At 44.6% G+C, this 72089-nt stretch overlaps 1 protein-coding gene across 1 annotated transcript; it reads right to left on the bottom strand.

The window, feature by feature from the left end:
- Nucleotides 1-21171: 21171 nt before the first annotated feature.
- On the bottom strand, nt 21172-56427 carry LOC120933516 (lysophosphatidic acid receptor 4-like). Its single transcript, XM_040346758.1, has 2 exons — nt 56347-56427; nt 21172-23345 (listed from the first exon to the last, which is right to left on the bottom strand). Exon 2 carries the CDS (start codon nt 23276-23278, stop codon nt 22310-22312), a length of 969 nt encoding a protein of 322 aa, XP_040202692.1. The 5' UTR covers nt 23279-23345; nt 56347-56427; the 3' UTR covers nt 21172-22309.
- Nucleotides 56428-72089: the final 15662 nt, after the last annotated feature.

Here is a 72089-nt window from a genome sequence, read left to right as displayed (position 1 = left end):
TATCCAGACAGAGGATCAGTGCAGTATGAAAACGCCTCCTACAAGGTTTACCAGAAACTGATAGACGTCACAAGACTGCTATATACTACTTTTTTTTTAATTATTATTTATTTTATTGAATTATGAAAAAAACTAAAATTATTATTTCCATACAAAATACATATTCATACCAAACAGTACTTACTTAACATCCATAATAATTTATGCCGCCCCCCCCCCCTTCTCCACCCCATCATCTGACAATTCTGCCATCTTGGCAGACTGCTATATATTGCTGATGAGAAAAGGTATTTAGCAGTTCATATTTACTAAAATAATTGCATTTCCATGTTCTGTGTACAGTGGGAGACCAGATATAGTAACTGCAGGTTCTGGGTTTAGTAACACTTTAACCCATTAAGGATTGCACGGCCTTTGCCCCTGGTCAGATGAGTCTCTAAGTGCCAATAATCTAAAATTTGTGAAAAGCCAGGCTCTTCGCAGCCATGTTGTCAGCATGTCTCTAGTAAGGGAAATCTAAAAAATCTAGGGAGGGAGTTATATTGTGCATATAAATATAGAATTATATTGTGCTATACTATGCTGTATAGTGCTACACTGTGGTAATATACTGTGCATTGCAGAGTGGTGGGTTTCATATCCCTGTGTCCAAGCCCCCCCATCTTCCAAAAACAAAGAACAAAGTAAAAGCAACCATTTAAATATTTGTGTGCCTGTGTCAACTTTTTTGGTTTTGAGAAATGTAAAAAGGATGAGAAGTCAGACTGACACCCCGCAACAACGATCGCGGCGATGCGCGCCCCTGGGGCATGCAGCAGCTTAATATCCTGAAGACGTCATATGACGTCAGGTCAGTTATTGAAACCACTTTGCCGCCGTCTTTTTGTAATAGGGCGGGCGGCAAGTGGTTAAATAATACTTCTCAGGCCCCGTACACACGACCGAGTTTCTCGGCAGAATTCAGCCAGAAACTCGGTCGGAGCTGGATTCTGCCGAGAAACTCGGTCGTGTGTACACTTTTCAGCGAGGAACCCGTCGAGGAACTCGTCGGGCCGAAAAGAGAACATGTTCTCTATTTCCTCGTTGTTCAATGAGGAAAGTCGGCCCGCCGAGCTCCTCGGCGGCTTCCACACTGAACTCGACAAGGAACTCGATGTGTTTGGCACGTCGAGTTCCTCGGTCGTGTGTACGGGGCCTCATGCTTTCATTAGTGACTTCTCATCCTTTTTACATTTCTCAAAACCAAAAAAGTTGACACAGGCACACAAATATTTAAATGGTTGCTTTTACTTTGTTCTTTGTTTTTGAATATTTATCAACCCCCAAGAACTCTTCAGCTTCAAGATTTTCTCAGCAATATACACACACCATAAAAGCTACGCCACGTTTATATAGATGTGACTGTGGTTTACACTGCCCAATGCGCTGAACGTTATGCATGATAATGAGTGATACGGATGTTGTGTCTTGTTGCATCGTGTGGGTTCCTCATCTAACAACCTTCCAGTTAAATCAACAAATATACATACACTGTGAACCATTTTTATATATGAATCTAGTGACAACAGGTCATGTTTTCAGGCTTCCCATAATTTTGCACAGGTGATTTGATCAGTTTCACCGACTTAGTAATTACCACAGCCTTTTTATCTGAGGGAAATCCTGAAAATATGACTTGTTGGGGCGCCTTAAGGACTGGAGTTGAGAAACACTGCTTTAGGACTTTAGCGCCTTAGCACTGCTACAGCTGACAGTCCCTCTCCCTTGTGTTGTCCCTGCATTGTGGTGATATTAATCACTGTCCCGCTGCCTCTTCCGGCATGAATCCCTCCAATTGCCTGCTATGGTGGGATATTTAAAGGCTAGCTATCCCGAGCTCCAACTCAAGGTTAAACCCCTCCGGGCAGGGTTCCACAAGGGCCACCAACAGTCTCTCTTGTGTGCTCTTGTGCATGTTTTTATTGAGCTTCTACACGCTTCTTCAATCACCTTTGAGCTTTTTAGAGCATAAGCATTTTTTTTACATACTCTCCTAGATTTGAGCTCTTTTGAGCTTATTTGAGCTATTTGGGGCACTAGTGCCTCTCAAGAATGCGAGTTTGGTGGGTTTGTCTGCCTGTAGGAACATATGCCTGAAAAAGCCCTAGTGTGCATGGACACCTTGGCTAAAATGGAGGGGGTTTTTCAGGCAGAAAAAAAATAAAAGTTTAAAAGACCTCAAAAGCCTATAGAAGCCGCTTTTTGAGCTCCTTTGAGCTGTAGTGTGCATGAGCCCTAATGCCACGTACACACAACCGTTTTTCGGGATGTAAAAATGAAATTTTAATGGTCTAGAAAAAAATATTTTTTTTTCAACCCGATTATTGTTAAACTGGCCTTGCCTACACACGATCGTGAAAAAAAAAATGCTCTAGCAAAGCGCGGTGACGTACAACACGTACGACGGCACTATAAAGCGGATGGCGCCACCCTTGGGGCTGCTTTTGCTGATTTTGTGTTAGTAAAAGACGATTTGCGCTTTACAGTCTGTTACAGCGTGATGAATGTGCTATCTCCATTACGAACGCTAGTTTTACCAGAACGAGCGCTCCCGTCTTATAACTTGCTTTTGAGAATGTGCCGTTTTTTCACGTCGTTAAAGCCCACACACGACCATTTTTTACGATGTTAAAAACTACGTGAAAAATTAGAGCATGTTCTAAATTTTTAATGCCCATTTTTTACATCATGAAAAATGCTCTGGAGCCCACACACGATCGTTTTTAATGACATTAAAAAAAACTTAATTTTTTACAACCTGAATAACGGTCGTGTGTACGCGGCATAAGAGATCTATCTGGTGTTCTCTGTATGGAATGGACTGTATCTAATCTACCCAGTACAGAGGAAGTTTGCAAATGACTAACACAAGGTAAATAGATTGCTGATGAATAATAGCTGAGAAATTACAGTGTATTTTATAATTACCTTGGGCAATAATGTGAACATCAGTCGTTTGGAGTTAAGCAACATACTGCCCAATTCCTGGAAATGACGCTCAAATACATTGCATCTCCTGAGTGTATTGTGTCACCTGATTAATCTTGTCATAGCGTACATGTTCCTCCAGGGTCCTCCCGAACACGAAAATGTCATCCAAGTATACTAGGTGTCACGAACGTTGGGCTGCAGAAGAACCATTGCCTGGAGAACTCTGTGTTTTAATGTGTTCTTAAGTTATCCAGACAGAGCGGGCCACTAATTGCTTTTGACTCTCTGGGGTGGTCATTGTCATGATAATAGGATTAGCTCTACTGTCTAAAGTGACCATTGTGTGAGACAGTGGGAGTAGCCCTTATCTGATGGTTTTCTGTATAAATTCAGTGTGTATTTCTTAAATAAAGCAGAAGCAGGGGTATGATCGTACCGCCTGGAATTGCACCTTGGCTGTAGGGCAGAAAGTTCTTCCCCTCATGCCTGCCAAGTCTGACAAATTACAGGCCTCTTGGCAGGGACCCTACAAGGTAGTGCAGCAAATATGTGACACTACCTACCTGGTAGCGAAATGCTCAGATGAAAGAGTCCGGTGAACCTTCCATGTGAACATGCTCAAATTGTACTAGGAGAGGCCCGACCAGATAGCTGCCATATGTGCTCCAGCCGGGGAAGATTCGGAAAACCTTCCCCGGCTAGAGCTACCGGTGAGAGATAGGGACAGAGCAAGTGTAGAGACAGTGAGGTTAGACAGGCAGCTAGGGCTGGAGCAACAGGACCAGTCCAGGCTGGTCCTTAGGCAGTGTCAGGTAATGTTTTCCACCAAGCCTGGGTACACTACTATGGCAGTGCACTGAGTGGAGACCCAGGGACAGCCACCTATCTGGCAGGTGGCTTACTAGGTACCTGAGTTAGTGAGAGATGGTATGAGGCAGGAGATAAAGGACATGCTCGATTTGGGAGTCATCAAGCCCTCCAACAGTCTGTGGGCATCCCCAGTAGTGTTAGTGCCAAAGAATGATGGTACAATTTGCTTCTGCTTAAATTAAACAATTGAACGACTGATGCATACCCCATGCTCCGGGTCGATGAACTGTTAGACCGCATCGCCTGAGATAATTTCCTAACTGCCCTTGACCTATGCAAAGCGTACTGGCAGATTCCTCTGGATGCGGAATCTGTTCCCAAGTCAGCATTCATCGCCCTCTTCGGCTTGTACCAGTCTAAGGTCATGCCATTTGGGATGAAGAATGCTTCCGCGATGTTCCAGAGGATAGTATGGATGATATCTGGATGACATTGTGATCTACAGCAATACCTGGGAGTAACATCTACTCCACCTGGGTACTGTGTTTGACCGCATCAGGGCTGCGGCACTGACATTAAAACCAGAGAAATGTAGCATAGGGATGTCTGAGGTTGAACTCCCTATCACTCCAATTACCAGCCCTGCCCCTCTTCCAGAACATTCTCCCTGGAAGGAGGGGAGGCGCCCAAGAACTGAAAGACAGCTGGTCACACCCACTGCTACCCACTGCTACACTAAGATCTGCCCCCCAGATCAAAACAAACAGGTCTAGCATGCAGCATAGGCCTGCCTAAATTTACCTGCCTGGCAGCTATCACCAAAAATACCTTACCTATAGCACCTACCTAAGGTAGAGGGCGCTACACTGTGATGGAGCGGTGTGTACACCGCTCCTCTACCGCTCCTGCCCATTGAAACTAATGGCCAGAGTGGCTGAACCGCCGGCAAAGCGCCGCTGCAGCGGCGCTTTGCGGGTGGTTTTAACCGTTTTTTGGCCACTAGCAGGGGTTAAAAATGACGGCAAAATGCCCCTAAAAATAGCAGTGCTTTACCGCCAACCTTGCCCCCACCCCAGTGTGAAAGTTGTCTAAGAAAGAAAAACAGGAACCTTTACAATCACTTTAAACACTTGAAACATGAAATGCGTTAACATTTGCTCTTCATCTGTGCTGTGATTTTGTGGATATTATAATCATTGCCTTCTCAAACTTTGTTCGGTACCTTGTCGAGCCGGATCGGCACCAGATTATTTTTTTAAGGTTTTGTGGTGGGCTGACCTGATTGGTGTGTAGTTTATGGTGTTTGACAGCTGATGTATACCGTATTTGCCGGCGTATAAGACGACCTTTTACACTTAAAAATATGGCTCAAAAATCGGGGGTCGTCTTATACGCCGGATGCAGACTGCGGACGTCCATTTTTTAAAAGCCGCGCCTCCTCCTCGTGGTGTTGCGTGATAGGCGGAACACTCAGTTTCCCAGAAGAGCCTGTGTTTAGTGTTCCGTCTATCACGGACATCGTCTCGTCCTCGACCTCGGACGAGAGGACGTCCGTGATAGGCAGAACACTGAACACAGGCTCCTCTGGGAAACTCAGTATTCCGCCTATCACGGAACAACACGAGGAGGAGGCGCGGCTTTTAAAAAATGGACGCCCGCAGTCTGACTCACTCAGCCAGGCATTAAGCAATGAAGATTGGCGAATTGAGGTGAGGCAATGGCACAGTGAGGCAATGGCACAGTGAGGCAATGGCACAGTGAGGTGAGACAATGGCACAGTGAGGTGAGGCAATGGCACAACGAGGGGGAGAAGGGGGTCGTCTTATACGGCGAGTATATCCCAAAACCAACATTTTAGCTGGAAAATTAGGGGGTTGTCTTATACACCCAGTCGCCTTTTGCGCCGGCAAATACGGTATATATTTGTGCTTTAGCCATAAAAAACATCTGAAAATTAGTGGATGAACTTGTTGTTATTCATGCTATGAAGACAGAAAGTAACACCAGCAGATCTGCGGCTTCCATCTGCCACTTTTCATTTATCTACTCACTAGGTTCTGAATAAGCATAGGTTTGAGCAGTGTAAAAATAAATGTAACATTTTCCTCCTAATATAACACTTAAACAACTTAGTTTTACATTTCCTGGAGAACCCTTTCAATAAAGATTTAGGTTTTAAAGTGGAACGAAAGCTCAAAAAGTACAGTTTTCTATTGTATAGGGAACATTTATTTAGCACCCTAGTGTGCTTGAGTTTGCATAAGTAGCCATTATGTCGGAAAATTTTAGCTTTGCTTAGGGCCAAGTATGGTCTGTGAATCTGGATCAGGGTTTAGTGACTTAGGGGCTGGATTACTCATCTGGAGTGCTGAGGAGGCTGTCGGTGGCCCTTGAGGGTGCCCCCTAATCTCAGGTGCTTGGGTCCCTTCTACAACACATGGAGGAATCTTTTCCTGGAGGCACAGGAGCAAGGAGAGCTGACAGCAGGAGCAGGTCAGCACGTCTTTGAGATCTCCTGAGAGCCAGCCAGGTGGGCTGGTGAGTGTCAGTCTGGAGGACTGTGGGGAGAAGTTAGCCTGGAAGGCTAGTGAAAGGGGTAGCTGCAGCCAGGTGGGTTGGCAGTGCCTGAAGAGGTGGTGCTGGGATCAGTAGCCACAGGAGTGATGCAAGCTGGACACTGAAATTCTGCTACACAACTAAGAGGCCTTGGGTTCCTGACTCCCCCATTACATCCCATAATCTCCCATCCCCACCCCAGTTATTGTCCCTCAATTAATAACAAAAACAAAGTCACAGACTGTTCTCTGACTCTCGAGTGCCTGTGAAGATTTAGTGTGCCTGGTTGTGTAGGGTGGGGCATCCCAGTGACTTGCGGCTCCTTAGGGGGTACGCTACATTTTGAAAAGTTATTGTACTTAAGTAGCACCCTAAAAGATTTATCTTTTGTTTTGAAATACTCCTGAAAATAGCAGTGTACTTCCTGGTATGTGAGGGTGCCTAGGCACTCCTGAACCTACAGCCTCATAGCTGTATATCTGTATTGTGAGATCTAAGGCACTGCTGCCTATGACAGCTAGTCTTAAGAGATTTGGGGTGAGATTGGGTGATGTCACTACTGTGCTGCTCACTAGTGTGCTGCTCACTCTTCACCTTACTGCAAATGTCAGTGCAGGTAAATTTAGACAGGCCTATGCTCCAGGCTAGGCCTGCTTGTTTTGATCTGGGGGCAGGAAGTGGTTAGTGTAGCAGTGGGTGTGACCACCTGTGCTCTAGTTCTGGGGTGCCTCACCTGCTTCCAGGGAGAATGATCTGGAAGAGGGGCAGGGCACAGGACTGGAGTGACAGTGAGCTCATGTTAGGAGCCCTGATCAATCCCCAATTGGAATTGGCATGAGGCAGGCCTCCCATATAAGCTCAGGTCTCAGCCCACTGGGGAGAAGTTATCGGCTGGGAGACGTGGAGAATGGAGCATTAGGCAGCAGCAGGCCCGGGAAAGCTGGGAGGGAGCTACATCCTTATACGGTCATGGGTGGAGTATCCTGGAACAGAGGGGCTGAACGTGTGTCCAGTTAAATTTCTCCATCATGGATTCGGGGCAGGAGAAGGTCGGTGAGTGGACCACAGTGGATTACTGGATGAGGCATGCCAGGGAAGCTGGGTGCGAGGCCTGAGGAGAAACTGTGGGAAAAGTGTCAAATCGATGTGGCCTGAGGGCACAGAATTTGCAAGCCGGACTAGCTGGGAACAGTAGTGCACCAAGCAACACGTGCTACTAAATTAATAGGCAGCCGGGAAGAGGTACTGCAGACATCTGGAAATGGAATCTCGCGCCAATATAAATAAAATAAATTAATTTAACAGTATGTAGATAGCCAAGCTGCTCTCTGTGAAATTGCATAAATACAATTGTAAACAGTGGAGTGAAATTTAGAGGCGCTAGCTGATAGTGTGTGTACACTAAATAGATAATAAAAATTGTATGCATCAAATAATCAAGTATAAATGAGTGAATGAATCAATAACATGTGAATAAATAGTGACCATATATATTAAGAAACCACAATAATATTTGGAATTCAAAATGTGGTAGTGCACAAAAAGAAAAACAAGAACAATTGTGCCAAAACTAAAAATAGAGTCCATATATATATGTGATGAATCTTCAAAACCATAGACAGAGGATCTTCCACCTTCACCAAGATAAAGAAAGACCACCAAAAGTGCTCATGGATGGCACCTTACCGCAAATAATGGACCACTTTAATTAAAAAGAGGTCAATCAGGCAGATAAAGATAGTATTCCAGACCCAGATCTCTCAGTCACAGTAGTCTTGATAGAACAATACTCCACGCCACATGGGATAATTAAAGCAAAAGAGAGAAAATCGCCATAGAATAATATTGTTTTTATTGGGTAAAAACAGAGAAAACAAACGCCAAATGGCCTCTTACTTGATGGGGTGCCTAGCCCCGGCACTGAGGTTGAGGGCGTGGATGTAAATGGGAGAGTAGATGGGGTCCCGTAGCCGGCATGGAAACCGTGCAGATGTCACGTCGTCAGGAAGCATTGACGACGTGACATCATCACGAAACGTACGTCGAGGCAGGTCACGCTCGACCCACCCACTTCCTGGTCCCGCTGGCTCTCTCATCTCGGAGGGTGGAACGCACGCCAACAGCGTTCAGTGCGGCTCTGCACGGTTTCCATGCCGGCTACGGGACCCCATCTACTCTCCCATTTACATCCACGCCCTCAACCTCAGTGCCGGGGCTAGGCACCCCATCAAGTAAGAGGCCATTTGGCGTTTGTTTTCTCTGTTTTTACCCAATAAAAACAATATTATTCTATGGCGATTTTCTCTCTTTTGCTTTAATTATCCCATGTGGCGTGGAGTATTGTTCTATCAAGACTACTGTGACTGAGAGATCTGGGTCTGGAATACTATCTTTATCTGCCTGATTGACCTCTTTTTAATTAAAGTGGTCCATTATTTGCGGTAAGGTGCCATCCATGAGCACTTTTGGTGGTCTTTCTTTATCTTGGTGAAGGTGGAAGATCCTCTGTCTATGGTTTTGAAGATTCATCACATATATATATGGACTCTATTTTTAGTTTTGGCACAATTGTTCTTGTTTTTCTTTTTGTGCACTACCACATTTTGAATTCCAAATATTATTGTGGTTTCTTAATATATATGGTCACTATTTATTCACATGTTATTGATTCATTCACTCATTTATACTTGATTATTTGATGCATATAATTTTTATTATCTATTTAGTGTACACACACTATCAGCTAGCGCCTCTAAATTTCACTCCACTGCAGACATCTGGCCTAGTAACAGCATCTATTATAGCCAACCATTGAGACTGTTCAGAGTGGCCTCTTTTGCTCATCGAGGAGGATGTGACAGGAAAGATAATAATCTACAGTAAAGTTTGTGCAGGAGGATAGAAGTCCTGGGAGCAACAGGGATGTACATCATTAGTGCTTCAAGGCTCAACCAAATTTCAAGTTCCTTAATATGATGGCAAAGCAACATGTTCTATGGGCAACCCATATCCCCTTTCCCCCAACCAAGTTATAGCCCCCAAATAAACAAACAAAAAAAACAACGCAAATGACTGTTCATTGTCTCTGAGGTGATAGATGGAGGTCTGGCAGCAGGGTGATATGGTGGATGTTAGTAACTAGTAGCAACCAAGCGCTAAATAAAAATAAGATTCTGATTTTCCGCTATGTAAAATAGCTCCATTTGGCTCAAAGTTGTGTATCTCTACCCTCATAAGAGCCGCTGGATAGGATGGGTTCTCTGCTCTTTGCCTCAAACTTTTTAAGAACCTCAGCCCCTCTGACACAACAGGTTGACTGTACAAACATACAATATCACAGGAAATCATCAAAAGTAATGCTTAGTACCCAGGAGTAGTGCTTTATCAAAGAAAACAGGCAGCAAACCATGAAGTAAAGGCAAATGTAACATATTATCACCCAGTATGGTTTGTAACTAGGTAAGCATAAAATGGATTACTGATGGTAATAAGGCAATTTAGCATACAACGTGATTAACAGTAAGAACAAGGGGGGGCGGAGTCACCTAACATGGCGCCGTAGGAGAGCGGCGTGCTCGGTCCTTCTCCTGCTCTCCCCATGAGACTAATTATGACCGGATGAACGAAGCTAAGCTAAGCTAAGAAGGAGCTATGAAGGAGCTGGACGGTTCTCACTAACCTAGGCTCAGTTCAGCAGTAAGGTGTCCGTGCGGTGTTTGCTGGTGAGCAGTTCCCGGACCCCGTGTGCAGCACGTTTTGGCTTGCCTGATCTTGTCCTGTCTGATCCCGGTCGGGTTGGCGGGGTCTTGTGCTCGGTGTCGGCGCGGGACGAAGGGAGGCTGCTGGTGGCTGACTGGACCCCCGAGCGGGATATCTGAGCGGGGGGTGACCTTACCTGCACCCGGCTGTATCCGGCGTTTGGCCCCGGGTGGAGGGGGAGGTCGGCTCTCCCGTGCTGTGGTGTGCTGTGAATAGCAGGGATCGTCAGAAGCGGACGCCGTCGAGCCGCCAGCAGAGCAGGTGTCCTCGGGATCTCGGGCTGCAGAGAGTGGAGAGCTGCGGAGGGGTGCCTGGGACCAACAAGTGCCATCAAGTGCCATCAGGAAGGACAGTACTGGAGAAGGAAAATTGACTCGGTAGTGACACCTGAAGGAGCCCACCAGTAATAACAGCAGTTACAAAGAATACAGCAAGAGAGGTGAACAGCAAAGAAGCTGGTAAGACTGTTTCAATCTATTTATCTATGTCCTCCCATGTATGCTGTTGGCTGCGTGCCGCTAAATTGAAGTAATCTGTGCGCAGAGTAAGCAGAAAAAACTTTGGCCGAACTTAGCGAACACAGAAGAGAAAAGTGGAGGACATTAGCTATCTGGCCCCCCTCTGATTCACTCTTTATTGTCTTCTGGAAGGGACTGCATATATCAAGGGGAGCAGTACATAAGGGAGGTGTACTCTGAGTACCCTAGGAAGCCCCCGGGTAGAGTCTATTTTCTGTATACCCTATTCACCCGAATCAATTGATTGTTACCTGACGGTATTGAACTGTTTAAACTGCCGCAACAATACAGTAAAGGAGAATGGTGAAGAAGGCTCCTAAAGGTAATACAATTACATCTTATCTAGTGGCTGAAGGTTCTGGTCAGGGGGCGGAGAGCCCGAGGAAAAAAGGGACAGTAACTTCCCCAGTAAAAAATACTACTGACCCAGAAGTACATCACGCCTTGGAAGGGATTCCGGGAATGAATAAAGATAAGGGTAAAAATGGGAAAACACCGGGAGGCAAAGGGGCAAGCAAGGACCAAAAATCCCCAGAGAAACAGCAACAATCTGACTGCCCCCCTGAAGGGTCACAAGCCCCTACCAAGCAAGATATGACAGATATGATGGAGATGATATTAAGCCTAGAACGAACAGTAAAAGGGGAGATGGGCGCAACAAGGAAAGACATACAGAGTGTGTTACAGAGGGTAGAAGACATAGAAGAGCAACTGGAAGAGCACAAAAATGCAATTAATGAACTGAGAGGCCGTGTAGATAATGATTGGATTGAGATTAGAAACACACGATATAGACTGGAAGACCAAGAGAACCGCAGTAGGAGGAAGAACTTGCGGGTAAGGGGCCTCTCGGAAGAGGTAAAGGATGGAGAACTTGGCGGGACATTGTGAGAGATATTTAACAAAGTGCTTAAACGAGAGCCAACCGCCCAGATGCATTTTGTAAGGGTTCATAGAATACAAGGGCCATATAAGGCCCAGAGGGACTTACCAAGGGACACCATAGTAAGATTTCAGGACTTTGATCAGAAAGAGCTGGTGTCCCAAAGTACAAGAAACTCAGTTTCATTGGACTATAAAGGCTCACCGCTACTTATATTTTCAGATCTATCCCCTGAAACTTTAGCTCGTAAAAGGGCTCTAAAACCAGTGACGAATCATCTCCGGGGAAAAAATATTATCTATAGATGGGGGTTTCCTGCTTGCTTGTCGGCTAAAAATCAGGGGGTGTCGGCGATTATCCGGTTCCCCGAGGATGTAGAGGAATTCTGCGGTAAACTTTGTATACAGCACATTAAGGTTGATAACTGGGAAAGAAGACCCCCTGGGTGGAAGAGGTGGAAAGATCAAGATTGGAACAGAATGTAGCGCTCAGAAATTAGGACATGAACCATAAGAAACTGAGGAATCCGAGAGACAACTCTCCCCTGATATTTTTTTTGGGGGGTGCCCTTTTTGCTGACTTTCTTTTTTTTTTTTGTAGGGTGTCCTTTTTGCTGACTTTTTTTTTTTTTTTTTGGTTGGCGTAAGCTTCTATGTCTCTATGCTGGGCTTTTTCCTTGGGTTCTTGCCCTCCTCTGCTCCTCCCCTCCCCCCCTCCTGAGGGGGGGGGATCGGCGGGGGGGAGGGAGGGAATGTATGAGGGACTAAGGGTTAAATGGGTTAAATGGGTCCGGTCAGGTCTATGGGGGGGGGGGGGAGGTACGGAGTAAATATGTTTCACCCCTCGGCCCGGGGGATACCCCTAATTAGGGGGGCTGAAACCGGTTGAGGAGGGGACATATAACAGGCCCCTAGTAAGGCCCGCTCGGCAAGCCGCCTGGATGGGCGTAGATCGAGGGAGCCTAAATATTGTTGTACAATGTGTTTGGGGTTTGGGTAGGGAGGAGGGAGGTGGGAGGGGGGTATATGTGGTATATGTGGTCTCTAAAAGGTATGTTTTTTAGGTCTTTTGGACTATGTTGGTTAGTATCGGTGGCCCTAGAACTGATCGGGAGTGTCTCCTATCTCCTGCAGGAGTCGGATTTAAGATATGAAAAGAAAAGATAGAAAATGGCGGCATTAAAAATTGCTACGTACAATGTGCAGGGTCTGAACAACCCAAATAAGCGATATCAGATACTGCAGGAGGTGAAGAGACTGTCGATCAATATAGTGTTTCTACAAGAAGCCCATTTAAAAATAACATCCAAGACAAGATTAAAATCAAAAGATTTCCCAACTTGGTATCACAGTTACTCCCCGAATAAAAAATCAAAAGGTACTGCAATTGGGTTTGATAGAAATACACACTTTATCCCTGAAGCCATAGAAATGGACCCTGAGGGTAGATATCTATTCATAAAAGGTTCTATGCTCAATCTGAAATATACACTAGCAAATGTGTACTGCCCTAATGTGCGATCGGCAGTGTTTCTGAAGAAAATCCTGAACAAATTAGAGGGATTTAGAGAGGGCAATGTGATCCTTTCGGGAGATTTCAATTTTGTCTTTGATCCATTTTTGGATACCCAACCGGTATCATTGAGATCAGAGGGAAAATACCTTAGGGCTATCAAACAGAAATTCCACCAAATGCAATTAGTTGAAGCCTGGAGAATTCTACATCCAAGGGAGAAAGATTTTACATATTTTTCACCAGTTCATAAGTCATACTCAAGAATCGACCATATCATTCTAGATCATCGGTTATTAGAGGGATTGAGAACTGTAGATATAAAATCTATAACGTTGTCAGATCATGCCCCAGTGGTGATGTCTCTAGATGTGGGGGAGGTCCTGCTGGAGCAGAAAATATGGAAAATAGATGAATCTCTCCTAAATAACACCAAGATAGCCGAGGATCTGGAAAGAGATATGTGCCTATTCTTTCAGGAAAATGACATAGAAAACGTTGCCCCCTCGACCCTATGGGAAACACACAAGGTTTTCATGAGAGGGAGGCTGATTGCAGAAAAAGTTAAAAGAAAAAAAAATCAGGCAGGCACAGAAGCAAGGGTTACTAGAGGAAATTTGGAGCTTAGAACAGCTACATAAAAAATGACAGGTAGACGAGGTCTAAAAAATATTGAGTAAGAAGAGAGAGGACCTATGTAACTTGTTAGAGCTGGAAACAAAATGGGTATTTAATAAAATGAACAATAATTTCTACGCTTTGGGGAATAAACCAGGGAGATTTCTGGCTAGGACTATTAAGCCACGAAACTCACAAAATTTTATTTTAAAAATAAAAGATAAAAAGGGAGAACTGAGACACTCTACGAAGGAAATAATCAGTATATTTCAGGAGTATTACCAAAATTTATATAAGGTCAATCAAGAACAGGGCATAATAGACACCAAGAATAAGAGAACGAAGATTAAACAATATCTAGAAAAGGTAAAGCTCCCGGGCCTATCGGAGGAAATAATCAGCGGTTTAGAGGGGGAAATTACAAAAGATGAAATAAGTCAAACTATAAAGAGCATTAAGATGGGAAAAAGTCCAGGCCCAGATGGGTATACATCAGCCTATTATAAAAGATTTGGAGAGATTCTAGGGCCCTTCTTCCAGAAGTATATGAATTCCATCGGGGGAGGTATGAGGATACGGGAGGAGGCCCTAGGGCAGGGATATGCAATTACCGGACCTCCAGATGTTGAAAAACTACAAGTCCCATCATGCCTCTGCCTTTGGGTGTCATGCTTGTGGCTGTCAGAGTCTTGCTATGCCTCATGGGACTTGTAGTTCTGCAACAGCTGGAGGTCCGCTAATTGCATATCCCTGCCCTAGGGGCTCACATAACCCTGATTGGAAAAGAAGATAAGGATCCCTCACTATGTGCAAGTTATAGGCCCATATCCCTGATCAATGTGGATATAAAAATGTATTCAAAAATCCTGGCTGATAGAATAAGACCACTCTTGCCTGAATTGATAGAGAATGACCAGGCCCTGTTCTTGATACAAAAGGCTAAAAAAAGCAAGAAATCAACACTGTTCTTGTCATTGGATGCCGAAAAGGCATTTGACAGGGTGGACTGGGAATTTTTGCTAGCCACCCTGTCACATGTCGGAATGGGCCCAAATATGCTTAGGTGGATAGGGGCATTATACTCCTGTCCCTCGGCCCAGGTTAGGGTAAATGGCACCCTGTCAGATAGATTCCCACTGTACAACGGGACCCGTCAGGGATGCCCGCTTTCCCCTCTCTTATTTGTCCAGACATTGGAGCCGCTGATGGAGACAATAAGAAGGAATCGGGAAATAGAGGGGATAGAAGCGGGGGGGAAGGAGCATAAGATCTCTGCGTTCGCGGATGACATGCTGTTGTATGTATCTAACCCGAGGGAAACACTTCCAAAGATAATAGCCGAATATGAAAGATACGGGGAGATCTCAAATCTAAGAATCAATCAAGAGAAAACAGAGATTTTGAGTATTTTGGTAGGTCATGGAGAACGCAGAGATCTAGAAGCTCTATATCCATTTAGATGGAAGCAGAGGAGAATGAGATACTTGGGGGTACTCCTATCTACTATTGATAGGTACATATATGAAGATAACTATATACTCCTATTAAATAAATTAAGATCAGAGCTAAAAGGTTATAGCATAAGTAGAGTGTCCTGGTTAGGAAGGGTAAACACAATAAAGATGATGATATTACCTAAAGCTTTATATATTTTCCAAACCCTCCCGATAGGAATCCCAGAAGCTTTTTTTAGAATTTTAGGAAGGATAATTGGGGGATTCATATGGAGAGGTAGGAAACCTTGTATAGCGGTAGAAACTCTGAACAGACCAAGACAGGAAGGAGGACTCCTACTGCCCAATTTTAAACGGTACTATGAGGCCTCAGTAATGAGGAGGATGACGGATTGGTTCATGAGTGAGGGAAGGGAGAAAAAGAAATGGGTGGAAGTAGAAGAAAGTTTAAGTACTAATAAACTAGGAGAAAGAATATGGGTACCGAAACAGTATAGGGGGCTGCCCCAAGATATCCCAACAATCACAAAAGAAACATATAAAATCTATGATAGAATCTGTAAAAGGGAGAAATGGCCACACAATAGTCCATTGATGCCTCTTACGGGTACAGAGTACTTTGAGCCAGGCAGAGAAGGAGGGATATACCTGAGGTGGGGAACTTCAGAAACATTAAAATTGATGGATGTGATGAAAGGTGAGGGTCTATGTTCCCTGTCAGAACTACGAGAAAGATATGGAGTATTCTCAGGAGACACTTGGAGATATAGGCAAATTAAACATTTTTTAAATACCCTGCCGAAACCATTACGAGCCCCAAGTGATTTAAACCAATGGGAAAAATGTACTCTCAGGGGAGGAATGGGAAAGCAGGGACTTTCTAACATATATAAGATCCTGACACCTAATGGTAAGATGGAGGCATTTAAAATGGTTGAAAAATGGGAAGCAGAATTGAACCAAACAATCTGTATAAAAAAAAAAAGGAAGATACTTGAATATGTCTATTCTACGTCAATGGACGCTAAGATCAAGGAAATGAATTATAAACTTCTCTGTAAATGGTACTATGTTCCAACAAAAATGCACAAGATAGATAGGGGGATATCACCCCTCTGCTGGAGAGAGTGCGGGAGGGAAGGGTCTCACGCTCATATATGGTGGCAGTGCCCCCTGATTCAGGAATACTGGAAGGAGGTACTGGCACAGATAAAGGAGATCAGTGGATATGAGGTGAAACAAGATCCCTGGGAATGCCTTTTTCATAACTCGGAAATGACTAGGAAAAAATATAGAGGGTCTATAGTCCCGCATTTATTAAACGGAGCTAAGATACTTATTCCTAGGAGCTGGAAGAAAAAAGAGGCACCCACTATAGAGGAATGGTTCCGTGAAATAGACAGAATCAGAAGGATGGAGGAGATGTGGGCATTCCATGGTAACTTTAGGAGGGGACAGGAGGAGATGTGGGAGGGATGGAGGAGGTTTAGGGAGGGGGGAGGGAGGAGTTGGGGGTGTAGACATGGGAGATACCCCCTGATTACCCTCCCCCTTCCCCATTTATCTCTATTATTTTTTTTCTATTTTATTTTTATTTATTTATTTTTTTCTCATGGGGGGAGGTGGTTAGGAGTAGGCGTACCCCCCCCCCCCTAGAGTTAAGAAGGTCTAGCACTTACATATATACAGTGGGTAAGTTTGACTGCCCTCGGTGGTTTGAGGTGGAGGTTAACTGTGTTTTTTTATTCCCTTTTTTTCTTTTGACCACTAAGAGATGATGTAGGGAGGAGGTGGACTCTCAAGAGAGTTAAGAAGATTTAGCACGTATATATATATATATATATATAAGGGGAAGGTTATCTTTTTCCTTTCCCCTTTCCCCTTTTTTTTTTCTATATAGATCACAAGGGTTGGAGGTAAGGGGCAAGTATAGCCCCCTTAGAGTTAAGAAGGCCTAGCACAAATATAAATAAGATGGGAAGGTTTAATTGCTTCCCTCGGCGGTGTGTGGTGGAGGTCACAATGTAATAGAATCCTTCAAATTTAAAATAGGAAGGTCATTATGAAAAATTTTATATCCCACTTTTTTTTTTTTGTCCTCCCATTTACTCCTTGATTTCTTCTCAATGGGAGAGAGAGGAGTGGGAGGATGAGGTCCTTTAAACTCACTTTGCCCTCTGAAAGGGAGTCATTACCTAGAAATATAAATTATAATAGAAATAAACAGTGCACTTGGGTGGGTTAGATTAAGGAGATGACATAGTCACAGTTAGGAAGGGGATGAGGTGTGTCCCCTTTTGTTTTTTTTTTTGTTTTGTTTTTTTCTTTCTCTCTCTCTCTCTTTCTTCTCTCTCTCTCTCCCCCATTACCCTTCCTCCCACACTTCCTACCTACATACATTCTACTAGTACCTGTAACAGGAACTTAGCCGTATCTATTAGTACGTACCCCAGAGAGGTCCAAGGAGCGGGAGAAGATGAAGTACCTTGTCCTCTTGTTTGAAAAATAAGGGCCACTAGAGAGCTATTTACATAAGTGATTATCAGGAGACCATGTATGTATGTGTTGTTATATGTATGTCAAATTATAAATGTAAGAATGTGTTTGTTGATGTTAAGTCCTTGTGGAAAAAAATATTTAATAACATTTTTATTGGAAAAACAGTAAGAACTAGGCATAAAATGACATTTGCTGTCCAGATCTTTATAAACACTAGCAAAGCCACCGCAGATGCAGCAGTGAGCAGTAGTAAAGTTTAATATACCGAGTGCTGGAAATATACTGCCAGAGTGCATTTATGGCTGCAATGCTAGTCTTAAGCCTTGTACACACGATAGGTTAACCAGAGGACACCGGTCTGAAGGACCGTTGTCTTAGGTTAACCGATGAAGCTGACTGATGGTCTGTCACGCCTACACACCATACGTTAAATAACCGATCGTGTCAGTACGCGGTGACGTAAAACACAACGACGTGCTGAAAAAAACGAAGTTCAATGCTTCCAAGCATGCGTCGACTTGATTCTGAGCATGCGTGGGTTTTTAACCGATGGTTGTGCCTACTAACGATCGGTTTTGACCTATCGGTTACCAATCCATAGGTTAATTTTAAAGCAAGTTGGCTTCTTTTAACCTATGGTTAAATAACCTATGGGGCCCACACACGATCGGTTTTGACCGATGAAAACGGTCCTTCAGACTGTTGTCCTCTGGTTAACCTATCGTGTGTACGAGGCCTAAGACCGTCTGGGAATGCACTGTCCAAAGCAAAAGGTGGATGGTAGTGGAAGGGGCAGGGGAACAAATTGGGCATGCAGAATAATTACTAAGGGAGGGCAGTCCTTTGAGTTGTTCACCTGTCAGCTATTGTTGGGGCCCTTTAGGAGCGTCTTTGCAGTTAACGACAGTCCCAGTTAACATGCATGCAGTAGAGGTACAGTATAGTCTCAGCACAGGTGCAAGGTATATGTGGTTCAGATGCAGTATAGGATTGGTATAATGCAGCATAAGGTTGGTATAGGTTCAGTCTAAGTTTGAAATAAGTGGGGTATAGAGTGCATTATGGGTGCAGAAGAGATTGGGCATATTTGGTGTTTTGCTCTTATTGGCTCAGTATCTGCTAGCAGTGTCACCAATGGGCGCATAGCCCTTCCTCAGTTCCCAGTATACTGCTGTGGGTACTCGCTATAGAAGGGGGCCCCCTCAGTTTCTCCCTGAAAGTGATCAGCGATGGGAAGCAGTGGGTGAGTGGTCGCTCCAGCCTCTATGCAGGATCTGTGATGTGGGCAGTTCTGCGCATCCCTCCGGGTGTCCTCACTCTCAGTTTCAGGCTCACATACCTGCTGGCAGGTGAATACACAGATAGAGGTGCTCTACACTCTCTCTCTCTCTCTCTCTCTCTCTCTCTCTCTCTCTCTCTCTCTCTCTCTCTCTCTCTCTCTCTCTCTCTCTCTCTCTCCTCAGTGCCAAGTGGAAGAACTTTTAATTTAATAAAGTTTAGTTTAAGAAAACTCCTCTCTCCACTACTCCTACTGCACTGTGCATATTGGGATCTGTAGTGTTACCATTATAGCGTAGCTGTCGTGTCAAACTACAACTCCCAGTCGTGGACTTTATTTTGTATTAATATTATCATCTCCCTAAAGCTGCTGTGTTGGAGGGGAAAGAGGATTTTGGTTGCAGGCTAATTTCCTAGCAGCAGTGGTGTTTCTATATATGAGTCTAGAAAACTAGACTCATAGAATGATAGTCACCTATCTATTAGCCTGTGTCTCGTAACCCCTCTCAGTTCCAGACCTCCAGCCTCCAGTGGCAAAGGGTTCAAAGGAAAGAACAGAGGACACAGGCATCCAATCACCAAAGACGACAGGGGCTGCAGTGCTGCAACAGAGGAAAATGTAGAACACACGGGCCACAGGAAAGGTAAGTAAACCATTTTATCTAGAGCTCCATCTTCTGGTGTTTTCATCTGTTTAAAGACCTGGCAGTGTCAGTTGTATATGGAGAGTTCAAACTGCAGTTTACAGGCAATTGATAACACATTTAAAAAAAAAAACTTTATTTACAAACAGTACATAAATACTGTATGACATAAATAATGTAATCTTCAGGATATAATGTGCAAATAATAAAATACATTTCACATGCAGGTGGGAACTACCCTTAAAGCTGAATTCAAACCAAAGTTTCTTCTTCTATCAGCCTTAGTGCTACTGTGCAGGGCATGGCAGATTCAGGTACTAAAGTAATGCACCGTACACATGTGCGGGATTTCCGACGGGAAAAGTTCCCATCGGAAATCCTGAGGGGAAAGCCGACAACCTGCTTGGTCAGTCTTTCCCCCTACACACTGCTGGTTTTCCCAACAGGAAAACTGCGATGCAGCTTTGGTCGGGAATCCTGGCCGTGTGTATGCTCCATCGCAGTTTTTCTAATAGGAAAACTGCCAAAAGTCCGGCGGGAAAAAGACAGCTGGTTCTCTTTTTTTGTCTGGCGGTTTTTGGGCCGTCAGAAAAACTGCGAGGAGCATGCACATGACCGGGATTCCCAGCCTAAAGCTCTCCTTGCGGTTTTCCCGTCAGGAAAACCGGCCGTGTGTATGAGGCTTTAGGCTGTATGTAAAAGTTAGACGGTTATTTTTAAAGGAATTTGTTAAAGGAATCTACAACTGAATTAAATTATGTTTTGTATACCTTGCCTGGAGTTCAGCTTTAACATTTACATTTGGGGGGGTTATATATTGGCCTTAGCATGAATATGAACAACTTAAAGCAAATCTGTTTCCCAAGAGTCATAAAGGTGCTTGTTCAGTTTATACTGCCAGTAACAAATGCAACAAAAGACACAGTAGGGTTTATTTTTGGGGTAGGTCTTACCATGTAATGTGCTGTCTTCTCTCCCCCTCTCTCTCCCTGCCTGGCAGGAATCCCCAGTGTTAACCGAGTTAAAATGCTTGTAAAATCCTATGATCCACTCTCTTAGTATATCAGTAGTATATAATGTACAAAGTGTGTGTTTCTGTAATATAATTGTGCCAAATACCTTCATTATAGCTCTGCTCTGTGCTTCTGTGACCCGGCAGGCCTCTCTTCCCTGCAATTATATTACAGAAACACACACATTGTACATTATATACCCAGGGGTCAAGTCCTGGGGGAAAAAGTGTGGGAACTCCCACCCAATATCCACTTCCCCACCAAAAAAAAAAAAAAAATTATACGCATATGCATAATTACTAAACCGCATTTTTTTTAAGCAACTTCTTTCTAAATCCCTCTTCGCAATGTCTCTTGGGAACAATGAAAAAAGCTCCCAGTGACGGAATACCCGATGAATCCATATACAGGACGCAGCCAGTAACATAAAGGATAACTAAGATTCGCCTGCCCCTGACAGTGACTCGAGCTGGGCATCGCCGCTTAGTGAAGGATTGGCTCGGGCGGCTCGGCTGCTCTCGGCTGCTCTAGTCCTTCAAATGGAACTGCGTTCCTTCTGTGAAAAAAGTGCAGGAACTCCGTTCCCACGCGTTCCCGCAGGACTTGAGCCCTGTATATACCACTGTAATACAGTGGATTATAGGATTTTACAACCATTTTAAACTAGGACTTATTTTCGGGGTAGGGCTTATATTGCAGCTCTCCTGGAAAATAACGCTAGGTCTTATCGGGGAAACATGGTATGTACCCAAAACATTCAAGGAAATCTGTCATGAGAGAAACACTGCGGCTACCATTGCTACAAATATGGATACATGACTTTTCTCTGTCTTTCAGGGTCTCAATACACCATTTGGCCCAATTTTTATGGACTCTTGACCTTCATACTTATTATATGGTCAAAGAATGTGGACACCCTTCCAAAGATTTGAGTTCTGGTGATTCCAGAAAAGGGTTAATACATCAGCATGCAATGACAAGTCAAACAAATGGGCTCTTCCAACCTTGTGGTAACAATTTGGGGAAGGCCTGTTCCTTTTCCAGCATTAATGTGCCCTCTTCACAAAGCCAGCTCCATAAAGACATGTCTTGACGTGTTTGCTGTAAAAGAACTCAAGCGGCCTTCGTACAGCGCTTACCTAAACCCTACTGAAGACCTTTTGTGTAAAATGGAAGACTGAAAGTGAGCTAGATCTTCTTGTCCACCATTAGTAGCTGACCTCACAAATGTTATTTTAGGTGGATAGGCAAAGATTCTCATGGGCACCCTCCAAAGTCTTGAGAAAAGCCTCCCGAGAAGAATGGGATGGAAACAAGCAAACATAGATGTGATTGTCAGATGTCCACAAACATTCAGGCATATGGTGTACTTGTTCTGGGCCATTAAAAAATATTGAAACCAGAAGATCAACAAAACAGCCAAGTAACTGACAATTTCACAAGAAGGATAGTAATGCTAGCCCAACATTTGTCCCTTAGAACAGGCTAGTAATGCTGGCACCACATTTGTCCCTTAGAACAGGTTAGCTTTAAAGTTTAATGCTACTTCAGATATCCATCCATCCAATTTCTAAAAATGTATGTTCCTTTCTCAAATAAAAATATTTTGCAATCACTTTTCCAGCAGGCCTACTTTTCCACTTTCGATTTTGAGGTGGTGAAGCATAGCCAGTTAGAAGACAAGCCAATGCAGTGGTGGATCAAAATTAAGATGAGGTTTATCTTTTTCCATTTAACCGTAGTTGAGTTTCCTACACATGGCTTGTCACTGACTGATCTGTTGAAGGAAAAATTATCATGTTTTGAGTACAGTTGTGACCATTGGTTTATGTTTCTCAAAGGATACTTCAGACAACTCAATGAATCTGGCTTTCCCCACCTTGATTTCTTCTTTTACAATGTTTTTCATAGTCTCGGATGTAAAGTAATATAAGAAGGGGTCTAGAACTGTATTGGTGCAGGCTACCAGTAGAGTGATACCATAGGCTTTGTCCAGATAGCAGGATTCATTTTTAACCTGATAGAGGAGCAGAACAATGTTATAGGGGAGGAAGCATAGCAGGAAGATTAATATGTTGGCAGTCAACATACGAACAACTTTCACCTTGTTAATCATTCCTTCTCGAACCACCTGACTATGTGTCATCGATTTCAACAAGGCCACCGAGCTAAATGTAATGACTACAGCAGGAATGAAGAAACCAGTTGTAAGAGATCCTATGGTGGGGATTTTCTTAGTAACAAATGGCGGTTTCCCATGAAGACAGTTTCCCAAGTTTCCCATGAGGGCTGCAGTGCTGTTGCTGGTGTTACCAAATGGCAATTGAAACCCAAAGCAGGCAACCACATTAAATAGCCACACACCGGCACAAATCCAACATGCACTTTGGCGAAAACGTCGGGATCGAAGGGGATAACAAACGGCCAAACACCTATCCAAGCTAATACAGGTCAATAAGAAGATACTGCCATACATGTTAAGGAGAAGAAACGAACCGGCAATTCTACATGACAAAAGGTTTAGATTTGGTGCGCTATCTGAAAGGGTGTAACCATAGATGCGTAGAGGCAGAGTGATCACCAATAGGAGGTCCGCAAAGGCCAGATTCTTCATGTAGATAGTGGTGGGTGATCGTTGTTGTGGTAGATGGCACAAGAAATAGATGGCAAGCAAGTTGAAGATTAGACCCAGTACGCCAATTATTGTGTACCCACTCAGGTATACAGCTGAGCTGACCTCAGTGCAATTGCTGTTGTTAGCCATTTGTGTCCCAGAAGTGCTCAACGTTTCTTATATTTTGAAAGGAGGTGCTTGTCCTTTTTCCTCAGACCTAAAAAGAAAAAAAAAAGCCATTAGAGTATTCCACTATGGCAAGTTCATTTGTAGCTAGGGTGACCACGTGTCTTAGATTCCCCGGGACAGTCCCGCATTTTACAGGTCTGTCCCGGGCACCTTCATTCCAGGATAATACAGTGTCCCGGAATGAAACTGACACAGCCACCCCCTGGGCCAATCTGATGCCCCCTAAAAAGGCCGCCACGTCACTGCTTTATTTACTGACAGTACTTGTCCTGGCCGGGAATGCCTGGAGGAGCACAATCACCGCCCCCTGCTTGTGATTGGAGAAATCATAAATCCCGCCTCTTGTGTCCAATCACTGTGCTCTGCTTCGTTACAGCACAAGCTGATTTATGGGAAGGGAGGGTGTCCCTGATTGGTAGTTTGGAAATGTGGTCACCCTATTCGTAGCTCACTACTCAACATCTCTTTATTGCTTTCGACATATAGTTCAAGGTGTCTTCTTTGACTTACTCAAAGTTGCTACCTTCCTGATGCATTCAAGTGAACCTGTTTAACCACTTGCTTACTGGGCACATATACCCCCCTCCTTCCCAGGCAAAATTTCAGCTTCCGGCACTGCGTCACTTTAACTGACAATTGCACAGTCGCGCGATGTGGCTCCCAAACAAAATTGACGTATTTTTTCCTCCACAAATAGAGCTTTCTTTTGGTGGTATTTGATCACCTCTGCGGTTTTTATTTTTTGCGCTATAAACAAAAAAGGAGCAACAATTTAAAAAAAAAAAAAAATATTTTTTACTTGGTGCTATAATAAATATCCCAATTTAAAAAAAAAAAAAAATGTTCTCAGTTTAGGCCGATACGTATTCTTCTACATATTTTTGGTCGCAAAATCGCAATAAGCGACTGGTTTGCGCAAAAGTTATATAGTCGGATTCAGGTAGAGCGGCGTATATTTGTGCGGGCGTAGCGCATCTGATATGCGCTACGCCGACGTAACATAGAGAGGCAAGAACAGTATTCACAAAGCACTTGCTCCCTTTATTGCACTGGCGTAACGTAAATTGGCCGGCGTAAGCCCGCCTAATTCAAAGTAGGAAGGTAGTGGGCGTGATCTATTATAATGAAGCGTGACCCCATGTAAATGAAGGGCCGAACGAACGGCGCATGCGCGCGCATGCTCAGAATCACGTTGCATATACTCCCTAAGATACAAAGGCTCAATGCCTACGACTTGAACGTAACCTACGCCCAGCCCCATTCACGTACGACTTACGTAAACGACGTAAAATACGACGGTTGTTCCCTGGTCCATACCCTAACATGACTTACACCTGCTTTATGTGGAATAATTTTACGCCGGACGTACGCCTTACGTAAACGGGGGAAGATTACAGCGACGGGCGCAAGTACGTTCGTGAATCGGCGTATCTCGGTTATTTGCATATTCAACGCGTAAATCAACGGAAGCGCGTAAATATGCGCCCAAGATACGACGACGTAGGAGCCAAAATTCAGGCGTATTTTATTTGCTGAATAAGGCGCATAGATACAACGGCGCATCCGTGGACTTACGTGGAGTATCAGTAGGCGCAAGTTCTTTCTGAATCCGGCTAATAGTGCCTACAAAATAGCGGACAGAATTATAATTTTTTTTATTTTATTTTTTGCTAGTAATGACGGCGATCTGCGATTTTTATTGGGACTGCGACATTATGGCGGACACATCGGACACTTTTGACACATTTATGGCGCCATTCACATTTATACAGCGATCAGTGCTATAAATATGCACTAATTACTGTATAAATGTGACTGGCAGGGAAGGGGTTAACACTAGAGGGCGAGGAAGGGGTTAAATGTGTACCCTGCATAGTGTTTCTAACTGTGGGGGAAGGGGACTGACTGGGGGAGGTGACCGATCTGTGTCCCTATGTACAAGGGACACAGCATCGGTCTCCTCTCTCCCTGACAGGACAAGGATCTGTGTGTTTACACACAAAGATCCACGTCCTTGTCTGTGTAACCGTCGATCGTGGGTGCCTGGCGGACATCGCGGCCTCCAGGCATGCGCATCGGCATCTCAGTGATGCGACGGGGCGTGCGTGCCGCCGGCGGCGCTCGCGCGCCCCCCAGTGCCTGGAGGTCGTATATAGACGGCCTCCCGGCAATTAGGATCCACATTGCGGCCGTAGAAAGTCGTCAGGCTGGCAGGAAGTGGTTAATTAATTTTTGTCTAGAAAAGTTTTCTGTTGTGTATGAACAATTGTTATCTGGCACAGCTGTTGAGTCTAGGTATTTGACATAGAAATGAGACAAGGATAAATGGATGAAACAACTGCCATCTCATGTTTATGGGTGGTTTTAAACTTGTAGAAGCCCCTCCATCATTGATTTCTTTCATTCCTCACCTGCTGGAATACCAGTAGCAGAAGACTGGACTGCGGGTAATGAGGCATTTGCTCTTTAGGTCAATACAAATGTATGTTGGGCTGGTGACCCCGATTGGAGATACCATTCACAACTCAGAGTGGGACCTTCAGTCAGTGACAATGTGCTAGGCGTTATATACCGTAGCTCCATGTTCCCGGTTCAGACATGTAGCTCAGATAAGGAATACAGAGATACGCCAAGAAATGCAAAGTTAAAAGAACGATAAGTATTATCTATAATGATGGCCATGATATTTTGTTTTGTATTTTATTTTCATCATTTTCACAGGGCATCAGTCACCTGGTCAAAGTACTTTATCATTTATAAAGTATCCCTCACAATCCATCCATTTTTATATATATATATATATATATATATATATATATATATATATCGTATATACTCGAGTATAAGCTGACCCGAGCCGAGGCCCTAATTTTTCCACATAAAAATGGGAAAATTTATTGTCTCGAGTATAAGCCTAGGGTGAGAATGCAACAGCTACTGTAAGCGGAAAAGAGGGTCAACAATGCTCATTTGCAGCTTCACTGTGCCCATTTGCACGCCTCACTGTGCCCATTGTAACCTCACTGTGCCCATTGCAACCTTACTGCGCCCATTCTCACTGTGCCCATTGCAGCCTTACTATGCCCATTGCAGCGTGTGCCCATTCTCACTGTGCCCATTGCAGCCTTACTGTGCCCATTGCAGCCTTACTGTGCCCATTGTAGCTTTACTGTAGCTTTACTAGCTTTACTGTGCCCATTGCAGCCTTACTGTGCCCATTCTCTCTCGACATACATACACACATAAACCTATATTAAAGAGGACATGCAGCAGGAGAGAGGTATCACGGACCATCTAGGCTTTGAAGAAGGGGGTACGCCCCAGAAACGCATCAGCCGTTCAGATGTCTGAAGTTCTACTGGCAGGTGCCGTGAGGTCCAGTCCAGCTTTCTGAAAAGCGCTTACTTATAATTCCTTTGTGAGTAGGACCATTGCTTTTTATTCTGTTTTTAATAAAAAAAAATTAAGTGGTAATGCACAAGGTCGGTGCACCCTCCTTTCTTTTCTTTTCATTCTCACTGTGTCCATTGCAGCCTTACTGTGCCCATTCTCACTGTGCCCATTGCAGCCTTACTGTGCCCATTCTCACTGTGCCTATTGCAGCCTCAGTGTACCTGTATTCTTGATAGGCTGCGGGCATCCATTTTTCAAAAGTCGCGGCTTCCTCCTGGTCCCGTTCTGTTCCATGATAGTCAGTGTACCTGTCGGGTCGCGGGCGTCCATTTTTCAAAAGTCGCGGCTTCCTCATGATCCGTGATAGGCGTTTGACACTGTGTTCCGCTACCGCCTATCACGGAGGTCCTCTTATCCTCAGACTCAGTTTCCCAGCAGACACTGTGTTCCGCCAATCACGGACCTTCTTTCATCCTCAGACAGGAGGACGGCCATGATAGGTGAAACACTGAACACAGTGTCTGCTGGGAAAGTCCGACAGGTACACTGACTTGAGTATAAGCCGTGGGGGTTATTTTCAGCCCTAAAAAAGGGCTATATATATATAAAGCAATCCTGCCCCTTGTCAGTGCAAATTAATATCAGCTGGTTCAGTCTCAACTATGGCCTATAAAAAGGTTCATTACCAAGGTGTCACAAAAGAAACATCTCATGATGGATAAAAGCAAAGAGCTCTCTCAAGACCTTCGCAACCTTATTGTTGCAAAACATACTAATGCCATTGGCTACAGAAGGATTTCTAAACTTCTGAATGTTCCAGTGAGCACTATATCAGGAAGTAGAAAGAACATAAAGATCAGAGTTCATATAAGAGGTCCACAGAACCTTCAAGATTTGAAGACTGTTTGTGTGGAAGAAATGGGCCAAATTCACACCCGAGCAACGCATGGGACTAGTTTCTCCATTCAGGAGGCGTCTTCAAGCCGTCATTACCAACAAAGGATTTTGTACGAAGTATTAAATACATTTCAGTTAGCAAGTTCAATACTTTTTCCCTGTGTCATTCCATTTATTACACATAACTTAATTTCTGAACTTATTTGTTTTGGCTTCTTACATTGGCCTCTGTACAATGTAGGAGACGGGCCGACTCCTGCTGGAGCTCCTGCTATTGTGAGAAGGTGTCCTGTGTTTATACTTATGATAATGTATCATCTACTGTGTGAAGCTCGATGACAACAAGTCTGACCTGTAGTGAAATCCTGATTGATCATAACAATGCCCAGAAGGGCACAGAGTCACATTGGCTGCTTTAAAGCGGATGTGCCACGGGAAAAATATATTAAAAGCCAGCAGCTACAAATACTGCAGCTGCTGACTTTTAATATAAGGACACTTACCTGTCCTGGAGTCCAGCGGTGATCGCAGCAGATGACGAGCCGATCGCTCGTCACCCTGCTGCTCCCCCCTCCATCCTCGGTGAGGGAACCAGGAAGTGAAGCGCTCCGGCTTCACTGCCCGGTTCCCTACGGCGCATGCGCGAGTCGCGCTGCGCCCGCCGATTGGCTCCCGCTGTGTGCTGGGAGCCGAGTGTTCCCAGCATACAACGGGGGGACGGACGGGAAGGAAGGAAAAAACCCGTCCTTTGCCCGTATCGTAGGGCCGGAAGTGGGTGCAGATACCTGTCTGTAGACAGGTATCTGCACCCCCCTCCCCCCTGAAAGGTGTCAAATGTGACACCGGAGGGGGGAAGGGTGCCGATCAGCGGGACTCCACTTTAGAGTGGAGATCCGCTTTAAGGTATTAATTAATTAGCTCTTGTTAATTTATGTTTCTGGTTACAGGTGTATTGCTAGAGTAATATGAGCTCTCTCAACTAACATGTTGAGTTCAGAATCAAACGGACCAGGAATAGTCTTTACATATATCCTGGGAGATATTGTGGATAAATATCACTGTCCCATTTTAAGTAATCCAATACATATTTTCTCAGTCACCCTGTGCCAGGATGGCACAGGGTGACTTAGATATGAGGTGCATGGGGAACTGAAACAATGGTTTCCCAACCTTTCCAACGGATTCTGGGTTCCACGGGCCCTCCCGTCACAGGCCTTATCAGAATCTGAAAGCCCCCTTTAACTACTTGCCGACCAGCCGCCGTATACGGCGGCAGGTCGGCTCCCCTGCGCGAGAGCCCGTAGCTATACGTCGGGCTCTCGAAGCGGCCAACTAGGGGGCGCGTGCGCCCCCAGCTCGTCCCTGACTTCCGTGCGTGTGTCCGGCGGGCGCGATCGCCGGGCACCTGCGACTGCTCGTTACAGAGCGAGGACCAGGAGCTGTGTGTGTAAACACACAGCTCCCGGTCCTGTCAGGGGGAGAAATGCCTGACTGTCTGTTCATACAATGTATGAACAGCGATCAGTCATTTCCCCTAGTGAGGCCACCCCCCCTACAGTTAGAACACACCCAGGGAACATACTTAACCCCTTCCCCGCCCCCTAGTGTTAAACCCTTCCCTGCCAGTGGCATTTTTATAGTAATCCAATGCATTTTTATAGCACCGATCGCTATAAAAATGCCAATGGTCCCAAAAATGTGTCAAAAGTGTCCGAAGTGTCCGCCATAATGTCGCAGTACCGAAAAAAAATCGCTGATCGCCGCCATTACTAGTAAAAAAAAAATATTAATAAAAATGCCATAAAACTACCCCCTATTTTGTAAACGCTATAACTTTTGCGCAAACCAATCAATAAACATTTATTGTGATTTTTTTTACAAAAAATATGTAGAAGAATACGTATCGTCCTAAACTGAGGAAAAAAAATTTTTTTTAGATATTTTTGGGGATATTTATTATAGCAAAAAGTAAAAAATATTCATTTTTTTTTCAAAATTGTCGCTCTATTTTTGTTTATAGCGCAAAAACGAAAAACCGTTGAGGTGATCAAATACCACCAAAAGAAAGCTCTATTTGTGGGGAAAAAAAGGACGCCAATTTTGTTTGGGAGCCACGTCGCACGACCGCGCAACTGTCAGTTAAAGCCACACAGTGCCGAAACGCATAAAGTGCTCTGTCTTTGACCAGCAATATGGTCCGGCGGTTAAGTGGTTAAAGTTGTAAGATATTCAAATTCACAGCTGTGAAACAAAGCTGTTTGAGGTGGTCTCCAAAGACACTGAGATAAAAAAGCCACAGCGCTAGTCTGCATTCTGGTCTATGTAAGCACCACACCCAGCTCAACCACAGCTGTCTTGTGCTTTTGATCTAGCAAAAGCTTAGGAGAGAAAACAGCCAACAGGCTGTGTGAGTGTTTTCTTATTCTACCTTACCTATTTACTAATCAATAATTAAAAAGGTAAATGATAAATGTATAAATATAAATTGCGAGAAAATAAGTCTTAATAAAAAGAAACGTCCTTCCACAAAAGTAATATTGCACCAGTGTGGTAATGAAATGAACCCCACACTATGAAGTCCAACGGTGATATAGGCAGGGCTGGTGCAAGGATTTTTGACACCCTAGGCGAAACCTCATTTTGCCCCCCCACCCTGGGCCACACCCCTGACTTCACCTCTCTTCTCCTGCCCATGTAAACCATGCCTTTTTAATGAAGTGCCCATCAAATGCAGCCCACCAGCGCCCATAAAATGCAGCTTCACCAGCATCCATTAATGCAGCCTACCAGCGCTCATCAATGCAGCCTACCAGCGCCCATCAATGCAGCCTCACCAGCGCCCATCGATATACAGCCTCACCAGCGCCCATCAAATGCAGCCTCACCAGCATCCTTCAATACAGCCTACCAGCGCCCATCAATACAGTTTCACCAGCGCCCATTGAATGCTGGCTCACGAGTGCAAATCAAATACAGCCTCATCAGCGCCCATCAAGGCAGCCTACCAGCGCCCATCAATGAAGCCTCACCAGTGCCCATCAAATGCAGCCGCACCAGCACCCATCAAATTAAGTCTACCAGCGCCCATCAATGCAGCTTACCAGTACCCATCAATGAATGTTTGCTCGCTTCCATTCATTCGGGAGTCGGGACACAGACACATTCCTCCGCCACCGCTACGCCTCTGACACTATGTGTAAATGGAGCAACGGCTGCCTGCTGATGCTGAGACTTAGTTGCTTGCTGCAGAGAGAAGAGAGTAGGAAAACCAGTGACCGGGCGCCCTAGGCAGCTGGTTGCCTTAGGTGGCTGCCTAGTTTGCCTAGTGGTAGCACCCAGGGCCGTTTGAAGATATTTGGGGGCCCCAGGCAAAAAAAAAGGTGACATTTCAGTTGAGAAGCGGGGGGGGGGGGGGTTGGCGGCTTACCTCTATCCTCACACGCACACGCCGGCAGATGCTGGTGTCCGCACAGGGGCCCCAGCATGGAGGGCCCTTGCCGCATCGCTGCGTCCTCCTGAAGTCCGGTCGGCCGTGTACCGTAACCGCGCGGTACAGGAGATTTAGTTTGCTGTTCCCGGGGCCGGACTGAAAGGAAGTGAACACTCAGTGTGTGCACTTCCTGTCAGTCCGGCCGGGAACAGGAACCTGATTCTCCTGTACCGCACGGTTATGGTACACGGCCGACCGGACTGCAGGAGGACGCAGCGGTGCGGCAAGGGCCCTCCCTGCTGGGGCCCCTGGGCAGCTCGGGGGCCCCTGGCCAGCTCGGGGCCCCAGGCAAATGCTTGCTTTGCCTGTTGGGTTCCGACGGGCCTGGTAGCACCCAAAGTGTGATATGACCTCCACCGTAACAAAAATGCCTGCTTACCAGCTAAATTGGACCCCTTACAGAAATAGGTCAGTAGCACTTGTGGCTTATACCCAGCCTTTGTTCCTCCAGGAAGGGTGAAGAGATTAGCAATTCCCACCATGCACTGAATGGTCACAACAACAGATCTGCATACAAGCACAATTCTGTAATGAATGCGGTCCTCCTCCGAACACATACAGCATAAGGATTCACCTCAGGATATCCGATACAGTGACATTTCCCGAAAAGAAAATATGAAGCTTGCCATAGTGTAAAGACGTATAAAACACCGGATGCACCTGGAAGCAGAGGAGTCTTATACATCGTGGGCTATCTGAATGATGGGTGCATCGGCTGCTTTAAGGGATTAGTTAATTAGCTCATGTTAATTTATGTTTCTGGTTACAGGTATATTGTTAGAGTAATATGAGCAGGAGGTAGGAACTTCCTCTTCTACTGTATATAAGACTTGTATTCTGGTTCTAATAAACAGTCCATGTTCAGTCATACGTGAGTATGTGTCATTAGTGCCATGATTCTGGCTCTGCACATATGTGCATTAATCATTTTTTTAAATATGTTGCTATGTTGCCCCAAGATCTCACAAGATTTAAAGAATATTATGAGATCTCAGGGGAAAAATAGCATGGTATACAAAAAAATGAGATTTTTTTTTCTTTTGGCCGGTGTTTAGAGGCAAGACAGGATGCAAATACTTATATAATAACCATCAATTTATTCATAGACAATATATAAATAAAGCATGTGAAAGAATGGATTCAAACATATGTGTTTATATATAATAATGGCCAGAGTAATCCACCAATTTTACACCAATGACATTACACAACACTAAGGGAAATGAGCTAATGTGCGTCAACGCGTTTCACTGATCTGCTTTCTCTGGACACACAAGGGTGAAAAGAGTAAAATGATATTGTGCACAAATATTGTAAACACATTACTATTAATCTTTAAAAACTGCATCCATTTAAATTTCATGTCCACCTTGCCTAGAAGACAAATCTTCCTGGGTGGGCACTGGTGTGTTTACCTTCTAGGCAAGGCGAACATGCAATTTAAATGGATGCAGCGTTTAAAGATACAAATTAACAGTAATGTGTTTACAATCTTTGTACATCATGTCATTTTACTATTTTTATTTACAGTATGTAGTGAATCCTGTTTCTTTCCTCTTGTGTGTCCTGAGGAAGCGGATTAGGGAAGCTCATTTCACTTAATGTTGCCCAAGTCATCAGTATAAAAAGGATTGAGTACTCTGGCCATTATTGTATATAAACACATATGTTTTTAATGCATGCTTTCACATGCTTTTTTATATTTTGTCCATGAATACAATTATGGATTTTATATAAATATTTGTCCTATGCCTCTAAAACCCAGCCCAAAAAATATTTTTCTCTCTGCATTGTATTTACGGATGTGGCATTGGAGTGATTTTGATGTTATTTTCACGTAAACAAAAATAAAAACACCTATTACTGCGCATGCACAAGATTGGCAAAGGGAACCAGGAAAAAGAAGTTGGCCGACGATTACGTTATTTTTTAATATGACCGCATCGGAGCAGGAGGACAGTATGAAGGGGGACATCTGGCACAGAATATAAATTATGGGCTCATGATATACCGTATTTGCCGGCGTATAAGACGACTGGGCGTATAAGACGACCCCCTATTTTTCCAGGAACATTTTTGGTTTTGGGATATACTCGCCATATCAGACTACCCCCTTCCTACTAGTCTTTCTGGAAGCTAAGGGGTAGCCGGAACAACCACTGACAAGAACAACCGCTGACAGAAACAGGCTTTTTTCAAATCTCACTGTGCCATTACATGCCTCACTGTGCCATTACATTACATTACATGCCTCACTGTGCCATTACATTACATTACATGCCTCCACTGTGCCATTACATTACATGCCTCCACTGTGCCATCACTTGCCTCCACTGTGCCATCACTTGCCCCCACTGTGCCATCACTTGCCCCCACTGTGCCATCACTTTCCTCCACTGTGCCATCACTTGCCTCCACTGTGCCATCACTTGCCTCCACTTGCCCCCACTGTGCCGGACAAGACGATCTCCCTACCTTATTTTTTTGCAGATTCTGGCTTCCAAGCTGCGGGCATTCATGATTCAAAAGCCGCGCCTTCTCCTCAGACTGTTCCGTGATAGGCGGAACACAAATTTTCCCAGCAGGGCCTCTGTTCAGTGTTCCGCCTATCACGGTTGTCCTCTCGTCCGAGGATGAGAAGGCATCCGTGATAGGCGAAACACTAAACAGAGGCCCTGCTGGGAAAATTTGTGTTCCGCCTATCACGGAACAGTCTGAGGAGAAGGCGCAGCTTTTGAATCATGGATGCCCGCAGCCTGGAAGCCAGAATCTGCAAAAAAATAAGGTAGGGAGATCGTCTTGGCCAGCACAGTGGGGGCAAGTGGAGGCAAGTGATGGCACAGTGGGGGCAAGTGGCTTTTAAATCATGGATGCCCGCAGCCTGACGGAGACTGTCATCGGCGTATAAGACGACCCCCGACTTTGGATGCATTTTTTTCTTATACGCCGGAAAATACGGTATGTAACTTTGTGGGTTTGCCTGTTTTATTTACCGTGGTGTTGGCATTTTTATAAGAGAAGGGGGTGTCTGCTTTAAATCTCATACGTGGTAAATTTTCAATAAACTATTTAGTAAAGCACTTAAAAGGTAAAAATAGTAAAGAAGAACAAATAACAGACAAGCAGTATTGAGAAGAGTATATAAATCCTGATAACACAGAGCGAATCTATTGTATAACATGACACCATAGGAAGCCGGCAACAAAACGTGTAAAATTAATGAGTAGAGAGAGGAAACCACAATGTAGGGTCATGTCTTCCTTTACAGTAAAAGCAGAATATTGGCCAATATAGCTAGATGTAGTTTAGTAACATTCAGATGGACTTGTTCTGTAATGTATATCAGTGGTCATCAACCCTGTCCTCAGGGCCCACTAACAGGCCAGATTTTATGTATAACCTTGGGGAGATACAGACTAGAATACTGCAATCCCTGAGCAGCAAATGATATCACCTGTGATGTATTTCAGTTATTTTGCAAACCTGGCCTGTGATGCCCTGTACACATGATTGGTTCGTTTGATGAAAACGGACCGTTTTCATCGGACGAACCAATCGTGTGTGGGCCCCATCAGTTTTTTTCCCATCTGTGAAAAAAAATAGAACCTGTTTTAAATTTTTCAATTTAGTCAACGTAATTATTTTTAGTAAATTTGTTTGTATTGGAGGCACTGTCATACATTGATCAATTAAACGATCAAGCGGCTTGCTGTGTATACTGGGCTGGGGGCTCTGTTGAACACCTGTTAAACTCATCTGTTAAATCCATCTATCTAACATTCTGCTATAAAGGGAAGCTATAATGGTGATGGGGCAATTTTATTTTAACTTTTCTTTTTTTTTTACTTTCTATATGTTTTTAAACTGATGCTTTATATATGTTTATAATTTTTTAACAAACCCACATTTAACATGGGATTACCCCATAGCACATCATAGGTTTTTAAACCATATGTTATCTCCTTTCAGGCACGCTGTCTAATTAAAACCCCTACATAAGTAAGGGGAGTGAGGGGGTGGAGCCACTGCTCTGACTTATTTGTTAGGATTTGTACAGCTCAGGCTGAGCTATTGAGCTCTCTAAACGGTTTAATTTTTTCAAAGAGGACCTAAGGAGAGTCTGGAAAACATAAAAAAGTGTAGAGAGCAGACCTGCTGGCTGGATAAAAAAATGCTAAATATTAATCTGCATTATTTCATATTTACCTAAAAAAATGGAAAACTTTTTTTGACACAAGAGGCTTTTGCAAGGCGTTTCTTCCAATAAGCGCTACCTCCTAGCAAATTTTTTTTTAAGGTCCGTACACACGATCCAATTTTATGGCCATATATGTCTGACAGACGTGTTGTGTCGGATAATCCGACCATGTGTATGCTCCATCAGACAATTGTTGGCTGAATTAGCGGCAACAAATGTTGGCTGTTCATGCTCACCAACTGTCAGACAATAAATCTGTTACGTCAGTTTGTGTGTACACAAATCCGTCCAACTAAAATCCAAAGTACAAACACACAATCTCAGAACCATAAAACATTAAAGCCCTGTACACACGATCGGTCCATCCGATGAGAACGGTCTGATGGACTGTTAATAGATGAAGCTGACTGATGGTCAGTCGTGCCTACACACCATCAGTTAAAAAACTGATTGTAAAACACAACGACGTGCTGAAAAAAACAAAGTTCAATGCTTCCGAGCATGCGTCGACTTGATTCTGAGCATGCATGGATTTTTAACCGATGGAAGTGCCTACAAACGATCGTTTTTTTTCTATCGGTTAGGTATCCATCGGTTAAATTTAAAACAAGTTTGCTTTTTTTTAACCGATGGATAAATAACCGATGGCGCCCACACACGATTGGTTTGGACCGATGAAAATGGTCCATCAGACCGTTCTCATCGGTTTAACCGATCATGTGTACGCGGCCTAAGACAACATTAGCAGAAGTTGCCCAAAGGGTGGCAGTAAAGAGCAGAAAAAAACACATGCTTAGGTTTTGTTGGCTAAAAAAGTTGTGCCGTCTGTATGCAGAACAAGTTCACGGCCAACGCCCTTCGGACCAAAATCCACGGAAAAGTCCGCTGGAAGTCCGACCGTGTGTAGGAGGCTTTAGAGTTTAAATCTGCATTAGAACAGACTTTTGAAATCTATTCCGTAGAATATCTACGGAAATTAAAAGGAAATTATTTCACAGCAAGGATGTTGAAATTATGAAGGTTGCAAATTAAAGGTTACAAAAGATGTACTTACGAAAAATAAAGAGGTTGTCTATTGGCAGAACTCCAGTGTCATTGTCTAAGCGAAATTACTTGCAGGACTTTTTTGGGTTGCCTATTATGCTGGTTGGCATGGAGTTGATTATCCTTTTTTTGGACTCCTTATTAAGTCAGGTCTGGCTAAGAGGCAAGATGGTATTTAGATATCTCATGGAACATATAGATTTTCCAATATGTCATAATGTAAACATACAGTATATCATCAGCCAGTCTATCTAACATTAAGGTAAAATTGTAATTAAAGTGTATTTAAAGCTTATACTTTTTTGTTCTGTCATGGCTAAAGTAGGGTAGGGTTAGAACCCCTTCTGCTGTATCCTATGGGGAGGCTATTTGTTCTGAAGACAAAAAGTGATGCAGAATCCAACTTTTTTTGGTTGTCACTGGAACAGGAATAGAATGGAAATCTTCCAGTGGGACACTTTTTCCGGTTACGTCAGAAAGATGGGTTTTACCACTTCCCTACTGTATCCAGAACTAACGCAGGGTTTAACCACTTACCCCCCGGACCATATTGCTGCCCAAAGACCAGAGACCTTTTTGCGATTCGGGACTGCGTCGCTTTAACAGACAATTGCGCGGTCGTGCGACGTGGCTCCCAAACAAAATTGGCGTCCTTCTTTTCCCACAAATAGAGCTTTCTTTTGGTGGTATTTGATCACCTCTGCGGTTTTTATTTTTTGCGCTATAAACGAAAATATAGCGACAATTTTGAAAAAAAATAATATTTTTTACTTTTTGCCATAATAAATATCCCCCAAAAATATATAAAAAAACATTTTTTTTCCTCAGTTTAGGCCGATACGTATTCTTCTATATATTTTTCGTTAAAAAAAAACGCAATAAGCGTTAATTGATTGGTTTGCGCAAAAGTTATAGCGTTTACAAAATAGGGGGTATTTTTATGGCATTTTTATTAATATTTTTTTTTACTAGTAATGGCGGCGATCAGCGATTTTTTTTTCGGTACTGCGACATTATGGCGGACACTTCGGACACTTTTGACACATTTTTGGGACCATTGGCATTTTTATAGCGATCAGTGCTATAAAAATGCATTGGATTACTATAAAAATGCCACTGGCAGTGAAGGGGTTAACACTAGGGGGCGGGGAAGGGGTTAAGTATGCCTGGGTGTGTTCTTACTGTGGGGGGGGTGGCCTCACTAGGGGAAACACTGATCTTCTGTTCATACATTGTATGAACAGAAGATCAGCATTTCCCCCGCTGACAGGACCGAGAGCTGTGTGTTTACACACACAGCTCCCGGTCCCCGCTCTGTACCGAGCGATTGCGTGTGCCCGGCGGCGATCGCGCTCGCCGGGCACACGCACGGGAGTCGGGGGCGAGCGGGCGGCGCGCACGCGCCCCTAGTGGCGGCTCAAAGAGCCGCCGTATAGCTACGGGCTCTCGCCCAGCAGAGCCGACCTGCCGCCGTAGAATGACGGCGGCTGGTCGGCAAGCAGTTAAATTGGTAGCATATGTAGCACTACCCACGAAGGAGCTGCTGGTTTGTTTTGGGTGGCATGTTACCTCTATTCCTTCGCCATCTAGGGTACACGATCAGAGCTGAGAAGAACTGCAATGTCCACACTTTAGGGGCCAGATCCACATAGATCGGCACCGGCGCTGCGTATCTAAGATACGCTACCCTGCCGTAACTTACTTGGCTTTGTTTCAAATCCACAATGAATTTGCGCCGTAAGTTACGGCGGCGTAGTGTATCTCTGGCGGCGCAATTCAAATCGGTGATTAGGGGGGCGTGATTCATTTAAATGAAGCGCGTCCCCGCGCCGAATGAACTGCTCATACTCCGTTTCTAAATTTCCCGTTGTGCGAAATGACTTTGCAAGGACGTAATTTTTTAAACTTAGACGTGACTTACGTCCATCCCGATTCACGGACGACTTACGCAAAAAAAAGAAAAAATTCAAATTTCGACGCGGGAACGACGGCCATACTTAACATGGCAAATCTAACTATACGCCGCAAAAAAGCAGCTTTAACTATACGCCGCAAAAAAGCAGCTTTAACTATACGCCGCAAAAAGCCGACTAGAGATGACGTAAGAGAATGCGACGGCCGCGCGTACGTTCGTGGATCGTCGGAAATAGCTAATTTGCATACCCGATGCGGAAAACGACGCAAACTCCACCCAGCGGACGCCGAAGTATTGCATCTACGTATGCCGTTGTATCTTGGTTTGAGGATTCAAACTAAAGATACGACGCTGGAAATTTGAAAGTACGCCGGCGTATCAGTATATACGCCGGCGTACACTCACTGTGGATCTGGCCCTAGGTGTCTTTTTCTGTGCTTTATTACCCAACAAGGTAAAATAATAAAAGTAGTAGTTGAAGACGTAGAAAGGATAGTAGATAGTAGGTTCAGTTGTATAACTTTATTCGGAAACAGTCCTGCTTCCAGCGATAAACTTTCGTCGCCACTCTAGCCAGAGTGGGTACTGCGCACCTGGATAGGCCTCTCTCACCAGCCTAGCAGCCAGAGTGTCACACGGAAACTTTAGCAAAGTCTCTGCCACAGACCTTCCCAAAGGTAGAGACGTATTCGGTCCAGAATCCTTCTCAACACAGGATTAAGCACCCGGATCTCTCTTGAATAAACTCTTGTGAACTCAGAACTGACAGAATCATTCAGCCGTTCAGTAACGGTGCGTCCTTCGATGAAGTTCAAGGCCTCTCCTGAGATACCAGCCTCGTGCTCGGTGCTCTCCCAGACAGGTTCTTCATCGGGCGGCTTCCTCTCTCAGGACGGACAGCACAGGACCACCCCGCGATTGTAGACCCAGTCTGACTACCGGGCCTACTTAGTGGAACATAACCCCGGACCAACGTGGTCCCGGAGCCAGGAACACTTGAACACGCACCCCCGGCCATGAGGGCCACACACGGGGAGGTGGTGGGACGACAGACCAGCGATCAACGACCGCAAACTAATGATGTCTGTCCCTTAAGTACTCTCCCCCAGCATGCACAGCGAGGTGATCAACTCCCACTAATTGGTTGCCAAGGAAAAACACCCAATACGCCCTGACTCGACTGCTGCCACCCTTGGCCTGGGGTGGGACCAACACCCCAGACAGCAATAGTGGTCACTCACAGTACAGCCACGGCTGGAACAGAGGCTCAAATTTGGTAAAACAATACAGCCAGAGGTAAGTAAATCTCTGACCACCCTCTAAATTTAAGGCAGCGCCAGCTATGAAAGTAGCAGGGCGGTACACATATAACAGGGGTCTTATGCATCAATACAGAATGACAATATGATGAACTGATCTATAACATAGGACAATATTACAACTGATGGGTGGCACTGATGGGTAGGCACTGATGGGCACTGAAAGCCAGCACTGACTGGCATCACTGATGGGCATAGATTGACATCACTGATGTGCACAAATTGGCATCACTGATGTGCACAAATTGGCATCACTGATGGGTACAGATTGGGATCACTGATAGGCACTGTTGGGGCTGCACTGATAATCAGGGTACCGATGATCAGTGCCCTGTAGACATGTGCACCTCCTATAAATTTGTTTAGTTTCATTTTCGTTGTATTCGTTTTTTTTTTCTTTCGTTTATTGGATCATTCTTTATGATCGGTATTCGTTACTTTGGATCATTTGTAACTTTGGATGCATTTATATTCTTTCCGTTCCATTCGTTTAGATGCAGCATTCGTTATTTCAGATAATTCATAACTTTGGATGCAGTCGTATTCGTTACATTCACTAACAGTTAATTTAGCCAAATTTGAAAGAAAATTTCAATAAAAATTTTAATCTAATCTATCCCAAATTAGCTGCTATGGTACAGAGACCTGAATAAAAGGGTTACTGACTTCAGCTATTTTACCTATAATTTAGTAGTTTATGATAATAAATATTAATAAAAATAAAAACTATAATAATAGTTAATAATAATAGAAAATACAAAAAAACTAAAATATCTGAATGTAATCAATTCCTTAACCACTTCCTGCCCAGGCCTATGGCCGATTTACGTCCGGGAAGTGGTTTTGAAATCCTGACTGGATGTCCATGGACGTCCTGCAGGATTTCATGCCGCGCGCGCCCGTGGGGGCGCGCAGCGCGGCGATCGGTGATGCGGGGTGTCAGTCTGACACCCTGCATCTCCGATCTCGGTAAAGAGCCTCCGGCGGAGACTCTTTACCACGTGATCAGCCGTGTCCAATCACGGCTGATCACGATGTAAACAGGAAGAGCCGTTGATGGCTCTTCCTCACTCGCGTCTGACAGACGCGAGTAGAGGAGAGCCGATCGGCGGCTCTCTTGACAGGGGGGGTTCGCGCTGATTGTTTATCAGCGCAGCCCCCCCTCGGATCACCACACTGGACCACCAGGGAAGCCCACCCTGGACCACCAGGGAAGGGCAAGAAAAAAAAAAAAGGCTGAAAAAAAGAAAAAAAAAAAGTCTAAAAAAAAAAAAAAAAAAAACATTACAAAAAAAAAGATGCCAATCAGTGCCCACAAATGGGCACTGACTGGCAACATGGGTAAATCAGTGCTGACCCACAGTGTCCATCAGTGCCACCCCAGTGTCCATCAGTGCCACCCCAGTGTCCATCAGTGCCACCCCACAGTGTACATCAGTGCCACCCCACAGTGCCCATCCATGCCCAGTGCCCACCTATCAGTGCCCATCTGTGCCACCCATAAGTATCCATCAGTGCCACCCATAAGTGCCACCCATGAGTGCCCATCTGTGCCGCCTATGAGTGCCCAGTGCTGCCCATGAGTGCCCATCAGTGCTGCCTATGTGTGCCCATCAGTGCCGCCTATGTGTGCCCATCAGTGCCGCCTATGTGTGCCCATCAGTGCCGCCTATGTGTGCCCATCAGTGCCGCCTATGAGTGCCCTTCAGTGCCACATACCAGCGCCGCCAATCAGTGCCACCTCATCTGTGCCCGTCAGTACTACCTCATCGATGTCCATCAGTGCCATCTCATCGGTGCCCATCAGTGCCGCCATATCAGTGCTCGTAATTGAAAGAGAAAACGTACTTATTTACAAAAAAATTTACAGAAAAAAATAAAAACGTAATTTTTTTTCAAAATTTTCAGTCTTTTTTTAGTTGTTGTGGGGAAAAAAGGACGCCAATTGTGTTTGGGTACAGTGTAGCATGACCGCGCAATTGCCATTCAAAGTGCGACAGCGCTGAAAGCTGAAAATTGGCTTGGGCGGGAAGGTGCGTAAGTGCCCTGTATGGAAGTGGTTAAACTAGTAGGTTGAATGGTTTTTTTCGTTCTTTTGGATTTTTGTATTTTCTGATTTGCGTTCTTTCTGACAATTTATTTTTGTATGCATTCGTCAAAAGAAGCTATCGTTCATTCGGATGCTTCTGAATGAAGGAAAAATGCAGAATTTCATCCAAAAACAAATTAGTAACTAGGCATGTGCAAAAGGGAAAAATTTGTTTAGTTTCGTTTTAATTCGTTATTCAATTAATTTCGTTAAAGGGGTGGTTCCCCCGAAATTTTTTAAATCCTTTCTCCCGCTTAGTAAGTGTACAATAATGTACTCACCCGTCCCATTAATCTACGCGCCGGCATTCTTAATTCATCCGAAAGTCAATTTTATAAAATAGAGCGATGGACGTTTCCATCTTAGCTCCTGGCAGTCTGAAGCCCTACGTCCGTGTCTTCCGGGATGCGGCGAATGCTGGCTACAAGAGTCATGTGACTTGCGGAAATAGCGCGAGATTACACAACAAGCTGAAGAGATTTCTCTCCCTGAAATCCTGACGCTGCGTGACGCTGCATTCCCAAGTAGCATAGCGGCGATACTGGAAAGAAATAGACACGCCCAGCCCCACTCAGACAGACCCGGAAGTGCCTGCTTCACAGACCATAAAGACAGGTAATCAAACGTTTTAAAAAAAAATATTTGGCGTACTGTTTTTAGGCTAACTGTGCCCTTGTGTTTAAGGTTAGGTTGTTAGATAGGTGGAACCCCCACTTTAAGTTAGATTCGTTACATGTGTTAAATTCGTTTTCGGAATTCGTTCGTTTTCGACCGAATTTCGAAAATATTTCGACCGGATTCTAAAACAAAGTCTCTTTTCGAATAGAATTTTTTTCGAATTCGATTCGAAATGTATTTATTTATTTATTTATTTTTTCGAATTCCGATCAAATTTCGTCCGCGGGTTTTCGATTCGGAATCGAAAACGTTCGTTCGGATTCGGTAAATTCATTAATATTGCAATTCGGGAATTCGTAGGCATCCGAATGTCCGAATAATGAAAAATTTGTCCGAATTTCGATTTGGAACGAAACGAAATGCACATGCCTATTAGTAACAAAACCAATTGCACATTGTCTAGTGCCCAGATTATCTGTACAGGTCTCCCCTGTGAGAAGATGCCACTGGTCGGCTCTCCTCTCCTCACACTCTTTCAGTGTGAGGCGAGGAGACCCGGCATTTCCTTATTTACACGTGATCAGCTGACAGCTGTGATTGGAGATCCGGGTTGCACCGCGTCCTGGGAACACAGCGTGCCCGCGATCTCAGCGCTGCGTGCCTCCGCGGGCGCACAAGTGCGGTGAGACTGGGGCGATGTCATATGACGTCATCCTAGAACAAGAGAGCACCCCACCCGCTGATATTTGTCTATACGGCGGGCGGGAGGTGGTTAAATAACTTCAGACGAGGCTCAGAAAAATTTAAACAACTTTACTTAAAAGTCTTATCAGTATTACAGTCCATGATGAACATTAACATTAGAAATTCCCTATCTATCCCTAGTTAGATTCCCAGGAATACCTCAGAAAGGTAGTAGTTCATTTTGGCTTCCTCTAAGTAAGGTTGATCTCCAGATCCCGGTGCCTCGGACAGACTGCAAGGCACAGCAGACCCTTTTCTCAGAATTAACATCATGTCCTGCTTGATGTGGCCTGGGACGCCCCTGAACCCAGCCTTGCCCCCTATTTATATTACCGGTGGGCAGGTCTTTTTTTCAGGGGGAACTTGGGGGAACTCAGTTCCACCACCTCTGGCTCAGACCCTTTGGTGCCTGCTCACCACAATCACTTGTAAACACAGAAGTCTGGTTTCTGTGTTTACAAGTGACAGCTCTGCACTCTGTGTGTAACCCCCTGAACTCTGCACTCTGTATGTAATGCAATCCTGGTATTTAATGCCCCTTTAAGACCCTTCTACTGTTTGTGAAATTTGAATGGGGTCGTAGTTAAATTCCTGCACCTATTTTCTGAGAAAAAAGGCTCTGCCGGTGGGTAGGCTGGATCCAAAAAGCCGGGGAGCAGCAGCACGCACATTAACTTATTTCCCCCTGGCCTGGGCCAGCCACTAACTAAAATCGATCAACAAGTAAAGAGATTCTGGGAATGAGAAGGGTGTGGAGGTGGTTACTCGACTACTACGAGTGGATTGATGAGTCAATGATAGTCTTGATAGTCTAGTGTCAGAAACCGCATGTCAACCTTCAGAGAGATAGCATCTACCACAGATACTGGAGGCCTGCATGGGATCATTGCCGGATGCTCTTTCAGCTTGTATCTCTGATCCTGAGTCCTACTCAGGGGCGGACTGACCATTGGGACTCTCAGGCACTGCCCGAGGGCCCCATGCCACTAGGGGCCCTCGGTGTATTGGATGTGATGGTGGGGGGGAGGGGGGTTGGGGGGACTTGTGATGCTACAATTTTGAAATAGCAATATCCAATAAAGTTTTTAGGAGGTAGCTCCTGGGTGTTTATATGCCTTTTATTTATTTTTTGTTTTTGGTTCATTGGTATTTTGTGGCTACACCCTCCCTATACAGAATCAAAAAAAGGGGGGGGGAAAGGGGGAACAAAAAAGCACTCACATTTGCCAACATCCGTAAATATAGGAATAGAGAAAAAAATTACTGCTGGAGGGGCAGCGATTGGGCGGACTTTAGAGGCAAGACGGGAACAACAAGATTAGAAAAAAATATATATTTATTACAAAAAATACAATTGATATGAAAAAACAATTAGTATAAAAAAACATATAGGATATGTAATAGTGTTGAAAATATCCTCTCGTCTACGCGTTTCGCTTTTGGGTTTCCTCAGGACGAGACAGGAAAATTTTAGCAGTAGAATATTAAATATTTCATTTATCAAAATGGTCGTCAGCCTTCCAATGCACCACAGATCGTTTATAATGGCAGATACAACATCAATCGTTGAATGGTTTACACGTAATTTCGAAAGCGTTTTTGAAATGCCAAACAGGAGGGAGAAAAGTTTCATCTATGTGAGATCATGGTTGCATCATATCCTTTATCAGGAGTGATTCTATTTAGTAACCAGAAAACCATAAAAAAACGGGGCAGGAGGAGAGGGCCAAAGCCACAATAGGAATTACATCCATATAAAGTAGCCAAAGTCTATCAGTCTAGACCGTCCAATGCAGGGTGGCCAGCGAGTTTTGGTTATAGAGACCTTAAAGATGAAAACGCTGTCTCAAACCCCGGGGGATAGCCTGTGCTATCCCCCGGGGTTTGAGACGTCATTTTCATCTTTAAGGTTTCTATCAGGAGTCTGGCACAAAGATTGGCACTACAGGGAAAAACCTACATATCTAATATAAACTGTACAAACATGGAACAGCAAATTAATGATGGGAGATGCGGTGTGTTAGACTGACACACAGCACGTCTGATCGCCGCGCTGCGCGCCCCCGCCGGGTTGTTGTCCTGATCACATCATAGGATAAATGAACCACTTTGCCGACGTCATATTGCTATATGGCGGGCGGTAAGTGGTTAAGCAGCATACTGATGAGCCTACCCCACTGCTCATCTGCTCTATCCTCTTGTGAGCATGTTCCCTCTCTGCACATGTGCACTGGAGTACATAGGTTGGGCCCTAGCGATGGATGTCCCTCCCTCTTCAGACTTCCTCAACAATCCTGATTTCTTTATGGACGTTTCACAATTTTTTGAATGGTCGGGAGTCTGACACAAAGATTGGCACTAGAGGGAAAAATCTACAAATCTAATATAAACTGTACAAACATGGAACAGCAAATTAATAAAACGCACACACATCAAATATAGCAACTTGACTTACAACCTGATACAACTTAATGGTCACTTAAAATATTATGTTTTTTTTCCATTGAGCAGGAGCAACAATGGGTCCTGAACATGATGAAATGGGTTCTGAGGGCACTGTGGAAGGGTGTAGAGTGCTGCCAGTCACTAGGGTGACCCTGCCCCATACCCACGGACTGAACATCACCACTGCACAATATAGCCCACAATAAGGTGTCACATTTCCATTCTCACTCCTTGTTTCTGCTCTCTGTATTCATAATACTACCATCCCTCTATTTCACTTTGCATCATCAGCTACCGCTTTCAGTTCAATGCTTACCCACGCAATATGTCAGCTACGTTCAAAGGACCAAACACCTAAAACAACTGTAAAGTTCACAACTATATACAATTACTCATAACTGTACTGAAAATGTACTATTTATGTAACTTCGATGTGCAGTCTTGTGTTGACTGCAACTTAAAGAGGTTGTAAACCTCTGAAAACAAAAACCCACAAACAGATATGCGCCTAAAGCCAGGCTACACCCCGCCAACGTATCTTGCTTACGCCGGCATAGGGTGGGCGCACATTTAGGCTGGGTGCATGGTGCCGCTCCCATTAATTAGCCATTCAAACATGCAAATGAGGAAAATACGGCGATTCACAAACCTGTGTGCGCCCGATGTAGGCTGCGCGAGGTGCACGTAAGTTGTACATCCGGCGTAAAGTTATTCCCCATAAAGGAGGCGCAACCCAACAGCAGACATGCAAAGGTCTGCACCAGGGAACACAAGCTGGTGTTATTTACGTTGGACGTGTGTCTGGCTGGGCGTAGGTTACGTTCACGCCGTATGAAGTGATCCAGCGTAGTTTAGGCAGTTGTTCCAAAGTGGTTGTGAGCATGTGGAGGGAAATGCGTCCACGTCACGGCGCATGCGCAGTTCGTAATACGTATTTGTCTGGCGCTCGGACCATCATTTGCATGGGGTCACGCCTCATTTGCATGGGTCACGCCCACTTCCACCTACGCCAGCTTACGCCTTCGAATCCCACGCCACGCTGGCGCAGCGGTGGAAGCACTGGCTTGCTGAATTTATTGCTTGCCTGTCTGCGCTGCGTTGGCGTAGCATACATTGGTTACTCTATGGCGGGGTAATGTGCGCCCACTCTCTGTGAATCTGGGCCAAAATATCTCCTAAACTGTGCAAGTTTAGAAGATATTCACGGTACCTAAGCCTTGTAGGTAAAAGTGGTGTAACAGAGATTACAACCCCTTTAAGTTAGATATAGCAATATTTATATATACGCTGCTCAGAAAAATTAAAGAAATACTTTTTAATCAGAGTATAGCATCAAGTCAAATAAACTCCTGGGATATTGATCTGGTCAGAGGGGGTTGTTCAGTTTCAACTGCTTTGTTGTTAATGAAATTAAGAACGGGTGCACTAGATGGGTAACAATGAGACGAACGCCAAAACAGAAATGGTTTTACAGGTGGAGGACACAGACATTTTTGCTCCCTACTTCTCTTTTCTGACAGTTTTTCACTAGTTTTGAATTTGTCTAGGGTCAGTGTCACTACTGGTACCATGAGGCGATACCTGGACTCTATAGAGGCTGGACAGGCAGTCCAACTCCACATCAATACGTGCCATTGTCAAAAGGTTTGCCGTGTCTCCCAGCACAGTCTCAAGAGCATGGAGGAGATTCCAGGAGACAGGCAGTTACTCTAGGAGAGCTGGGCAGAGCCGTAGAAGGGCCTTAACCCATCAGCAGGACCGGTATATGCTCCTTTGTGTAAGGAGGAACAGGATGAGCACTGCCAGAGCCCTAGAAAATTACCTCCTGTGAATTTCTCTGACCAAACAATCAGAAACAGACTTCATGGGGGTGGCCTGAGGGCCTGACGTCCTCTAGTGTGCTCTGTGCTCACTGCCGGACACTGTGGAGCTTGATTGGCATTTTCCATTGAACACCAGAATTGGCAGGTCTGCCACTGGTGCCCCATGCTTTTCACAGATGGAAGCAGGTTCACCCTGAGCATATGTGACAGACGGGAAAGGGTCTGGAGAAGCCGCGGAGAACTTTATGCTGCCTGTAACATCGTTCAGCATGACCGGTTTGGTGATGGGTCAGTGATGGTCTGGGGAGGCATATCCATGGAGGGACACACAGACCTCTACAGGCTACACAATGGCACCCTGACTGCCATTAGGTATCGGGATGAAATCCTTGGACCCATTGTCAGACCCTACGGTGGTGCAGTGGGTCCTGGGTTCCTCCTGGTGCACGACAATGCCCGGCCTCGTGTGGCGAGAGCATGCAGCCAGTTCCTGGAGAATGAAGAAATTGATACCATTGAATGGCCCCCACGCTCACCTGACCTAAATCCAAAAGAACACCTCTGGGACATTATGTTTCGGTCCATCCGGTGCTGCCAGGTTGCACCTCAGTCTGTTCAGGAGCTCAATGATGTTCTGGTCCAGATCTAGGGTGGGAAATACCCCAGGACACCATCCGTCGTCTCATTAGGAGCATGAGGACCATTTTAAGTTTCTGCAATGAAACTTCAGCAAAATGGACTAGCTTGCTGCATAATTCTTTCACTTTGATTTTCCGGGTGTCTTTGAATTCAGCCCTCTGTAGGTGGATAATTTTAATTTCCATCAAATGATGTGCCATCCTTTTGTAACTGCCGCTTTTTCGGCTGGCTGTTCCCCTTTTCAAACAGGCGCTTTCAGCGCCGTAGTGCGTTCCATGCATTGTTGAGCACGATATGTCCTTTGGGATGGCTATTTATGTATACATTTTAATGTTCTATTTTGTACAATAAAAATTATTTTTTTACTATGTTTATAGTATTTGTTTAATTCGACACCTTTAAAAGTCCCAGGGTTTGTTACCCTTTCCCCATTTTCCTCTATAAAACCCACAGAGGTGATCAAATACCAGCAAAAAAAAAACTCTCTTTGTGAGAAAAAAAAAAGACATAAATTGTGTTTGGGTGCCACGTCGCACGCCCGCGTAGTTGTCAGTTAAAGTAACGCTGGGCCGTATCGCAAAAAAATGGCCTGGTCATAAAGGGGGGTAATTCGTCTGGGGCTGAAGAGGTTAAAAAAAGATAATCGAAAAACGTTATTACATAAATGTATAAAACATTAATCGTTTAAGGATAAGTTAAAGAGCGATTTTTGTCAGCAAGGGAAAATCCGCTGAATTCAGAAGGCTGATTCAGTTAGTTGTACAGTAAGAATGCTGAGAACTCTTCACACATGTGGTGGGCTTTCTTCTGTGTAACTTCCTCTCCCCCCCCCCCCATGTCTGTCTCTGTTTGTGGGTATGTGTGGGAACACCTCTCCTGCATTGCAAGCAAAAGGGGATCCCAGATTTTAAGCAAAAGGTGAAGGCTGGGAGGGGGATGGGGTGGTGATTTTTTTCTTTTGGTGGTATTTGATCACCTCTGCGGTTTTTATTTTTAAAATACCGACACTTTTAAAAAAAATACAATATTTTTTTACTTTTTGCTATAATAAATATGCCCAAATTTTTTTTAAAAAATAAAAAGTTTCTTCATCAGTTTAGGCCGATACGTATTCTTCTACATATTTTTGGTTAAAAAATCGCAATAAGCGTTTATTGATTGGTTTGCGCAAAAGTCTACAAACGAGGGGGTAGATTTAAGGCATTTTATTTTTTATTTTTTTTACTAGTAATGGCGGTGATCTGCGATTTTTTTCAGGACTGCAACATTGTGGTGGACAGATCGGACACTTTGAACACTCTTATGGGACCATTGACATTTATACAGTGATCAGTGCTATAAAAATGCACTGATTACTGTGTAAATGTCACTGGCAGGGAAGGGGCAGGGGCGGACTGACCATTTTGTCACTAGGGGGCCCCATCAGGGTTGCCAGCCTCAGTAAAACTAGGGACAGTATGAAAAAAATCTGTGTTTTTAAAAAAGATTAATCCCAAGATTATAGCTGCCCCACCTCTCCAGTACCTTTTCAGTGTGTTTATACTGTGTATGTATACTTTATGTGTGTGTGTGTAAACTGTGTGGCCCCATAATCTCCTATTCCCTGGGGGCCTCATGAGTTGTCAGTCCGCCCCTGGGAAGGGGTTAACACTAGGGGGCGATCAAGGGGTTAAATGTGTTCCTTCATGTGTGTTTCTAACCGTGGGGGGAGGGGACTGACTGGAGGAGGAGACAGATTGCTGTTCCTAATTACTAATTCCACATTCTCCTCCCCTGTCAGAATGGATATTTGTCTGTTTACATACACAGATCCCCCCCAACCATGCAGCACATGCACCTGCTATGGCTCTTAAAGGAGCCGACGTACCAGTCCGGGTGATTCGCAAGAACGAGCTGACCTGCCACCGTATAATAATGGCGGCTGGTTGGTAAGCAAGGATTTTCTGTGCGCTCTGCGGGATATTCGCCTGCAGATCGCACAGTCAATAGATTGTTAAGGAGCGGGGCCACCACGTCCTTAACAATGAATGAGTCATCAGCTGTCAGTGGGCTTCCCAACTGACAGCTGAATGTAAAAAAAACATTGCCAGCAAAAATAAATAGCAGGGAAAAACAGAGTGGGCCCCCCAATCCATACCAGGCCCTTTGGGTCTGGTGTGAATTTTAAGAGGAACCCCATGCCAAAACTTTAAAAAAACAGCGTGGGGTCCCACCCATGATCCATAAGTCCCCACATCTCTCCTCTATGCTGGAAAGCCTGAGATTTAAAAAATAAAATCGATCTCAGGCGTTCCAGCAAAATGGCAGTGTTTACACATCTCCCAGAGACGGAAGTGACGTCGCTTTCAGCCTCCGAGGGTCATAGAGCTGGCCAGTGGCGGATTCATTCTCCGGTTCCCCGATTGCATGTGAGAGACCGGAGAAGCACTGGAGGGCAGCAGGAGGGGGGACGTCCACCATCCGCCAACTGTAAAAGCCATCAAGCAGCTAAACAGGCTCTATGATGGCTTTTACATGTGAGGGAATCGCCATCTGAAAAAAACATACAGTATCTGGATAATGCTTGTAGCTGCAGGCATCATTCAGATATCTTCACTTAAAGAAAATTACATCATATGACATCTACCCGAGGGACACTTCTGATACCCTTATTTTTCCTAGTGTCCATGCCTCCTGTAGGCAGCAGTATAACCCAAGAGTATGAGAATTCCTGTGTCCCTAACCAAACGAGAAAGAAAATCAGATTTTTGTTTTTCCCCTAAAATCCATTTTCTGGATTCCATTGATTGACACAGGAATTCTGATACTCTTGTCTTTTGCTAGTGTCTAATCCTCCTTAAGGTGGCAGTATAACTCAACGGTATCAGAATGCCCCTCAATGGACTCCAGAAACAGTTTTTGATGCGAAGTTCAAAAATCCCATTTTCTTTCTCGTTCATTAATGGACATACAGTAACAGTTCTGATACTGTTGGGTTATGCTGTCACCTACAGGAAGTTTGGACACTAGCAAAAAAAAAAGAAAATTACGCTAAATATAAAATTCCAAAGGATTGTTGTTTTTAATCGTGCCATTCCTGAGATTTATGCAGCACAGATAGGTAAAAGCCTTTGCTTTTCTCCACTGCAGTTAAGCAATACAGCTTGGTCACCTCCATGCTAGTGACTGGACAATGAAGGAGAAGCAGCAGACTGATGAGATCATCTCTCCTCACTCACCTACAGCTAGCATGTTTCCTGTCTGCACACCAGGCTTCACATGTAACTAAAATATTAATGTGCATGTAGGAAACATGTTTGGTTTAAAGTACCAACCCTTAGCCCCCTTCCGAGTCCTATTGTATAGGTCAGCGATCTCCAAACTGTGGCCCGGGGGTCAAATGCGGCCCTTTGTCTGCTTTATCCAGCCCTTGGGGGTGCTATTTTATTCACTGACACCAATGAAGGGCAGAATTCCTCCCAATGACACCAACAATGGGGTACAATTCCTTCCAATGACACCAACGATAGGGCACAATTCCTTCCAATGACACCAACGATGGGGCACAATTCCTCCCAATAACACCAACGATAGGGCACAATTCCTCCCAATAACACCAACAATAGGGCACAATTCCTTCCAGTGACACCAACGATGGGGCACAATTTCTCTCAATGACACCAACAATGGGGCACAATTTCTCCCAATGACACCAACGATGGGCCACAATTCCTCCCAATGACACCAATGATAGGGCCCAATGACACCAATGTTGGGGTACAATTCCTCCCAATGACACCAATGATGGGGCAAAATTCCTCCCACTGACACAAATGATAGGGGATTGTTTGTTCTCACTGATGTTGGCTCACTTTGTACTCCTGATGGCCACATTCCGGCCCGCTAAAGTCTACAGGATAGTAAATGGGCGCTTTGTTTGGAAAAAGTTTGGAGACCCCTGATATAGGTGATTGCTGAGGCTAATTTCAAGACAGATTCAGATACCCACAACTGTTAATTTGTTAGATACCGTATTTATCGGCGTATACCGCGCACTATTTTGCCCTGAGAATCAGGACAAAATCGTGGGTGCGCGATGTACGCCGATACCCGCTTTCCCGCCACGAGTTTGAATACTGCGCCGGCATATACCGAGCACAGTACACTCGTGTATCTTCGGGCAGTCTCGGCGCCTCACACGCTGACGTCCTGAGCGTACAGGACGTCAGCGCGAGAGTTGCCGAGCTTGCCCGACGATACACGAGTGTACTGCGCTCGGTATATGTCGGCGCAGTATTCAAACTCGGCGCGGGAAACGAGCGGGGAGGACGCGAGGACGCCGCAGAAGGACGCCGGACCCGACGAAGAGGACACCCAAAGCCGCAGAAGGACGCCGGACCCGACGAAGAGGACACCCGAAGCCGCAGACGGACGCCGGACCCGACGAAGAGAACACCCGAAGCCGCAGACGGATGCCGGACCCGACGAAGAGGACACCCGAAGCCGCAGAAGGACGCCGGACCCGACGAAGAGGACACCCGAAGCCGCAGACGGACGCCGGACCCGACGAAGAGGACACCCGAAGCCGCAGAAGGACGCCGGACCCGACGAAGAGGACACCCGAAGCCGCAGACGGACGCCGGACCCGACGAAGAGGACACCCGAAGCCGCAGAAGGACGCCGGACCCGACGAAGAGGACACCCGAAGCCGCAGAAGGACGCCGGACCCGACGAAGAGGACACCCGAAGCCGCAGACGGACGCCGGACCCGACGAAGAGGACACCCGAAGCCGCAGACGGACGCCAGACCCGACGAAGAGGACACCCGAAGCCGCAGACGGATGCCGGACCCGACGAGGCTGCCGATGGACGCCGCGCAAGACAGCAAAACTGTAAGTACAAAAAAAACTTTTTTTCCACAGGATTCACGGCAACTTTAGGGGTGCGCGGTATACGCGGGAGGGCGTTATACCGCAATAAATACGGTACATTTAAAGTGTTTGTAAACCCTTCCATATACCCAGTGACTGGCCTCAGGTGATTCACAGAGATGAAACAAATCCTACAATATAAGTTATACCTGTTCATCTGCAGTCTTCTCTATATCTGTTTGTGCAGAATTTACTCAGGATCTCTCAGCTCTGAAAACTAGGGGGCGGAGAGCTGAAGTTACACTCTTCAGAGCTCAGGGAGGAGAGGTCTGAGCCCTGATTGGAGGAAAGAAACACCCCCCCCACCACACAGCTCACAGGAACAGTGCTGAGGGTGTCAATCAGCTGGAGGTCCCTCCCATGTCACCATTTTTGTCTTGGTGTCAGGAAAACTTGTCAGAAGTGACTCATGCTGATAGCAGAGGAACGAGGCAGCAGACAGAAAAGACACCTTAGCGTTCTTGAGTCAAGTACACACTATAGAGGGATATGCTTTGTTCATATTTCATGTCTGAAATTGACAACCACTTTAATGATGAGTTGAATGAATGAATAAATGACTTGTATAGCGCAACTCATGCGAACTGAATCGCCTCTGGGCGCTTTTATAATACATAACTTCATAAAACGGTGTTCATTTAAATCTGCTGAGTTTAGCTTTAACCCCTTGCCACCCATGTAATGCATATTAATGGCGTCAACGAGGGTGGGCTTTAATGCCCAAACGCCGCACATTTGCATCCTTGGGTGGCAGAGGTTTCTGTGCTGACAGACTCACTGCATGATCCCAGCACAGAGACCCAGGCACACCCTAATCACCCTGTGCAGGACAGATTCCCCCTACTGATCTGGCTCCCCCTCTTTCCCCCCACAGCACTGCCGGCTTCCCTCCTCTCCCACCAGTTGTTGCTGTGGATGTTTTAGGATGAGTAGGGGAAGGGGCCAGTAAATATGTCATTTACCGACCCCTTCCCTTTCTGAATGAAGATCGTGAGTGATCGGTAGAGTGTGTTTGAGCTTTGGGGTGCACACCCTAATGCCAAAGGCTGCGCACACCTATGCCTCCCTCATTCCAAAAGTAGATTGGCCCTATTATGTGAGATAGGGAGGTTAGATTGTAAGCGTCTTGTGGGAAGGGACTCATGGGAATGCACAGTGTATAAATTGTCTGTAATAAATAAATATAAAACTATCTTAGCTGTCAGAGCGAAGAAAAGAATAAAGCTGGGTAATCGGCTTCTGTTAGAGGGACATTAGTACCCTAAGGCCCCGTATACACGAGAGGATCGATCCGCTGGAATTGATCCGCGGACCGGCTCCAGCGGATAGATCCCCTGGTGTGTACGATCCAGCGGATCTGTTTCCGCGGATTTTTGTCCCCTGGGATGGATTTCCAGCGGATCAAAATTTCTTGACATGCTAAGAAATCGATCCGCTGGAATCCAGACCAACGGATTGATCCGCTGGTCTGTACAGACTCACCGGATCAATCCGTCCGAATCAATCCCCCGCATGCGTCGTAATGATTCGACGCATGCGTGGAAGTCCTTATATCACAGCGTCGCGCACGTCGCCGCGTCATCATCGCGGCGACGGCGCGACACGTCACCGCGGACGGAATTCCGCGGGGATTTTGATCTCATGGTTAGTACAACCATGAGATCAAAATCCGCCAGAGGATTTATCCGCGGAAACGGTCCCCCGGACCGTTTCTGTGGATAAATCCTCTCGTGTGTACTAGGCCTAAGGCTGCATTCACACCTGAGCGTTTTGTCGCCTGAAGCGCAACGCTCAAAAACGCTAGAGGGGAAAAAATACATTATTCTCTATGGAGATGGTTCACATCTCCACTCCAATATGCCTGACGCCGAACGCCTGAAGCTCAAACAAGTTCCGGACCCTTTTTTGTCACGCGTATCGGGCGGTTTGGTCGTTTTTGAGCGTTTCTATTTCCCATAGAAAGTAATGGAAACGCTCGATTCAAGCGACTAGCGCGACAACGAGCGTTTGCTACGGGCGTTTTGTCGCTTTAATCAATAGAACATTTCACCCAGGCAGAAGATAAAAAAAATCTACCAACATAGCAACAAGTGATGAAAAGATGATCTTTTTTCCTATTGGCTAAAATAAAAAACGTCGAAGTACAAAAACGTCGGACGACGCTGTATGCAAACGCACAAATACGCATGAATATGCGCGACAAAACGCCGGAAAAAAACAACGGAAAAAACGACCGACGCTCAGGTGTGAATGCAGCCTAAGCGCCCACCAGTGCGGCTAATTAGTGACTTCCAGTGCCCTTCAGTACTGCTTATCAGTACCCACCAGTGCCACATATCAGTGCCCATCAGTGCCTCATTATCAGTGCTTATCAGCACAAAAGAGCTCAGTTTATTATTTACACATAAATAAATCCCATCAGCAACGTTTCAGGCTTGCCTGCCTATATGTGACCAATAAACTGATCTCTCTTGTGCTGCAACCACCTACACTTTTGTAGTCTTCCAGGAGTATCTCCAAATAGTTGACAACTGATAACTAATGCCGCGTACACACCATCACTTTATGTGATGAAAAAAACGACGTTTTTAAAAACATCAATTTAAATGACCGTGTGTGGGGGAAAACGTCGTTTTATGTCTTGTGAAAAACGACCAAAAAAAATTGAAGCATGCTTCAATTTTTTGTGTCGTTTTTCAAAACGTCGGTTTTTGTTTCACAAAAAATCACTGTGTGTAGCAAAAAACGACGTTTAAAACGACGTTTTTAAACCCGCGCATGCCCAGAAGCTAGTTATGAAGCTAGCTTCAATGGAAAAAAGTGGTGAAAGGTAACCTCGCTTTGCTAGAGCATTGTGAGAAAAACAATGGTGTGTAGGCAACTTCGTCTTTGAAAATTGAAGTTTCAAAAACTTTGTTTTTTACTTCACAAAAAATGTCGTTTTTTTTTCATCACATAAAGTGATGGTGTGTACGCGGTATAAGACATTTCTCTCGGCTCTTTAAAATCCCAGTCCATCCAAAATTTATATTTTACTTACAGGTGGAGCCTGGTGGGCTGTGAGTTTCAGTTCCTCCTATTTTAATCTCCATAATTAAAAAATGAATTAAAAATGTTAGCGGTAGAGTGGGAACGGGCTTGCAACGGGCACAAAAAATGTGCAGAGGAAACTGTTGGGGTACAATTCTCCAGCATCAACCAAACACTGAAATCTATGTTTTGGATGGACAGTCCTTCTAAATGTAATGGGCAGAATAATAATAAGAGAGGACCAGTTAGAAATAAAATAGGGACAGGGGGATTAAGGCTGAGACTAACCAGCAGTCAAATGAGATTTAATTTTGCGTGATTGCTGCGCACTAACTTCCCACCAGCTCTACACAAACATTCTGACACTGTGCTAAGACCAAAAGTACGGGAAAAAAAACAGGTCATCGGTCACCACATCTATCATGGCAGGTCTGCAAATGATAGCTAATACCCTCAACCACGACATATTACTCACCCAGCACATGTGGCGTATATGCCAGCCCGCGGACCAAGACGCCGAGTGTAGACTGCTTAGTGTTACAGAACTTCCTGTGGAAGTGCTGACTCCCTGCCATACAGCTGCAGTATATATCTGTGACATGAACAAACACAGGTTGTGTCACCCTACTACTTGTCTACAGAAGTACTTAACCACTTAAGCCCCGGACCATTTTGCAGCTAAATGCCCAGGCCAGGTTTCGCGAATCGGCACTGCGTCGCTTTAACAGACAATTGCGCGGTCGTGCGACGTGGCTCCCAAACAAAATTGATGTCCTTTTTTTCCCACAAATAGAGCTTTCTTTTGGTGGTATTTGATCACCTCTGTGGTTTTTATTTTTTGTGCTATAAACAAAAATAGAGCGACAATTTTGAAAAAAATGCAATATTTTTTACTTTTTGCTATAATAAATATCCCAAAAACATATATATAAAAAAATAAATTTCCTCAGTTTAGGCCGATACGTATTCTTCTACCTATGTTTGGTAAAGAAAATCGCAATAAGCGTTTATCGATTGGTTTGCACAAAATTTATAGCGTTTACAAAATAGGGGATAGTTTTATTGCATTTTTATTTTTTTATTTTTTTTACTACTAATGGCGGCGATCAGCGATTTTTTTCGTGACTGCGACATTATGGCGGACACTTCAGACAATTTTGACACATTTTTGGGACCATTGTCATTTTCACAGAAAAAAATGCATTTAAAATGCATTGTTTATTGTAAGAAATGACAGTTGCCGTTTGGGAGTTAACCACAGGGGGCGCTGAAGGAGTTATGTTTCACCTAGTGTGTGTTTACAACTGTAGGGGGGTGTGGCTGTAGGTCTGATGTCATCGATCGTGTCTCCCTATAAAAGGGATCACATGATCGATGTAGCCGCCACAGTGAAGCACGGGGAAGCCGTGTTTACATACAGCTCTCCCTGTTCTTCAGCTACGGGGAGCGATCGCGAGGGGGCGGCTAGAAACGAATAGCCACGCCCTCATCCCGGATCGCTCCCTGAGGCTTAACGACCGTCGCATGTACCGGGGGGGGTAACGATCGGACCACCGACCCGCGGAAAGGCAGTGACGTGCGGGCACGTCGTTCTGCCTGCCCGTGCCATTTTGCCGACGTATATGTACATGCGGCGGTCGTTAGGTGGTTAAAATAACTCTAACAGCAGCCACTAAAATCTCATATGCACTTTGACCTATTATGCCGCGTACACACGATCATTTTTCGGCATGTCATTTAAAATGATTGTGTGTGGGCTTCACATCATTTTTCAGGTTCTGAAAAACGACAAAAAAAAATTCAAACATGCTGCATTTTTTAACAACGTTGTTTTTTTTCAGGTTGTAAAAAATTATCGTGTGTGGGCTAAAACAACGTTAAAAACCTGCGCATGCTCAGAAGCAAGTTATGAGACGGGAGCGCTCGTTCTGGTAAAACTACCATTCGTAATGGAGTAAGCACATTCATCACGCTGTAACAGACAGAAAAGCGCGAATCGTCTTTTACTAACACAAAATCAGCTAAAGCAGCCCTAAGGGTGGCGTCATCCGCATGGAACTTCCCCTTTATAGTGCCGTCGTACGTGTTGTACGTCACCGCGCTTTGCTAGAGCATTTTTTTTTTAAACGATCGTGTGTGGGCAACGCCGTTTTAATGATGAAGTTGGAAAAAATAAGTTTTTTCTAGATGTTGAAAAACGTTGTTTTTTTACATGCCGAAAAATGATCGTGTGTACGCGGCATTACTGTAAAAAGTTGTTTTTACGTTTTTTTTCTTTATTTAAACTACAGTGCCTTGCAAAAGTATTCACCCCGCTTGGCTTTTTACCTATTTTGTTACAATACAGCCTTTAGTTCAATGTTTTTTTTTTAAATCTGAATTATATGTGATGGATCAGAACACAATAGTCTAAGTTGGTGAAGTAAAATTAGAAAAATATATACATAAAATTATTTTTCAGAAATAAAAAACGAATAATTGGCATGTGCGTATGTATTCACCCCCTTTGTTATGAAGCCCATAAAAAGCTCTGGTGCAACCAATTACCTTCAGAAGGGACATAATCAGTTAAATGATGTCCACCTGTGTGCAGTCTAATGCACCGTACACACGATCGGAATTTCCGATGGAAAAAAGTCTGACGGACGCAATGCCCCCCTGCCCCAAAGCACACACTCCCCCATGTTGAGGGTATGTGGTCTGGTACGGCTCGGGGGGGCGCTCGCTCGTCCCCATCCCCATTCCTGTCCGGCCAGATGGCGTGCACGGATAAGGGGTTTGGTATGGATCTTGGGGGAACCCCCACGTCGTTTTTCGGCGTAGGTTTTCCCTCTTACGATCCAGTCCAAACCTCCAAGGGCCTCATGTGCTCCTGGAGGGGAACCCACGCCGTTTTTTTATTTGAAATTTAAACCGTGTTTGTTAGTTCTTTTTTTCCCTAAATGTTTGTATATGGTCATATGTTTGATAGTATTATACTTGGGAACTGTTCTGGAGAATTTATGACTAGTAGGAAAAAAAAAAAAAGGGGGGGAAATATATATATATATATATATATATATATATATATATATATATATATATATATATATATATATATATAAAGAAAAAACAAAGTAAATAAAGGAAAATAAAAAATAAATAAATAAATAAAAAGGGAAGAAATTAAAAAAAAAATCAAAATGGGGAAAAAAGGAAAACCACAAATGATGCGAAACCATAGCAGAGACGTTATAAGCAAATAATATGTGAGCAAGTCCCGTGTTGGTTGGTGGAGTCTGAAGTGGTAAAAAATGAAAAAAATAAATAAATAGTATCAGAACACCAGCAATTGTCCTCAGGTAGCTTTAGGTGCACACTGTGCAGAGGACATAGTACACTAACTGTAAATACTGCAGCTGCCTGCCTGTAGTAGAGCAACGAGAGCTCCCAGATGTGGAACAGCAGGGAGAACCAGGAACAGTAGCCAGGCCAGAGGTCATACACAATGAATCAGTCCGAGATGGATACAGGAACAAGCCAGGTCATACACAGTGGGCAGGAGATAGAGTAGTCAGCAGAGTAGTCAGCCAAGCCGGGGTCAAACACGGTGAGACAGACAGAAGCACAGGTCAGGACGTAAGCCAGGGGTCAAGCCAGAGGTTGAGGATAAAAGGTTATAGCAAGCTGGGTCGGTAGCGGGAAGCCCAAGGATCAGGATACACAAGGCACAGGAGACACAGGAAGCTGACGATAATCCAGCAACCTGCATGTGTCAGGTTTAAATAGGCCAGGGGGGGCGCCAACATCTGTCACGGCGCACATGCGCATCTGCGTGCACCCGCCGTCACGCATGCGCACAGGGGATTTGTCTGGCGCAATTATGCCGGATACTGGCAGGATTGTCCATTCCCTGAAACTGCTCTTCTAGACATTACATGGTAGTACCACATTTCCCCACAAGTCCTCTACTCATGACAAACCATCTATCCCCAACATTTGCTGCAGATGCCAACGAACGGATGGCCTCGCTGTTGCACACATTCTGGTTCTTTTTCAAGTTTAAGGACTTCCAGAGTAAAGCCGTAACAGTTACCCAAAAATTCACAAACCTTTGCATCCCAAATGACCTCTCCTCCTTTATCTTACATACTAACTCCTTTCCACTCACCACTTTTAGAAAAACATTTCTCCAACATTCGAAACATGCCATTAACGCATGTACACCTTTTCTTTGGCACAAATTGTACCCTCCCAAAATATCACTATGGATCTTTAAAGCACGTGGAGTATCTCACTGTCTCCTTTAAGGGCAAATCTGGGTTTTTGCTTTTTGCATATCTTTTCTTCGGCATCAATTGGACCCAACCAAAATATCGCTATGGTTCTCTAAAACATATGACTTTTGTAAACAATGGTTCTACTGGACAGGATTCTGCTTCACTGGGGAATATGAAACCTTCCTATATTCTCCATGATCTGTGAGCTGGGGCAGAGTAGCTAGGGGAGATCTCTCAGCACCCAAGAGGCCCATGCCCACCCCTTCCTCTACCCCAACATTGTTTTTCCTCCTACCCTTAATTCACCCTTACTGGCTACCCCCACAAACTTGCAATTCCACATCTCCTTACCCTTCTAGACCTTTCACAGTGGTATCACATTCCCCAACTCCTCCACTCACTAAAACCATCTATCCCCAACCTATGCTGCAAATGCCACGCACCATAGGATGGCTCGCACATATTTTGGTTCTGCCCCAAGTTAAAGGACTTCTAGAGTAAAGTCTCAACAGTCACCCAAAAATTCACAAACTTTTCCATTCCAAATAACCTCTCCTCCTTCATCATACATATCAACTCTCTTCCACTCACCACTTACTAAAAAAAAATTCTAACATCATATAAATGCCGATGGTGACTTTTTATTGAGAATTATAGTATATACATACAATAATAAACCGCATATCGTGGAAATCAACAACCGGTCACATTGAAACCTGTAACCAAACCGAAAAAAATGATAAATAACAGTTCCACATTTGCCTAGACAAAAAAATGCACAGTCTAAGAGCCTCCAGAAGGAGGCAGATATATAGTTTGCCGTTAACCAGATGATGCATGTTTTACATTTCCCAAACCCCCCTCCATCTCATCAGGAGAAGTAAGGACCATAAAACACTCAGTAAATCATAACTTTATAATGCATTCATGCCAAAACCACCCACTACCTCAGGAGCACAATCCTCCTATCCATGTATCCCATAACAAGGACCACCTTCTAAGCTACCCAGGGATTTAATCTGAAACCAAAACCATGTCCATGGATGCCATCCAGCCCCCCCACACCCCCCCCCCCATACCTTGTCAAATTTGTGCATACCTTTTCTTTGGCATCAACTGGACCCACCAAAATATCACTATGGTTCTCTAAAATATATGGAGGATCTCACAGACTCCCCCAATGGCAAATCTACCCTTCTGCTTCTCTGGGGAATATGTGGAATATAGAAATGGCAGTCATCTGGAACAGTGGAAGTTAAAGCAAGATCTGGAAGACCAAGAAAAATATCAGACAGAACAGCTCGCAGGATTGTGAGAAAAGCAATTCAAAACCCACGTTTGACTGCACGTTCCCCTCAGAAAGATCTAGCAGACACTGGAGTTGTGGTACACTATTCCACTAAAGATACTTGTACAAATATGGTCTTCATGGAAGAGTTATCAGAAGAAAACCTTGTCTACGTCCTCACCACAAAAATCAGCGTTTGAACTTTGCAAATGAACATATAGACAAGCCTGATGCATTTTGGAAACAAGTTCTGTGGACCGATGAGGTTAAAATAGAACTTTTTGGCCGGAATGAGCAAAGGTACGTTTGGAGAAGAAAGGGCACAGAATTTAATGAAAAGAACCTCTGTCCAACTGTTAAGCATGGGGGTGGATCAATCATGCTTTGGGGTTGTATTGCAGCCAGTGGCACAGGGAACATTTCACGAGTAGAAGGAAAAATGGATTCAATTAAATTGAGGCAAATTTTGTTTTCAAAAAGGTTTTATTTGGAAGACAAGTAATAATATAATACCATACAGTGCAGTGAGTAAAAGAAGCAGAATTTGGGGAATACCAAGAGGGAGACAATGATCGGGTGGGTAAGGTATAAAAATCATACAGGGGGGGAGTGACAAATACCTGTGCACAGTAAAATATAGGCATATAGAAATGTAAACATACACTACAAGGTGGAATAAGATATTATGCTCTGTACTAGTAAAACAATGAGAGAGGGCCAAATGACCCATGTTAATTATGAAGTGTGGGAATGAAATGCTAAAAGATTATAAGGAGGGCGTAGACCAGTAGAGCCACTTATTAGAGAAGATATGCATGCTGTCAAATAAAGTGTGGTGGATTCTTTCAGAGAGTTTGATGGATTCCATTCTAGATATAACCTGGGGCCATGGGAGGGTCTGTGATTTCCAGTTGCATGCAATCATCCATTGTACGGCACTGATAAGGGAGTGGATCAGTCTATTACAAGGGGGTGGGACATCAGGGACTGTGGCGAATAATAGGCATATATGAGGAGTAAGGGTGATTTTTTTCTTGAGGGAGATCTCAAGTCTATCAATAACCGCCAGCCAAATGGGTTGCAGCTTTCCACAATCCCAGAAAATGTGGAAGTAGTTACCAATCTCCTGGCAGCCTCTAAAACAGTTAGGGGAGACATTGGGGTAGAAGGAGTGAAGTTTAGCCGGGGTCATGTACCACCTGGTAAAGATCTTTAAGGGAGTCTCCCTGAAGGCAGCAGCACGGTTACTCTTTCTAAGGTTGTCAATCATAACCAACCACTGGTCCTCCTGGAAGGAGCAGTTAAGTTCAATTTCCCAGCGTTCCATGGGGCCTGATTTTTCTGGTTGATGTAGGAAGTTGAGATAGTTGTAAAAGCTGGATATTAGGCCTTTGTCTCTGGGGTTAGATAGACAGACATGTTCAAATAAGGTGCTAGGGGGGGAAATGCGTGTAGAGAAGTGTCTTGCGTAAAAGTCATGGATTTGGGTGTATTGAGGTAGGTCGGAGGGAGAAAAACCGTGTCTGGCCATCAGTGCAGAGAAGGGGAGAAAAGATGAGTTGGAGGTGAGTGATTTGAGGGTGGTGAGTCCCCTAGTAGTCCACCCATTGAATAGGGACAAGTCTGGGGAGGAGGTAGAAAATCTGGGGTCGCCTATGTATGATGCGAGGGGAGGGGTGGGGGAAGAGGCAAAATTTAGGCAAATTTTGGATGGTAACTTGATGCCATCTGTGAAAAAGCTGAAGTTAAAGAGAGGATGGCTTCTACAATTGGATAATGATCCTAAACACACCTCAAAATCCACGGGGGATTAAATTAAGAGGCGTAAACTGAAGGTTTTGCCATGGCCTTCACAATCTCCTGACCTCAACATAATTGAAAATCTATGGATAGACCTTAAAAGAGCAGTGCGTGACAGACAGCCCAGAAATCTCAAAGAACTGGAAGACTTTTGTAAGGAAGAATGGGCAAAGATACCTCAAACAGGAATTGAAAGATTCTTGGCTGGCTACAAAAAGCGTTTACAAGCTGTGATACTTGCCAAAGGGGGCAGTACAAGATATTAACTCTGCAGGGTGCCCAAACTTTTGCAGACAACATTTTTTTGTTTTCTGTCATTTTGAAAGTGTAAATGATGGAAATAAAATCTAACTTTTTTTGACATATTATAAGAATGTCTAATCTGTAATTTGATGCCTTTTGGAGATTTTTCCATCTTTCCTTGGCTTCGTTATGCACATTAATACACATTTTTACCTGGGGTGCCCAAACTTTCGATCCCCACTGTACAATGCTTTAGCAAAGCAGGCAATACACTGGTAGGTTTTATACAAAAAGTCTCAACAGTACATTCGATAATCCAAACAGAGACTTGACAAATGTTGTTTGGAGGTAAATGTATATTTTTTTACTTTTAACATTCAATTTTGGAATTATTGTAATTTCCTGAATGAAATTTGGTTGGAAATTCATTAGTTCGAGAAAAAAATACCATCCTTGTCACAATCGTCCAAAACGAACGTCAGTTTGGCCTTACTAACAATTAGAAAATCAGATGAACATTCAAAAAAATAAACGTTTTTGAAAGAAATTTTAGAACTGTATGGCCAGCTTTACTTTAAAGCAGAACTAAACTGTATTTGAGCGCTTCTCTGGAAAGTTCATCTATATTGATGGCTATGGAAATGTGACAGAATCCACAGGGATCTATACTAGTTTGCCATTAACTAATGCCCCACTGGTATTGGATATACCAGTAGGTCAATTTATTAGTCATACTAATATACATTTGTTTGGTCCCCTAAATAGTGGATTTATATCATATCTTCTTATGAGACAGGCCTATTGTTTTTAATCCCTTTGTCTTCCTCTGTGGTTTTACCAAATATCTCTCTCATAAATATCCTCCTGACATCTATGCCATGTTTTCTGATTGTATAAGATATTCATCATTATTCAGGTAAGGCAGGGATATGCAATTAGCGGACCTCCAGCTGTTGCAGAACTACAATTCCCATGAGGCATAGCAAGACTCTGACAGCCACAAGCATAACACTCAGAGTCAGAGGCATGATGGGACTTGTAGTTTTGCAACAGCTGGAGGTCCGCTAATTGCATATCCCTGAGGTAAGGGAATACCTGGGTCAACAACGCTGTATCCTGGCCTAGGCCAACAAGGCCCAGGCCTAGAGCAGCACTTTACAGGGGGGCAGAACATAAAAAATCTGTTAGACTGTTAGTGTAGCGCCAGTCTTATGAGGCGGACTGGGCTGAGAGGCAAATTAGTCTAGTGCCCCCATAAAGCAGGCCATACTGCTTCCGGTATGCGGGCGGACAGTATTCCGCAACTGTGGGGGCTGCTTCTAATTTTGACTGTCCTATCACCCTGGGTCACACACCTTCCTCACGGTGCTATATGTCTTCTTCTGTACCATTGGCATGTTATATCTTCTTAGTCCTCTCAATAAAATTATCCGAAATTTGTGCTTAAAGTAGAACTATAGGCAAGTTGGCAACACTTTTTCTTTTCATTTTGGATAGAGTAAAGGAGGGTTATAGCCCCTGTCAGTTTATTTTTTACCATCCATGTCCCATTTCAGAGATTTCCCTTCACTTCCTGCCCCATAGCCAAACAGGAAGTGAGAGGAAATCTATGCAAATTAAGGGAATCAATTGCCCCCCGACCCTCAGAACTAGTGTCCCCACCTGAAAATTTCAGGGCGGGTCTTAAACAGAAAGGGGTGTAGCCTTGACAGGAAGGGGTGGGTCATATTTAAATTAGGGGGTGCACGAGTTTAGTTAGGCCTAGGGCAGCACAAAACCTAAATACACTACTGTGGGTCAATTCTTATGCCGCGTGCACACGATCATTTTTCGGGTTGTAAAAAATGACGTTTTTAAAAAATTTAATTTAAAACGATCGTGTGTGGGCTTCAGAGCATTTTTCGGGTTCTGAAAAACGCCAATTTTTTTTTCGAACATGCTCTATTTTTTCACGACGTTTTAAACTATGTCGTTTTTCGGGTTGTAAAAAATGAACGTGTGTGGGCTTTAACAACGTGAAAAACCCGCGCATGCTCAGAAGCAAGTTATGAGACGGGAGCGCTCGTTCTGGTAAAACTATCGTTCGTAATGGAGTAAGCACATTCATCACGCTGTAACAGTGCGAATCGTCTTTTACTAACACAAAATCAGCTAAAGCACCCCCAAGGGTGGCGTCATCCGCATGGAACTTCCCCTTTATAGTGCCGTCGTACGTGTTGTACGTCACCGCACTTTGCTAGAGCATTTTTTTATTTTACGATCGTGTGTAGGCAAGGCCGTTTTAATGATGAAGTTGAAAAAAATCGTTTTTTTCTAGAGCCTGAAAAACTTCATTTTTTACAACCCGAAAAATGATCGTGTGCATGCGGCATAAGCTTGTACATTCTTGAGATATTTATTGACTTGTTATGTACTTGTACTTTTCATAATCTATCACTATAGGAGTTGCTTATTTTCCTAATATGTTGTTCTCAATTTATAGTCATTATACATCTATTTAAAGTCTCCTGAAGAAGCCATCGTTTGACGAAACATGTAGAGCTGGAGATACTGCTTTTCCTTTAATCACATGGATATTGTATGATGATACTACGATGATATGAACTATGTTTAAATACATTTTGATATTTTATATGTATTTTGGCAGGATTAAAAATAGTTACAATGAAAAATATTACAAACATGAAATATTGCAGCTTACCAGTCTTTAGATAGGATGACTGCATTATTTTTTCTTCTGGAGTTTTTTCCCTTAGCTTTATCTGGTGCTCTTACCAGTACCACACATTTCCTCTCCTTGGGTGTTACAATACTTACTCACTGTATTCTATCTGAGGAAGATCAGCTAGTTGAGAACAGAACTGCCACCACTCCAAGCCATCTATATCCCTCTGCGTCCGGGTGTGCGAGTGCCAGCCTGGGAACTCATACATACTGCAAAAATCAAAGTAACCGTACTGTGGTGACATCACTTCCAAATATATTGATCCAGTATAGCAGATATTGACATCTATGCCTACAGACCATCCACCCAATGCTTTCTGCCCACAATGACCTTATAGCCAGATTCATGTAGACGTGCCTAACGTTAGGCAGGCGTAGCGTATCCCATATACGCTACGCCACCATAAGTTAGAGAGGCAAGTGCTGTATTCACATAGCACTTGCGGCCTAAGTTACGGCGGCGTAGCGTAAAAGTGCCGGCGTAAGCGTGCCTAATTCAAATTGGGAAGAGGTGGGTGTGTTTTACGTTAATAAGGCATGACCCCACGTAATTGACGTTTTGAACGTACGGCGCATGCGCCGTCCATGGACATAACCCAGTTCGCATGCTCCAAATTACGCCGTTCAAGACGTGAACTTAAACAAGGAGCTGCGGTGGCTCAACGCGATTGGCACTGCGCTGATAAGCCATTCACCTCTCCAGCTAGGGGTTCAGATCCCGGTCTCGGCTACATGTGAATTGAGTTTGGTGGTCTCAGCCCGGCCCCCGGTGTTGTGTGCTATGCGAGGTAAGCCTGCGCTTAATACGCCCACCCCCTCCCACAAAAACCACCACACTTACAAGCACTCGAAATTGGGTTAACATGCACGCACTTTGACCACACAGTCTCTAAAAAAGAGAGGCGAAGGACTAACGGGGCAGGTTGAGTCCCTCTGCCCCGTTGGGCTTCAAAGCGGAGCAGGTAGGCTGTGTGGGAGGACCCGCCATTGCCACCCGGGGCATGGAGAAAGGTGGCAGATTGCCTCTGGGGAAGGCCTGCCTACTCCCAACTCCTACAGTCCGGCTCCTCTCTTGAGTACACGCACAAAATACACTTAAAAAAAAAAAAAACTTAAATTACGGCCAGCCCCATTCACGGACGACTTTAGCAAACGACGTAAACATTTTAAAATTCAACGCGGGTCCGACGTTCATACTTAACATTGGCTGCGCCATCTTTTTGTCGGATTATCTTTATGCCTGAAAACGCCTTACGTAAACGACGTATCTTTACTGCGACGGGCAAGCGTACGTTCGTGAATAGGCGTATCTCGCTGATTTACGCATTCTAGGCGTAAATCAGCGTGCACGCCCCTAGCGGGCAGCGTAAATAGTCAGCTAAGATACGACGGCGCAGGCAGTCGTATCTTAGCAACATTTAAGCGTATCTCAATTTGAGAATACGCTTAAATATACGACGGCGCAGATTCGAAGTTACGACGGCGTATCTACTGATACGCCGGCGTAACTCTACCTGAATCTGGCTATGAGTCTACAACAAGAAATTGGCCAAAATGGAATTACCACCTTCTCCTTGTATATTCTGGTGACTACCTTGCAATACAATGGGACTGGCAGAAAAGCAGAAATGTATCAAAAGTTCCACTGGGTCAGCAGTGCATTGACCATCAGTGCTTGTGGACAGGGGAACCTGAAATAAACCCTTCTTAGCTTCTTGTTTATTTTTGTCTTTGTCCTCATTGCACACTACGGGCCAGATTCAGAAACAAATGCCTATCTTTAGGCGAGCGTAGCATATCTCATATACGCTACACCGCCGTAACTTTGAGAGGCAAGTCCCGTATTCAGAAAGAACTTGCGCCCGAAGTTACGGCGGCGTAGCGTATATGGGCCGGCGTAAGCCCGCCTAATTCAAAATAGGCTGGTAGGGGGTGCGTTGTATGCTAATTAATCGTGACCCCACGTAATTGACGCTACTAACGAACGGCGCATGCGCCGTCCGTAAAAGTATCCCAGTGCGCATGCTCCAAATTACGCCGCAAATAGTCAATGCTTTAGACGTGGACGTAACTTATGCATAGCCCTATTCGCGTACGACTCAGGCCTCGTACACACGAATGAACATGTCTGCTGAAACTGGACCAGTTTCCGTGGACATGTCAGACCGTGTGTAGGGCCTACCGGACCGGATTCCTGGGCTAGCGGACAGGTTTCCAGCGGACAAAAGTTTCTTAGCATGCTAAGAAACTTGTCCGCTGGAACCATGTCCGTCGGACATGTCCGATGGTCAGTATGACTCATCGGACATGTCCGCTGGTTATGACGTATAACTAGCGGCCCGAAATCCCGCGCATGCGTCGAATTGATTCGACGCATGCGTGGAAGCATTGAACTTCCGCGTCAGAGAACGTCGGTGTCGTATACGTCACCGCGTTCTTTGTCCGCGGGGATTTTGGTCTGATGGTGTGTACACACATCAGACCAAAACATCCCAGCAGACATGTCCGATGAAAACATTCCGCGGACCGTTTTCATCGGACATGTCTGGCCGTGTGTACAAGGCCTCACGCAAACGACGTAAACAACGCAAAATTCGACGCTGGCCCGACGTCCATACTTAACATTGGCTACACCTCATATAGCAGGGGTAACTTTACGCCGGAAAAAGCCTTACGTAAACAACGTAAATCAATGCGCCAGGCGGACGTACGTTTCTGAATCGGCGTATCTAGCTCATTTGCATATTCTACGCGGAAATCTACGGAAGCGCCCCTAGCGGCCAGCGTAAATATGCACCCTAAGATACGACGGCGTAGGAGACTTACGCCGCTCGTATCTAGGCAACAGTGAGATACTCCTTTCTGAATCTGGCCCTACGTGTTTTTTCTAAAATTCCACTTGAATCTGAAAATATGCTGGATATAGAGGGGCAGATCCACGTACCTCCGCGCCGGGCGCAGCGTATCTAAGATACACTACACCGCCATAACGTTTTTCTTTTTTTTCGAATCCTCAAAGAATTTGCGCCGTAAGTTACGGCGGCGTAGTGTATCTTTGGCGGCGTAATGGCGTGCCATTCAAATCTCTGTGACCCGACGTAAACAACGTTTTTTTTTAACTGCGCATGCGCCGTCCGTGGGGGTATCCCAGTGCGCATGCTTGAAATTAACCCGGAACAAGCCAATGCTCGCGACGGTGACGTCATTCTACGCAAATCCCTATTTGCGAACGACTTACGCATACGACGTAAAAATTTTTAAATTGTAGTCGGGAACGACGGCCATACTTAACATTGAGTACGCCTCATAACAGCAGCTTTAACTATACGCCGGAAAAAGCCGAACGCAAACGACGTAAAAAAATGCGCCGGCCGGACAGACGTTTGTGGATCGCCGTAACTAGCTAATTTGCATACTCGACGCGGAATTCGACGGAAACGCCACCTAGCGGCCGCCGAAAAATTGCAGCTTGGATCCGACGGCGTACTAAGACGTACGCCTGTCGGATCTAGCCGAGATGCCGTCGTATCTTGTTTTGTGGATTCAAAACAAAGATATGACGCGCAAAATTTGAAATTACGCGGCGTATGAAGAGATACGCCGGCGTAATACCTTTGTGGATCTGCCCCAGAGCTTCCAGCAGCTTAGCTTGCATCTTGTCTTTGTGGCGGATAGCAGAATGTGAACAAGAAGTAGAGATTCTGTAAGATTAGATTAAACTCAATTAATACTCCGCGACAAAGCTTATCAATATACAGTTATCATTGCAGGAAACAGATTATTTTGTCACTACCGACTGACCAAGGAAGTGGCTGCGGTTGCCAAAATTATTCTAAAATGTTATTTAGCTTGCTGGTAATTAAATCCTACAAACTATTATTTGTTCCCAAGAATGTAATTTAGTATCATCAGCTGAACAGAAAGCTAGATTCAGAAACACTTACGACGGCGTATCACTAGATACGCCGTCGTAAGTCCGAATCCGCGCCGTCGTATCTTTAAGCGTATTCTCAAACTGAGATACGCTTAAATCTTGCTAAGATACGACCGGCGTAAGTCTCCTACGCCGTTGTATCTTAGTTGCATATTTACGCTGGCCGCTAGGGGCGTGTACGTGGATTTACGCCGAGAATATGCAAATGAGCAAGATACGCCTATTCACGAACGTACTTGCGCCCGATACGCTGTTTACGTAAGGCGTTTTTCCGGCGTAAAGATAAACCACCAAAAAGATGGCGCAGCCCATGCAAGGTATAGGCGACGGAACAGCCGTTGTATTTTACGTCGTTTGCGTAAGCATACGTGAATGGGGCTGGGCGTAGGTTACGTTCAACTATTTGTGTTTTGAGTCAGTTGAGGTGATGAACTGATGACCTCTTGGGGTTCTGCAAAGTAGAAGAATAAAAAACAATTGTTGTTTTTCCCACAAATTGGCTGATTTTCAAACCAGAAATCCCTTGCCTCTTTGTGGTTTGTTGGTGGTGTGCTGATCACACTTTACCGTCTTCATCAACATCCTCTCTCTCTATTTTTGTGGCTCTTTGTGCTGTTAGAGACACTTTTTTGGTTCCTCTCGCTGGCAATCCTTCTCCATAAATTCCGCTACAGTAGTCAACTAGACAGCTGACGCCAGTTAGAACATTTTTAGGTGGAGGTTAACACTTTAAAGCTGAAATCCGGGTAAAAAGATGATGAATTTCAATGAAAACTGTTGTACCCTGCCATAGGGTTTGTATTTCTGTCCATCTGTTTCTGAGAGTAAAGCCTGCTACACACAATCAGATTTTCCACGGGCAAAGCGTAGGATTTTTGTCCGAAGGGCATCGGCCATGAACTTGTCTTGCATACAAACGGCATACAAACGGTAGGGCCAACAAATATGAAACTACAACTTTTTTTACACTTTTTCAGCTCTTTAGCACCACCCTTTGGGCAACTTCTGCTAATGTTGTGTTATGGTTAGCATTGAGTGAGTGAGTGAGTAAAAAACTTATATAGCGCTGCACATGCGAACTGAATCGCCTCTGGCTTGTTTGACCACTTCTCCCTTGAGCTCAGAAGAGGTGGGTTTTGATCTTTCTCCTAAAGGCCAAGTGGTTCTCCTCCAACCGAATGGAGGTTGGTAAAGTGTTCCAAAGTCGAGGGCCTTGGACAGCAAATCTTCTTTCTCCTTTGGACTTGTATCTGGTTTTGGGGATTTGGAGTAAATTTTGGTTGGAGGATCGCAGATCGCGATTGGGGTTGTAGGCTTTTATTTTGTCGCATAGGTATTGGGGGGCATTTCCCCAAATACATTTATGCATCAGACAGAGTGCTTTAAAAGTGATTCTGTCTTTCACTGGTAGCCAGTGAAGGCTTCTCAGTGATGGGGAGATTGATTCCCATGTTTTTTTTCCAGTCACCAGACGCGCGGCCGTGTTCTGAACGACCTGAAGGCGCGTGATTTGGTACTTTGGGAGTCCGAGATAGAGGGCATTTGCATAGTCCAGCCTGGAGTTAACAATTGTTCCCACCACGACTGCTATGTCTTCTTTAGGAATAAATGGAATTAGTCTGCGTAATAGGCGTAGCAGATGGTGTGATCCGCTGACTACTGACCCTATTTGTGCATCTATTGTCATGTAGGTGTCAAAGAAGACCCCGAGACTTTTGACTTTGGTGCTAGGGGTGATGATTTTTCCTAGAATGGGCGGAGGTGTCCAGGTTGTTGCCAGTTGATTCTTCCGATTGGCGTGAAACAGGAGAAGTTCTGTTTTTGAGCCGTTGAGTTTAAGATAACTCTTTGTCATCCAGTTCTCTATCAAAGAGAGGCATTTCTCTAGATTGAGATGGTGATCCTTTTTGTTGCAGATACAAAAATATAATTGTGTGTCATCCGCATAGGAATGGTAGAGCAGCTTTTGG

The sequence above is a fragment of the Rana temporaria genome, chromosome 3 (assembly GCF_905171775.1).
Source record: "Rana temporaria chromosome 3, aRanTem1.1, whole genome shotgun sequence".
NCBI classification, from domain to species: Eukaryota; Metazoa; Chordata; class Amphibia; order Anura; family Ranidae; genus Rana; species Rana temporaria.
This window is presented reverse-complemented; position numbering and strand designations above follow the sequence as displayed.

Bases quoted from the DNA above. Each gene is read 5' to 3' on its own strand.
- LOC120933516 (XM_040346758.1), bottom strand. From the start codon at position 23,278: ATGGCTAACAACAGCAATTGCACTGAGGTCAGCTCAGCTGTATACCTG.